Source organism: Mercurialis annua, linkage group LG8 (genome assembly GCF_937616625.2).
Source record: "Mercurialis annua linkage group LG8, ddMerAnnu1.2, whole genome shotgun sequence".
Taxonomy (NCBI): Eukaryota; Viridiplantae; Streptophyta; class Magnoliopsida; order Malpighiales; family Euphorbiaceae; genus Mercurialis; species Mercurialis annua.
This window is the reverse complement of record NC_065577.1, coordinates 33,859,301-33,931,389: the sequence shown is the minus strand read 5'-3', so window position 1 is coordinate 33,931,389 and position 72,089 is coordinate 33,859,301. Positions and strand designations below refer to the sequence as shown.

The window sequence follows — 72,089 nt, the reverse complement described above, 5'->3', positions numbered from 1 at the left end:
TCTCAATGATTTCTCGAATGAGATGATAACGTCTAAGTATGTGTTTGGATCGCTGATGTGATCTGGGCTCCTTTGCTTGTGCTATAGCCCCATTGTTATCACATAACAAGTTCACTGGATCAGATATACTAGGAACAACTCCTAATCCAGTTATGAACTTCTTGATCTAAACAGCCTCCTTAGCTGCGTCTGAAGCAGCTATATACTCAGCTTCTGTTGTAGAATCAGCAACGGTTTCCTGCTTCGAGCCCTTCCACCTGAAAGCACCTCCATTCAAACAAAACACATATCCTGACTGTGATTTATAATCATCAATGTCAGTTTGGAAGCTAGCGTCTGTGTAACGCTTTACAATCAGCTCATCTTCCTGACCACCACATAGCAAAAATGCATCCTTGGTTCTTCTCAAGTACTTAAGGATGTTCTTAACTGCTGCCTAGTAACTTTCACCTGGATTTGACTGGTATCTGCTCGTTGTACTCAAAGCATACGAGACATCAGGTCGAGTGCACAACATTGCATACATGATAGATCCAATAGCAGAAGCATATGGAATCTTACTCATGCGGTCTCGCTCATCCTGTGTCTTAGGACACCGAGTCTTGCTGAGACTGATGCCATGTGATATTGGCAAGAATCCTCTCTTGGAGTCTTGCATACTAAACCTGTTTAATACCTTATCAACATAAGTGCTTTGACTTAGGCCAATGAGTCTTCTAGATATATCTCTATAGATCTTGATGCCTAATATATAAGCAGCATCGCCCAAGTCTTTCATTGAAAAACACTTCCCTAACCATGATTTAACACTTTGCAGTATGGGAATGTCGTTTCCAATGAGTAGTATGTCATCAACATAAAGCACTAAGAAAACAATCGCGCTCCCACTAACCTTCTTGTATACACAAGGTTCATCTTCATTCTTGATGAATCCAAACTCTTTGATAGCTTCATCAAAACGAATATTCCAACTCCGAGAAGCTTGCTTTAATCCATAAGTGGATTTTTGAAGCTTGCAAACCTTTCCAGAATTCTCTGGAGTGGCAAAACCCTCAGGTTGTTTCATGTACACATCCTCAAGTAAGTTTCCATTAAGAAACGCCGTTTTGACATCCATTTTCCATATCTCATAGTCATAATATGCAGCTATGGCAAGGAGAATCCGAATGGATTTAAGCATAGCTACTGGTGAAAAAGTTTCATCATAGTCAATACCATGTATTTGTCTGAAACCTTTTGCAACCAGTCTTGCTTTATAGGTATGCACATTGCCATCCATGTCAGTCTTCATTTTGAAGACCCATTTGCACCCAATGGTTTTTACACCATCCATCGGGTCAATCAAGGTCCAAACTTTATTATTATACATGGATTGTATTTCAGATCTCATGGCTTCGAGCCATTTTTCAGAGTCAGGACTATTTATGGCCCCCTTGATAGGATGTGGGTTCTTCTTGATCCACAATCATCACATCATTATTCTCAGTTATGAGAAATCCATATCTCATAGGATTATGACGTGTCCTATCAGACCTCCTTTGGCCTTGTGGTACTTGTTCTGGTTCAGCAATTGCCTGTTGATTCATTTATGGTTCCATACTTGGTACAATGCAATTTTGTGTTTCTTGAATTTCTTCAAGTTGTACTGTACTCCCACTGGTTCCTTTGGAAATAAATTCTCTTTCCAAAAAAGACACCATTTCTAGCAACAAACACTTTGTTCTCAAAAGCATTGTAGAAGTAATATCCTTTAGTTTCTCTAGGATATCCTACAAAAAGGCATTTGTAAGATTTGGATGCTAATTTATCTGAAATTAGTCGCTTCACATAAGCTTGACATCCCCAAATCTTAAGAAAAGACAAACTAGGAGTTTTCCAGTCCATATCTCATATGGTGTCTTTTCAACTGCCTTTGATTGAACTCTATGCAAAATGAATGCAACGGTTTCTAAAGCATAGCCCCAAAATGAGATTGGAAGATCAGTTTGACTCATCATTGATCGAACCATAAATAGAGTTCGATTTCTCCGTTCAGACACACCATTCCATTGTGGCGTTCCAGGTGGAGTCAATTGAGAAATGATCCCACAATCTCTTAGATGGTCTACAAATTCTTGGCTTAAATATTCACCACCTCGATCAGATCTTAGTGTTTTAATATTTTTACCAAGTTGATTTTGTACTTCATTCTTAAATAATTTGAACTTTTCAAAAGATTCAGATTTATGTTTTATCAGATAAACATAACCATATCTACTGAGATCATCAGTAAAAGTAATGAAGTACTGAAATCCACCTCTAGCATTTGTACTTAATGGACCATATACATTTGTATGTATAAGGCCCAATAAGCTTTTAGCTCTTTCACCTTGTCCAATAAAAGGTGTTTTTGTCATTTTTCCCACTAGACAAGATTCACATGTTTCAAATGATTCATAATCAAATGTATTCAAAAGTCCATCTCTTTGAAGCTTTGATATGCGTTTCTCATTTATATGGCCTAAATGACAATGTCAGAGATAAGTAGAGTTTAAATCATTTGACTTAAACTTTTTAGCATTGATGTTATAGATTGATTTTTCATTAGTGTCTTCAACATTTAAAATATAAAGACCACTACTGCGTGGAGCATATCCATAAAGAATGTTATTATGCGAAATATTGCATTTATTATTTCTAATAATAAATTCAAAACCATCCTTGTCCAAAAAAGAAACAGAAATAATATTCCTACACATTGTAGGTACATAATAACAATAATTTAAAGATAAAATAAGTCCACTAAGCAAAGATAACTCATAAGTCCCTACAGCTAAAGCAGCAACTCTTGCTCCATTGCCAACTCGTAGGTCCACTTTGCCTTTTGTCAAACTTCTACTCCTTTTGAGACCATGCACATTAGTATAAATGTGAGATCCAGATCCAGTATCTAATACCCATAAATAAGAAATAGAAAGATTAATTTCTATAACATGAATACCTGAAGTGGTAGTCTCACTACCCTTGTTCTTCTTCAGATCATCCAAATATTTCTTGCAATTCATTTTCCAATGTCCAGGTTCCTTGCAGAAAAAGCAAGTTCCTTCCTTTGGCGGTTTTTCTTTGGATTCATCCTTGGTCTTGGGCTTGGGCTTGGGCTTAGACTTCTTGGAAGCCTTTCCCTTGCCCTTACCAGACCTTTTCATACCCTTTCCCTTGTTGACAATAAGAGCATCCTTAATCTCATTCTTGATGCTCTTTTCAGCAGTTTGAAGCATCCCATGCAACTCTGTGATGGTCTTCTCCATATTATGCATATTGAAGTTCATGATGAAACCATCATAAGCCTCAGGCAAAGATTGGAGAACAATGTATGTAGCCAACTCTTGGGCAATTGGGAGACCGAGCCTGTCCAAATGTTCAAGATGACCTTTCATCTTCAAAACATGGGACTGACTGAGCCGCTAGTAGTCAACTTGCAAGAAAGCAAATCCTTGATGGTATTGAACCTCTCAATTCTTGCTCTCTCTTGGAACATTTCCATGAGATCAGCAATCATGGTGTTCGCATCCAATTCCATCATTTGCTTTTGGAGTTCATTCTCCATGCATCCAAGCATAATGAAAGTGACATCAGTAGAGTCATTGAGATGCTTCGTATAAGCATCCCTTTGAGCTCTAGTAGCAGCAGGAGCTGGTTCTTCAGGGAGGGGTTGATCAAGGATATATTCCTTTCTTTCTTGCCTAAGAACAATTCTTAGATTTCTGTACCCACTACAAAAAATTTGGCTTCTTGTGACAAAAAAATATGTGACAAACTATATTTTGTCATAATAAATAGGTTAGTTGTGACAAAAAAAATTATTTTGTCACAATGAGAGTTCAATGAAATGATATTGCGACAAATACATATTGTGTCAACCATTTTTGTCACTATAAAAAATAATTATGTTTGTTGTGACTAACTATTTTGACAAAAACATGTTTTGTCGCCGTAATTTAAAATATTTTTATTATGACAAAATTATTCTTATCATAATATTTAAAAAAGTTGTGACAAATTTTATTTTGCAGCAATTAGATATATTTTGTCACTATAAAATTTAATTACGTTTGTTGTGACAAAGTATTTTGCCAATAAAAGATATTGTAATAAATTATTATTGTGTCAAATTTTGTCGTCACTTATAAAAAAGTAAATATGTCTTTGTGACAATGTATTTTGCCAAAACAAATGTTTTGTTTTCGTATTTTAAACCTACAGTTATAACGACTGCATATGGACCTGATGTCAACCGTATGTCAACCTTATAAAACACAAACATAAACTCTTTCCACTACTGTTTATTGTGTCAAATTTATTTGTCAATAAAAAAAGTAAATTTTTTTTTCTGACAAAATATTTTGCCAAAACAAATGTTTGGTTCCGATATTTTAAAAAGACAGTTATAATATTTATTGTGTCATATTTATTTGTCACTATATAAAAAAGTAAATATATTGTTGTGACAAAGTAATTTGCCAAAACAAATGTTTTGTGCCTGTATTTTAAACTATAGTTATAATAACCGTAAATAAACCGTTTATTGACCATATGTCAACCTTATGAAACACAAAATACACACAAAATAGAGAAAGAAAAACTAATTGCAGAAAATAAATGGTAAAATAGAAAATATATACAGTTATAATGAAAAAATAAATTTTAGCATAATATTTAAAGACTTTAGTAACGAATTTATTTCAGCAATTAATTAAACTTATATAATGTTGTGATAATTAAATATTGTGTCTAATATTTTTGTCACTATAGCAATTAATTGTGTTTGTTGTGACAATGGGTTTTGACAAAAACTGTTTTGTCACTGTATATTAAAAATACAGTTATTATGATAAAATAAATTTTATCATAATATGTAAAAATATTGTGAATAATTTTATTTTTCAGCAATTAAGCGAAATTAAATGATATTGTGATTAATAAATGTTTTGTCACCATGGAATTGAAAAAAAAAATATGATAATAGGTTTAAATGGGTTATGAAATTATATTTTATTTTGATAAAAAAAGGTATATGACAATTAAGATTCAAATATCCAAATTAGGTTAATCGAAGCACTCTTCATTAGGGAAAAACTTTTTTTGCTGAATATTGACACCACACTACCGCATCAATTCCATACGTTTGTACGCTTCTCACGCCGCCGCACTTTCATTGATTTGTGTTTGTTGATGCTTATTTGTCCAGGTATTTTTTAACTTATGAAAAGAGACTAAATTGATTAATGTAGGATGAATTTCACATTCAAATTGCTTATTTGTTCAATTGATAATTTAATTTTTTAACTGATTCGTACAAACTCGAGGTCGGGCTTAAAACTCGACGACTTATCACCTATTCTCGAGTTTATTAGCTCAGTAAAATCAAGAACTCGAGGTTTTGCTTCCATTTCGTCGAGTATTAAGACTTACATCAAGTTTGTGCTTTGACAGAGATAAAAAAGTCGAGTTAAGGATGTAACTCGTCGAATATTAAGCATGACATCGAGTTTAACATTGCAAACGACGTATAAACTCGAGTTAAGTTTAAAAATTCGTCGACTATATAGGCTGACCTCGAGTATGTTTAACAGTAACACTAACAAAATGTTAGCCTTGTTTTAGAACTGCAGGTAGTTCAGGGAAAGAAATTGGATATATTTTTAAAATAGCTAACGGTATCTGATTTGTAATGGGTAAGTTTTAATTATATTTTCAATTGATAGATTTGTACCAAATATTGATGTTGCCTAATATATTATTTTGGTATTAAAGGGACGCCATCAGACAAAAGTTGGATGACGTCGTACCGATTTAGTTCATGTTATATTCAAGGGGTCAAAAATTTTCTGAATGTTGCAAAAGACTTTACTGATTCAAATGGCAGAGTTCGATGTCCATGCAAGAACTGCATCAATATTTATTTGAAGCCATTGCAAGAAGTAAAAATGGATCTATATCAATATGGAATTAGTGAAAACTACACAAACTGGGTGCACCATGGTGAGACTTCTCAACCTCGTGATAGTTTAGATGGCTCTATTAATTCGGACAATGAATTGGAGGATAGTGGAAATGATGTTTCAGAAATGTTAGATGATATGTGTAATGCAACTTTTATGGACACCGACATGGAAGACAGACTTCCCAATCAAGATAATAACATGCTAGAAGGAGAAGTAGCAAAATTTGCTAAATTGTGGAATGATTCTCATTGTGAACTATATCCTGGAAGTCAAAAATATTCAAAGCTCTCTTTTCTTCTTAAGATGATTAATATCAAAGCACTCACAAATTCTAGTAATAAGTCATTTTTTTCGAATTTGGAGTTGTTCAAGGATGCACTCCCGAGAGGAGAAACCCTTCCAAGCTCAAGTTATGAGGTTAAAAAATTGATGCGTGATTTAGGACTCGGTTACGTAACTATTGATGCTTGTGTAAATGATTGTGTGCTATTTTGGAAGGAAAATGAAAATCTTGACACGTGTCCAACTTGTAAGGCCCCTAGATGGAAATTAGGTTTCGGAAAACGCAAGAAGGTTGCTCAAAAAATTCTTAGACACTTCCCTTTAGTACCTAGACTTCAGAGGTTATTTATGTCTAAAGATATTGGTGAAAATATGAGGTGGCATAAGGAGAAACGTGTAGATGATGATACGATTAGACATCCAGCTGATGCTACGGAATGGAAAGATTTTGACCAGAAATATGCTTGGTTTGGCAAAGATGCTCGTAACGTGCGACTTGGGCTTGCTAGTGATGGATTTAACCCTTTTGGAAATATGAGCACGAGTTATAGCATGTGGCCGGTGATTGTGACGCCATATAACTTACCACCATGGAAATGCATGAAGGAGAATTTTTTGATGTTATCTTTGCTTATTCCTGGTAAGGAATCTCCCGGAAATAATATCGATGTATATTTAAGGCCATTAATTGATGAGTTAAAAGAGTTATGGGAGACCGGTGTGACAACATATGATGCATATAGCGGTAAGAATTTTCAATTACATGCTGCATTATTATGGACAATAAATGACTTTCCAGCATATGGAATGTTATCTGGATGGAGCACAAAAGGAAAATTGGCATGTCCTGTGTGTAATAAGTGGACGTGTTCGCTAACATTAAAAAATGGAGTGAAGCAATGTTACATGGGTCATCGGAGATATTTACATGCCCAACATTCTTGGAGAAAAAGCAGAAAATTTGATGGCAAACCAGAGCACGGGTCAAAGCCTGAAGAGTTGTCAGGAGATGAAGTTCTAAGGCAATTAGATTTGCTTCCAAAAAGCCTTGTTTTTGGGAAGACACCTAACCAAAAAAAGCGTGCACGTGGTCCTGAAGAGCTCAATTGGACAAAGAGAAGTATATTCTTTGAATTGCCTTACTGGAAAACATTAAAATTACGTCATAATTTAGATGTAATGCATATTGAGAAGAATATATGTGAAAATATATTGGGTACGTTGAATATTGATGGAAAATCTAAGGATAACATTAAGGCTCGAATGGATTTAGAAGCAATGGGTATAAGAAAAGAGTTACATTTACAGCAAAAGGGAAATAAATTTTTTATGCCACTTGCTTGTTATACATTACCGAAGCCTGAAAGGAGAAAGTTTTGCGAATGGTTGCAGTCAATCCGGTTGCCAGACGGATATGCTTCCAATCTTTCTCGATGTGTAAGTGTTCAGGACTGCAAAGTTATGGGGATGAAAAGCCATGATTATCATATATTCTTGCAACGGTTACTTCCAGCATCAATTTGTGGGTCTTTGCGTAGTGAGGTTTACACTGCATTATCAGAGTTGAGCTCTTTCTTTAAGGAGCTTTGTTCGAAGACTTTAAAAAGATCTACAGTTAAAAAGTTGCAGAGCGATATCATTTTGATAATATGTAAACTTGAGATGATATATCCTCCATCTTTTTTCGTGGTAATGATGCATTTGGCAATTCATCTGCCACGTGAAGTAGAATTAGGAGGCCCTGTTCACTATAGGTGGATGTACTTTATTGAGAGGTTAGTTGATAAGGAAATTTTATTTTTAGTTTTCTTGCTGCAGTTTTAACTAATTTTTATATATCTATATTGTTTATTCACATTTACAACAAATTTGTTGTGCAGGTTCTTACGTACTTTGAAAAATTATGTACGTAACTTAGCTCGACCGGAGGGTTCAATTGCTGAAGCGTATATCACTAAAGAATGTTTGAACTTTTGTTCACTGTATTTTCATGGTGTTGAGACAATATATAATCGCGTTGAGACTTTCTTTACAAACAAAAATCAATAACATTCTTCATCTTGAACCTCCATAAATTAGCTTCCTCTTCACTCCCTAGGCAGATGTTCTCTTGAGTTTTAGAGGACCCTCATCTTCACTAACACAAGAAGAGCTTTCCTTCCAACGAGCATACAAATATAATGACGAAGCGTAACGAGCACGGTGTTCTTTGACATCATAATCATGCCCCATAACTTTCCCATCAACAAAGAACTCAGCAGCGGAAAACATATGAACTCCACAATCACTACGAAAAGTGAGAAAAAAATAAAAAAACATAAGAAACAAGGTTGACATTAGGTTCCTATTCTGTCACCATAACTCTTTAATATAACCCAACCAACTAAAGTTAAAAACAAATTATAGACTTACACATCATTTTGGATAGGCATGTTTTCCACAATCTCTATTCTGAACGGATCAGTTATTCTCTTTCCCTCATAAGCACCGGCAGTAGTATCGATGTCATCTCGAGAATCATAAAAATTGGTAGCTTGAAGGAATAGTGGAAGTAACACACTGTAGGAAGTAACATATTCAGTTGCTGATCTGTCATTTTGCGCCGACCTCAACGAATTGTAGATATAGATGCATCGTTCCTTGAAATTCAGGCGAGCCAAAATCCAATGCCAATCGTTAACACAATTGATCGGAAAAAGAACATCGTCAACATCAGCCCAATTCGTATTGCAACGCATAGCACCACCTTTAATGTAGATAGCCACTGTATGTTTCAAAGAAACAAGTGACACATCTTGCTTTTTCTTGTATGCTGTGTAGAGAGTTTGAATACGCCGATCAAAAAAATTATCAGTTGACGTACATCTACTGTTTGCAGCACATCCAGATTTTATTTTCTTTCTCAGATAATAAAAGAGAACATCTACATGCTGCCAAATAAACAAAATTCAAGGTTAAGTAGCCATACAGTCACAACAATGTTATTAACTAAGTGAGCATTAAAACAGGATTTACTTACAGAACACTCAAGAGGCTTTCCAACGTGGTAGAGATGGTAAAACCAGGATTTCGTTTCAATATCAACCACGCCAAGAGAAAGACGAGGATGGAATTTATCAATCTTTGGATCGTATATCCAGCTTTGTCTTCTAAACAAACAAAGAAAAAAAAATTAAATAAGTGAGCATTAAAACAGAACTGAAAAAAGTTAGTCGAGATACGAACTTGGCCCCTTTAGGACGTCCTTCTTCCAGCCAATTCTGAATGATGTTTTGTTTGGTAGCATCACTGAATAAAATGTGATTAGCATCAAATGGACAAATACGGACTTTACAACCAGTTTGCGTCGGTATGAAGCGGCTTGAAGAAGGACCAGACTACCAAAAACATAAGAGAGGATACAGTAAGTAAACTATAAAATTAAACTATAAATATAATTTAAAGCAAACAATACCTCCTTTGATTTGAATTCAGCAATCGATTCACTTGCATTTTTTTTAGTCTGATTGATGGTGTCATCTGGTGGAGATTTTAAATTCAACTCGCTTTGTCGCGAAACCTAGTAAATTGACAATAAACAAATTAATATAGTTAATCAAAACAGCTTAATATCAAATTATTAAATATACCTCAAAATTCGGAGAGATAACATCAACGTGTTCGGAAGAAACAATAACACAAGGTTCACCACGGTCATCCTTGCCTTCAAGTACAGCCTTCTCGCAAACCAAATCTTCCAATTCGACTTTTTCAGCACCTTCTTCTTCATCAGCAGACTCCCTACCATCCCTTTCTTTGCTGGAAGTAGCTTTAGTATCAGCAGAAACAGGAATAACAGACTCCCTACCATCCCTTTCTTCTCGTTCCGTTACTATAGAAGTACCATTTTTACTTGGTTTCACTGAAATGTCCTCTGCAGGAAGAACAACCTTTTTTCCTTTGTCAACCCTTGTCTGCAAGCCATCAGAAACATCATGTTTCTCACTTTCAACCTGATATAGATATGGAGTTAACATTAGGTTCCCATCAGGTTACAATAACATAATATGAAATAACATAAATTATATTTAACTAAACTCTAAGTGATAAAAGTACAAAATACATAAATCAAAACAAATTACCGTTTTAGAATCACCAATCAGAGTTAGCCTATCATTCAATGAATTGACAACTGTCAAAAGTTCGGAACATTTGGAAGTGAATAAACGTTTCAAATCAATTATATCATCCTTAATCGTCTTTTGACCAGCCATCAAAATTTCCAGCCTCTCTTCCATAACATTTAAATTCGAAGTGTTCGACGTTGATTCACCGTCCTTCAATATATTAAATGCCGGACAATAACCCTCCTCGTTTCCCTTAATTTTTTTGAATAAGTCACTGTCACGACCCGATTCTCGGCATCGAGACCGGCGCTAGGGAATGGGAGTGGTTGCTCCGAAACCCGTAGCAAGCCTTAAAAATACATTAAAATCACTTAAAATTTTTCGCGGAATTCAAATCATTTTCGAACATTTTAAAATCGCAGTTTTAAAACGTTCTTATAAACATTATCATTTAAACCATGCACATAATTTTCTCTTTAATTATTGCATTTTAGTTTCAAAACCATTTCTCTATGGTTTATCATGCATCTCAATATGCGTACCATCTTACTATGGTAATTACTGCATTTCACTATGCAGGCCATTTCTCTAATGGACTTAACTGCATTTCACTATGCAGATGCGTTCGCCGCATTTTATTCAAGTGCAGTCGCTCGGACTTTCGCACAGCATTCACATATTACATTATATCAGAGTTTAAGCGTTATAAATATAAAGCATAAATAAGTCCAACGACTACTAAGGTATCACCGTTCATTATTCTAGCTACTGCAACTCTAGACACATAAAGGAAAGTCATTCTCACTTATTCAATCCAGGAATTTCCGGAACAAGAAATTGGAAATCCACACCTCAAACTACTCGCCTGTAAAAATATTAAATTCAACGGGGTCAGTTATAAAAACTGGTGAATGCGTACAACATGTACTAATAAACATTAATATGAAAGCAATGCATTCCAGATTACCGATTCATATGAAACCCTAAACCATGATTCATGTTCCTATATGCTTTCAACACAGGAAACATAAATATTCCATTTTTTTTTTCCATTCCATTCGGGTTAACCTTTTATTTTTCTTTGGCCGTATTTATTTTCTCTTTTTGTACTTTTAGCCAGTCAAATCCGATTATTTTTATTTTACGTATTTGAAAGTCCCAGACTCTTCTTACAATACAACGGATTTCGGCAGTACATAAATACTGTCGCCAATTTCACTTTTTTTTTAATAAAAGGTTCAACCTCTCAGATCTCGGCAGTTTGCTGACTGCCTTTGGTCGTCTATATTCCGTTGCCTCTGAAGATCTGCCATATGTCTAGGCCGTCGCCTGACTTCCAGACCGTCGTCCAGATTTCCACATACCATTTTCACATGCAACCATTCTAAATGCAATACCGGTGATCACACAGCACTATTGCCGCCCAATAGTAAGCACGTTTCAATGAATCTAAATCGGTTTCAAAACTATGTATATAGTTCATGCGATTTAAATTCAAAATAAAATAAAGCATTTGCAAATCATGTAAAGCAGTTCGCAATATTTTTAATACTAATATTTAGCAGTATAAGTTGTAAACACACTCACAGTACTCGCTTATTCCAAATATAAAAATACCACCCGTCGAATATTCAAAACCTTTGCTCGCCGGTTTCCGCGACAAAACTCGCTGGATCTAATTTAGAGATTAAACATTAATAAATGTAATAACTCTAAATTCTAGGATATACTCTAGACCGACTCAACCATATAAACCACATAATCACAAACCAAATTTGATTCCGACTATCTATATCCGCGTCATCGTATTTCTATACGATACACCACGTAGTTTATTTATTTCAATAAATAAACATAGAATTATAATTCCATATAATTCTATCACACATTCAATTCACATAATTTTCTAAAATACACTTTTAAAAAATCTCATCAAACATATCACAATTCACAAATATCCAAAAATATTTTTCCGTAAAATATTTTTGACCCGGGGCTCGGCCCCCCCTTATTTTCTGCCAAAAACATTTCGGCACTAACTGCTGCCAAATGAGTTTAGGACTGAGCCAACATGCTCTATCCCCTCTACTCATACTCCGGTCACCGTATTCCGGTGGTTTTGGCCGGAAAACTCAAAAACGCTTAAAACGCTTAAAAATTCATTTTAAGCCATTTTAACACCGAAATTCACCAAAATCATTTTCAAATACATTTTTAATTTTTGTCTTGTAAAAACAGCAGCCCAATATTTTTAAAATAATATTTTCCTTTATTTTAACCATTAAAACCGAAATATCAATTAGTAATCAAAACCGATTATTAATCCGTCAAAACACCACACAAAAATCATTTAAACTCCACAAATAATTATCAAACACATTTCATAAATTTTTTTTATAAATAATTTCTGCCCAGAAATTAAAATGACAGTTTTACCCTTTTTAGAACAATTTTGGCCGAATAGAGTTATTAAAAATTAAACCCGATTATTAAACCACTAAAAATTAACCATCAACCATTTAATTAACATCAACCACAAATATAACTCATCCATGAATAAAATTATTTCCAGAATTTAAAAATCAATTTATTTACCATTTTTAAGCTATTTTTAAGCTTTAAAACAATTAAAAACCGAAACCCAACTAATTAAATTAACACCCGAATTAATTGACATTTTTAATCCACAAAAATTTCACTTTAAAGCATATATAAATCTCAACATATAGATCAGCCCAGAAATTTAAATAAATAATTTAATTTTTACGGAAAAATTATTTAAAAACCGAAACCCATTAAACTAGCAACTAAAACCAACTAATTATCCATCAAACATCACATATAAACCATCTTAAGCATGTTTCTAAACCTCAACCAACATCAGCAACTAAAAGTAAGGTTTTGAGCTTGAAATTATACCTCAAACGAACATGCAAATACACACACACGATCTACGCAATATTCCCGACAACTTTTGTGAAGAAAATTTTGAGAGAAAATAAAAGTATAAGGTTTTGTGTTTTGTTTTGTGAAGAATTCGGCACCCACACAAATGAAGAAGATGAAATAGAGACTTGGGCACCAAGTTTATGTAGGAAAATATCTAGATATTTATTTGGAGTTTCAATTATTTACAAGTTTGCCATTATGGCATTCTTGTAAATAATTCGAACTCTAGGGGCAAAATAAACTCAACTTTACCAAATATTCAAAAACATTAAATCATATCATATGGGCTGAGTTAAAATATTTTTGGGCCTTTAAAAATATTTAAAATAATTATTTTTACGGTTTTTAGTGAAAAATCACAAAATTCACTTTTAACACGTAAAATTGCCAAAAATCACATTTAAGGCAAACACATAGCAAATCACATTTTTTACTCTTATAAATTCATCACGTGAATTTATTCACTATTTTCGAGGTCCTAATCAATAAAAATTGGACTCTAGCGAAAATAAACACTAAAAATTCTACGGGGTATTACATTCACCCCTCCTTATAAGAAATTCGTCCTCGAATTTCAAAACAAACTATTACCTTGAGCAAACAAGTGGGGATATCGTTTCCGCATATCCGCCTCTGTTTCCCACGTACATTCCTCAATTGTACGGCTCCTCCAGAGCACTTTTACCATAGGTATCTCCTTACTACGGAGTTTCCTAATCTGGGTATCCACAATTTCTACGGGTTCCTCCTCATAAGATAGTTCCTCGTCTATCTCAACCTCCTGAGGTTGAATAAGTCTATGAGGGTCAGGAATATACTTCCTAAGCATCGACACGTGAAACACTGGATGTACTTGCGACATCTCAGACGGTAATGCTAACTTATAAGCTACCGCTCCTATTCGCTCAATAACCTCATATGGCCCTGCATATCTCGGCGCTAGCTTTCCTTTCTTTCCAAATCGGATTACACCTTTCATAGGTGATATTTTAAGAAACACAAAATCTCCGATTTGAAATTCTATATCCTTTCTCCTCACATCAGCATAGCTCTTTTGCCGACTAAATGCAGTTTCTAAACGTTGCTTAATCAACGGAACTTTCTCAGACGTAATCTGAACAATTTCAGCTCCTGTCAACTTTCTTTCTCCAACTTCTTCCCAACAAATTGGAGATCTACACTTACGTCCATACAACGCCTCATACGGTGCCATTTCGATACTGGAATGATAACTATTGTTATATGAGAACTCTACTAACGGTAGATACTCATCCCAATGGCCTCCGAAATCTAAAACGCACATTCTTAACATATCCTCCAAAGTCTGGACAGTCCTTTCAGACTGTCCATCTGTTTGGGGATGAAACGCTGTACTAAAATCCAAACGCGTTCCTAAAGCCTCTTGCAGACTTTGCCAAAATCGGGATGTAAAAACTGATCCTCGATCTGACACAATTGACACAGGAACTCCATGTAAACTGACCACTTTGTCAATATAAATCTGTGCCAATTTCGCTGCCGTATAGGTAACCTTGATCGGAATGAAATGAGCCGACTTTGTCATTCGATCAACGATAACCCATATCGAATCAAAACCATGTTGCGACTTAGGCAATCCAACGACAAAATCCATGGTTATCCTTTCCCATTTCCATTCTGGTATTGGCAATTGTTGCAAAAATCCAAATGGTCTCTGATGTTCCAACTTCACCTGTTGGCATATCGGACACTTAGCAACAAATTCTGCTATATCTCTTTTCATACCATTCCACCAATACATCTGCTTAACATCGTGATACATCTTGGTAGAACCAGGATGAACACTATACTTAGATCCATGTGCCTCCATCATAATTCTCTGTTTCAACTCCTCTACATTTGGTACGCACACCCTTGTACCAAATTTCAGAATACCACTTTTCAAATTATACTCAGAGTTCATTCCCTTTTGAACTTCTGCAATAACATGCTTTAGTTGAGGATCCGTTGTCTGAAGTTCCTTAATCTGATCATTCAATGTAGGTTTAATCGTCATTTGAGCTAACAAACTCCCCAAATACGAAACCTCTAATTGAACTCCTTGATCAAACAACGAATGCACTTCTCTAATCATTGGTCTCTTCTCAACTAAAGTAACATAAGCTAAACTTCCTGCAGATTTTCTGCTCAACGCATCAGCCACTACGTTAGCTTTGCCAGGATGATACTGTATCGTACAGTCATAATCCTTTAGCAACTCCATCCACCTCCTCTGTCTGAGATTCAACTCTCTCTGATCAAATATGTATTTCAGACTCTTGTGATCAGTGAATATTTCGCATTTTGCTCCATATAGGTAATGTCTCCAAATCTTTAATGCGAAAATCACTGCTGCTAATTCTAGATCATGGGTTGGATAATTAACTTCATGCTTTTTCAACTGGCGAGAAGCATAAGCTATAACTCGTCCATGTTGCATTAGTACACATCCTAATCCGATCCTAGAAGCATCACAATAGACTGTAAGTCCATCACTACCAGAAGGTAATGCCAGAACTGGAGCTGTTGTCAAACACTCCTTCAGCTTCTGGAAACTCACTTCACATTGATCAGTCCAAATGAACTTCGCGTTCTTCTGAGTCAGCTTAGTTAATGGTGCAGACAACTTAGAAAAGTCTTGCACAAACCGTCTATAATAACCAGCTAGACCCAAGAAACTACGAATTTCTGTTACTGAACTTGGCCTTTTCCAATCCATCACAGCTTCAATCTTTTTAGGATCCACCTTAATCCCACTTTGAGATACTACATGTCCCAAAAATGCTACCTCTTCTAACCAAAACTCACACTTCGAGAATTTGGCATAAAGCTGATGATCTCTCAAAGTTTGTAACACAATCCTTAAGTGTTGCGCATGCTCCTCCTCTGTGCGCGAATAAATCAAGATATCATCTATGAACACTATCACGAATTGATCTAGAAACGGTTTAAAAATCCGATTCATCAAATCCATGAAAGCCGCTGGTGCATTTGTCAATCCAAATGACATCACCAAAAATTCATAATGACCGTATCTTGTTCTGAATGCAGTCTTTGGAATATCATCATTTCTGATCTTCAACTGATGATAACCTGACCTCAGATCAATCTTTGAAAAGTACCTCGCTCCTTGCAATTGATCGAATAAATCGTCAATTCTGGGTAAAGGATACTTATTCTTGATTGTGACCTTATTGAGTTGTCTGTAATCTATACAGAGTCTCATTGATCCATCCTTCTTCTTAACAAACAACACAGGTGCGCCCCAAGGTGAGACACTTGGTCGTATAAATTCACGATCAATCAATTCTTCTAATTGATCCTTCAACTCCTTTAGTTCTGCTGGTGCCATACGATACACAGGTATCGATATTGGACTTGTACCAGGAACTAGATCAATACAGAATTCAATCTCTCGATCTGGTGGTAATCCAGGTAACTCTTCTGGAAACACATCAGAATACTCCGAAACTACTGGTACATCATTCACACTTCCAACTTCCTTCTGAATATCTCGTACCAGAGCTAAAAATCCTTGACATCCTTTACTTAACATCTTTCTCGCTTTCAAAGCCGAGACTAAACTCTTTGGGGTTTCCAACTTTTCTCCCCGAATAGAGATAAGTTCAGTTCCAGGTACATGGAACGTCACTATCTTTTCTCTACAATCCACATTTGCATAATGTTGCGACAACCAATCCATTCCTAGGATGACGTCGAATTCTAAGACATTAAGCAACAACAAATCCGCAAGCAATTCTCGCTTTCCAATTAACACAGGACACGACGGATAAACTACAGTAACGTCTATGCTTTCGCCTACAGGTGTAGCTACTAACAATGGGTTTTGCAAAATCACAGGTTGAATTCCTAATTTTAATGCAAAACTTGACGATACAAATGAATGCGTAGCACCGGGATCAAATAAAATTGATGCATCATGCGAAGATATTGAAAATATACCTTGCACTACCGCATTCGACGCATTCGCCTCTTGAGGATTGATCGCAAAAACTCTAGCCTGCCCTCCGCTAGCAGTTGCTCCAGATCCTCGTCCGCCTGTGGTCCTTCCTCCACCACGATTACCAAAACCATATCCTCTTCCACGTTGTCCATTAAACACATTTTGGTTCTGTGCCTGCCCAGACACTGCAGGATATACAGGTCTAGGTTGTTGAAACACTGGTTGAACAACACTAGCACTTGAACCTTGTGGTCCAGACATAGGACATTCTCTTGAGAAATGACCTTGCTGCCCACACGTGTAACAACCTCTCGTCATAAAGCATACCCCAAAATGCTTCTTCCCACAAGTATTACATAGTGGTACTGTTCCTCCTGAACTTCGTCCACTAGAACTTGATCCAGACATACTGAACCTCCTATCTTTCTTTCCTTTCTTAAATCCTTTACGATATGGTCCAGTGAACCTGTTCGTATTCGAACTAGCAGTTCCTTCTCTTACGAGCTCACCAGTAACATTGATCTTTCCAAATTGGATCAAAGTACTTTCCATCTGACGTGCACTATCGATGATTTGAACCAGATCCTTACTAACATCAGATAGCAATCCAATATATTCGGGTCCTAGCCCCTTAATAAACCTTGAATTCACCCTATCTCTATCCAACATCAGATCAGGTGTGAAACGACTCAACCTTGTGAACTCCGTCACATACTCCTGCACCGTCTTTCCTATCTTGTTCAAATTCAACAACTTCTCTCGATGATTCTCCGTTACTGATAACGGCAGAAAGAAATTCTTAAATCGAGTGACAAATTCATTCCAAGTCATCTCTCCCATACTTGGTTGAATATGCCTTTGAAACCAATCCTTCGCAGATCCTTTTACTGACATCTCCACCATCAGTATAGACTGTCTTTCACTAGCATTAAGACGTCTAGCATTCATCTCTACTTCATCCAAGAAATCTAATGCATCGTTTGATCCATCAAACTTCATGGGCTTGAGCCTCATGTAAGCCATAACGAGATCACGATCAACATTAGCACCAACTCTCTGCTGTTGGTAATCCAACTGCTCTCTGTGCATATTCTGCACTTCCACTTGATTCGTTTGCATGGCTGCTATGCCAGCTAAAAATTGTTCGAAATCAAAGCCCGGAATATTAAAATTAGGCCCACGGCCTCTACCACGACCTCGACCACGTCCACGTCCACGACCACGACCTTCGCCTGCTGCGGGTATCGCATCGTTATGAACGGACTCCTCATCATGAACATTCTCCTCTTGAATGTTTTCCTCATGCTGATCAGCCATTCTGATCAAAGCACGTCGTCTATTAAAAATCTATCTAAGCGTTCTAATCGTATACTACCAGGCTCTACTTACTCCTAACAAGCATACAGACTCGATCCTAGAGCACAGCTGGGAATATTTAAAACAAATGATGACTTAACAAATGACATGACAGAAACTTATATGTTGCAGTAGACTCTATATATATTAATTTCCTAGGTTCACATTCCAAACGGTATATTACAATGATACCACCTTTCACATATTAGTAATGGTTTAAGATTATAAACCATCACTTTGATATCAAACTCGACAATGGCCCGTTTTTCGACCATTGCTCTGATACCACCTTTGTCACGACCCGATTCTCGGCATCGAGACCGGCGCTAGGGAATGGGAGTGGTTGCTCCGAAACCCGTAGCAAGCCTTAAAAATACATTAAAATCACTTAAAAGTTTTCGCGGAATTCAAATCATTTTCGAACATTTTAAAATCGCAGTTTTAAAACGTTCTTATAAACATTATCATTTAAACCATGCACATAATTTTCTCTTTAATTATTGCATTTTAGTTTCAAAACCATTTCTCTATGGTTTATCATGCATCTCAATATGCGTACCATCTTACTATGGTAATTACTGCATTTCACTATGCAGGCCATTTCTCTAATGGACTTAACTGCATTTCACTATGCAGATGCGTTCGCCGCATTTTATTCAAGTGCAGTCGCTCGGACTTTCGCACAGCATTCACATATTACATTATATCAGAGTTTAAGCGTTATAAAATATAAAGCATAAATAAGTCCAACGACTACTAAGGTATCACCATTCATTATTCTAGCTATTGCAACTCTAGACACATAAAGGAAAGTCATTCTCACTTATTCAATCCAGGGATTTCCGGAACAAGAAATTGGAAATCCACACCTCAAACTACTCGCCTGTAAAAATATTAAATTCAACGGGGTCAGTTATAAAAACTGGTGAATGCGTACAACATGTACTAATAAACATTAATATGAAAGCAATGCATTCCAGATTACCGATTCATATGAAACCCTAAACCATGATTCATGTTCCTATATGCTTTCAACACAGGAAACATAAATATTCCATTTTTTTTTCCATTCCATTCGGGTTAACCTTTTATTTTTCTTTGGCCGTATTTATTTTCTCTTTTTGTACTTTTAGCCAGTCAAATCCGATTATTTTTATTTTACGTATTTGAAAGTCCCAGACTCTTCTTACAATACAACGGATTTCGGCAGTACATAAATACTGTCGCCAATTTCACTTTTTTTTAATAAAAGGTTCAACCTCTCAGATCTCGGCAGTTTGCTGACTGCCTTTGGTCGTCTATATTCCGTTGCCTCTGAAGATCTGCCATATGTCTAGGCCGTCGCCTGACTTCCAGACCGTCGTCCAGATTTCCACATACCATTTTCACATGCAACCATTCTAAATGCAATACCGGTGATCACACAGCACTATTGCCGCCCAATAGTAAGCACGTTTCAATGAATCTAAATCGGTTTCAAAACTATGTATATAGTTCATGCGATTTAAATTCAAAATAAAATAAAGCATTTGCAAATCATGTAAAGCAGTTCGCAATATTTTTAATACTAATATTTAGCAGTATAAGTTGTAAACACACTCACAGTACTCGCTTATTCCAAATATAAAAATACCACCCGTCGAATATTCAAAACCTTTGCTCGCCGGTTTCCGCGACAAAACTCGCTGGATCTAATTTAGAGATTAAACATTAATAAATGTAATAACTCTAAATTCTAGGATATACTCTAGACCGACTCAACCATATAAACCACATAATCACAAACCAAATTTGATTCCGACTATCTATATCCGCGTCATCGTATTTCTATACGATACACCACGTAGTTTATTTATTTCAATAAATAAACATAGAATTATAATTCCATATAATTCTATCACACATTCAATTCACATAATTTTCTAAAATACACTTTTAGAAAATCTCATCAAACATATCACAATTCACAAATATCCAAAAATATTTTTCCGTAAAATATTTTTGACCCGGGGCTCGGCCCCCCCTTATTTTCTGCCAAAAACATTTCGGCACTAACTGCTGCCAAATGAGTTTAGGACTGAGCCAACATGCTCTATCCCCTCTACTCATACTCCGGTCACCGTATTCCGGTGGTTTTGGCCGGAAAACTCAAAAACGCTTAAAACGCTTAAAAATTCATTTTAAGCCATTTTAACACCGAAATTCACCAAAATCATTTTCAAATACATTTTTAATTTTTATCTTGTAAAAACAGCAGCCCAATATTTTTAAAATAATATTTTCCTTTATTTTAACCATTAAAACCGAAATATCAATTAGTAATCAAAACCGATTATTAATCCGTCAAAACACCACACAAAAATCATTTAAACTCCACAAATAATTATCAAACACATTTCATAAATTTTTTTTTATAAATAATTTCTGCCCAGAAATTAAAATGACAGTTTTACCCTTTTTAGAACAATTTTGGCCGAATAGAGTTATTAAAAATTAAACCCGATTATTAAACCACTAAAAATTAACCATCAACCATTTAATTAACATCAACCACAAATATAACTCATCCATGAACAAAATTATTTCCAGAATTTAAAAATCAATTTATTTACCATTTTTAAGCTATTTTTAAGCTTTAAAACAATTAAAAACCGAAACCCAACTAATTAAATTAACACCCGAATTAATTGACATTTTTAATCCACAAAAATTTCACTTTAAAGCATATATAAATCTCAACATATAGATCAGCCCAGAAATTTAAATAAATAATTTAATTTTTACGGAAAAATTATTTAAAAACCGAAACCCATTAAACTAGCAACTAAAACCAACTAATTATCCATCAAACATCACATATAAACCATCCTAAGCATGTTTCTAAACCTCAACCAACATCAGCAACTAAAAGTAAGGTTTTGAGCTTGAAATTATACCTCAAACGAACATGCAAATACACACACACGATCTACGCAATATTCCCGACAACTTTTGTGAAGAAAATTTTGAGAGAAAATAAAAGTATAAGGTTTTGTGTTTTGTTTTGTGAAGAATTCGGCACCCACACAAATGAAGAAGATGAAATAGAGACTTGGGCACCAAGTTTATGTAGGAAAATATCTAGATATTTATTTGGAGTTTCAATTATTTACAAGTTTGTCATTATGGCATTCTTGTAAATAATTCGAACTCTAGGGGCAAAATAAACTCAACTTTACCAAATATTCAAAAACATTAAATCATATCATATGGGCTGAGTTAAAATATTTTTGGGCCTTTAAAAATATTTAAAATAATTATTTTTACGGTTTTTAGTGAAAAATCACAAAATTCACTTTTAACACGTAAAATTGCCAAAAATCACATTTAAGGCAAACACATAGCAAATCACATTTTTTACTCTTATAAATTCATCACGTGAATTTATTCACTATTTTCGAGGTCCTAATCAATAAAAATTGGACTCTAGCGAAAATAAACACTAAAAATTCTACGGGGTATTACAGTCACCTAGACGAAGGGCATTCATCTCTGCCGGGGTTGGAACAATTGATCGGAAAATCATCTACACATAACAAATGAACACCATATATGAAAACAGAGTCAATGATAAATTACATTTGAAAAATTGAAAATTTAACACATACGAACCTCATCGGATGCAATCTCAACAAATAAATCCCTGTCAACATCAATGTATTTTGCAGGAACGAATGCTTGCCACCTCAGAATCCGCGGGATAGCATCTTTGTTCACTAGCTGAGCAAAGGTATTTTCCACCGCCGGGCAACACTCGTAGAACCAACATACCAGTGCATATGGTAAACCTTGAAGTCGATACTGGTAAATGTTGTCTTCAATAATAAGAGATCCCAGACTAAGAACAGCTCTTTTTGACAAAGAATCAAACGTGTACTTGAAAACGTCAATACCCCATGGATAGTCGTTCAAATCAGCCGAATCAACTACGTCAAAGTCCTTCAAAGGGATACGAGCAGTCCTCGGTGAAGCAAGCAAGAAGTTATGCAAAAAATGCATAAATGCTATCTTAAACCCATCCTCCTCCGACTCCCAACGCCTAGCTTTGAAAAAATCCTGAAGGGTCTGTTTAGAAACAGATTGCAGCCCGCTGAAGTACTTATCCAAAATGCCGTTTTCAACTTTTGTATAGGCATACTTACTGCTGTCACCTTGACAGTTTAAACCCGAGATCAAAGCAAATTCGTCGATTCCGAATTTCAGCCTATGACCGCCAACCTCAAACCACAATTCAGACTTCTTTAGCTGCTCCACCTTCCTCAACAATAAACAATGTATGATCTGATTTTGCACTTTGATCTTGGGAATATCAAGAAAGTAGCCAAAGCAAGATTGTCTAAAATTTTCCAATTCACCTGGAGTCAGAGTCGATTTGATATCAGAAATGACATCGTATGACATGCGCGTATCAATCTTCGAGTGAACACGATCTTCTCGGCTTACTTTAAACTGCCATAGCTGTATGGAAATTAGAGTAAAAACAGTTAGATATCAAAAATTTCACAAAGAACATGTTGACATCAGCCAGACGAAAATAGGAATTCGGAAAATAACAAAAGCCAGAAATTAAACCCATAGTATGCACACAGATTTACAACACTCTTTTTCAGATATTTATAGTGCTTGTCAAAGTAAAACTGCTGGTCCAATTCAGCAGTGCAAAAAGTAACATTTTGTAGGTTAAGGTAATAAACCTCCAAGGCAAGTAAAACAACACTAAGCTGGCTCAGGTTCACTTCAAGCTTTCAAATTTTAGAGCTCCAACATAAAAGTCTCCCAGTATCTACATAAATGTACACTAAAACTGCCAAGCTATGTAACACGGACTCGGAAACTTGTAAACAAGACACTTAGATATGGACACGTAGACGTCAAGTCATTGTTATTTCAAGATTTTCCATAATAAAAATTGCAATTTTGTGTCTGAAACGCCAAGTTTCCAATACATGAATGTTGATTGAGTAAATTGTCCATCCTACTTAGCTGCCAATTAGTAAGGGTAATTTAGAGTTCATAACAATTTCTAACATTCCTCTCAATACAATGCCCAAAAATAACCAAATCAAAACCTGAAATTTCATTGTCAAACCCAGTAGAATGGAGGAATTAACCTTCAAAAACTGAAATTTCAGTACCCTAAAAAAATAGAGTTCATAACTGTACCTTCAAAACTATCTACCAACCAACCTAACCACAATTTTATATAAACATAATTCCAAACAATCATACTTAAACATATTTTCAAACAATCATATAAACAGAGTCAATTTATTATTTTAAGACATAAAACAATTCTAATGCAGTAGGTTCTTAATTGACTTATAAACTAATGAAATCATACCTTAGGAGGAGATTTCTTGGATTCAGTTCTGGAAATGCCTTTGTGTTTCTTCGATTTCGGAGGTGAATCATTTGCATGTCTCTTCTTACTCAACTGCACAGGAGATGGAGGAACTGAAGCTTCTCCGGTTGACACTACCTTTTTGTTTTTTGAAGCTTTTTTTTGCAACGGATTTCTTACCCATATCAGCGATTCTGATATTACCGTCGTTCTCAGTGGCAGCCCGTGTAGTCACCATGGATTTAGGTCATAAAGAAGAACACGGCAAATTAGGAAGGAAGAAAAGAGTTTTGATTATTTAGGAATGAAATCAAATTTTGCAATATCAAATGGGTATTTCCCGCTATATGAAAAAAGGAGAGGTAAATTATATGATACATTAGACACACACTAAAGAGACATATACCTTAGATGAGGATAAAATTGGAATAAAAAATTTAAAGGGTGTTGAAAATAAATTAATGTTTTCAATAGAGGCATTTTTTCAAGGGTAAAAAAATGAAATCAATAATTTAAAATTTTGAGATTTCAATTAATTTGTTATAGTTTTAATAATTTAAATGATTAAAATTATTATTTTAATTAGGGTATGTGCATATAAAGAACTGGACAAGTAAATACTCGATGTCTGGCTAAATACTCGACGAGTTTTAAGCCTAACATCGAGTTTGTTTCTGTTCAGTGCTGCATAAACTCGATGATGGGTTAATATTCGACGAGTTTAAACCTAACATCGAGTTTATGCTAGTCCAGTTATGCCAAACTCGATTTCAGGCTTTGTTTTCGTCGAGTATTTAGACCCACCTCGATTTATTTTGAAAATTACTGCAATTGAAAATTAAACCTCCCACTTTTCTTTAGAAACCTAGAATCAAAACAAGTGAAAAAAAAATTTCTCTAAATCTTCCCCATTCCACAACCCGAAACCTAGCCTCTAAATTCATCAAATTGCTATCGTAATCTTATCAAATCATTAACCAAAATGATGGCATCAACAAAGGGACGAGCTAAAAGAGTTGCTTCAAAAGGGAAATCATCAAGTTCAACTATGCCTCCGAAATTTGTTACAAGAGAAGATTTGTCCTCAAATTATGATTGCCCATTTCCAATTTTCTCTGACGAAGAAGGTATTCGTTACGAAACTATTTCACGCAAGCCTATTGTTATACCTAGATATTTTGATTATGCTTTGTTGACTAGGATGGGTTTGAAATCAAAAATTGATGAAATAGTTGGTAGAATGGGTTTAAATTTTATTGCACATGGTAAGTATCAAGTTTATAAAGAGTTAACTAGAGAATTTTATACCACCTTGAATTATGCCTCTAAGAATGAAAAAGCAATTTCTTTTAGAATAAAAGGGGTTGATTATAGCATAGGGTATGATTTTATGAATCAGAAATTGAAGTTGCCTAAAGGTGGCATTAGAGGTTGTCCTTCAAATTTTGATGTTAATAGAGTATGGAAGCAATTGACCGGTGAAGACTCGGTCGATTTACAACAAGCTCCTAATGGACTCATAATTGAACCATCATATCTTATATTTCATAAATTCCTTTGTCATTCTATATGTGGTAAAAAGGAGTCGAATAGAGTAACGAAGGATGATTTACTAGTACTTGACTATTTAGTGCGACGTTCGGCAAAAAGTGTTGATTTCATACACTTAATTTTTAAAAGCATGATGACCATGGCAACATCATCTAAAGTTGCACTTGGAAATGGTCATTTAGTAACTTGTATAGCATTGCTTCATAGTGCTATTGATGAGGATGATTTGCATAAGATGGAATGTTTGGGGGATGCGTATCTTAATGAAACTATGCTCCGTAAAGCCGACATTCTTGATATGGATGGAGAATTGATGAATGTAAAGGACCGAAATTGTTATTTAATTAAAACTGGCCAGCCGAGAAGAGGAAAGGGAAGAAAAGCAGAAATAGAAGATGACTGTGACGAAGATGAGGATAATGTAAGTAGAGAACTGGAAACCGAGAATGGTCAAGGTGAGGTGGTGAGGGATGATGTCGGTATAGATCAACCAAGAGAGGAGGAAGTGAGGCGACCAAGAAAGCCGAAGCGAAGGGGAGCTTTTGAAGAGGAAGTACTTTCTTTGTTAAATGAAACAAAGTCCAGGTTGACTAATATTGAAACATCTATCGAAGAGATTAAAAGAGAACAACGAAGGTCACATCGCCGATGGAAGGCTTGTTTCGGCACCTTGGGAGCACATGATCCTTCACCTCCACATACACCGGAGAGTTAAGGTTAGTAACAACCAAAATATTTTGATTATTTCATATCTATATGCTGTCATTCATTTGGTTTCAGGGCATTACTTTTCTTCCTGAAATATCCTCTGTTTTCCAAATTGCAGATAAGATGGGTGGCTGATTGCATAGTTGGTTCTAAATATCTAATTCTGGATACGCTGTTTTGGAGACTTGGAGGTGCAGTTTTGAAGACGTGGAGCAGATGTATATGCATAGCTGTTGATTATGGATTTAGTATTTTGAATTTGGAGGTTTATGTATTTGAACATAAGTAGGTTTAATTGTGATAAACTCATGTGTTATTAGTAGGTCTGAAATGTTATTACCAAGTATGAATATTTCTGAATGCTATTATCAAATTTGAATATTAACACTTGTTAATTCTAGATCATTGTACACTAATATTTTTTTTGACAAAACTTTAAATTTAAGTTTGTTAAATTGTTATAAATTAGGATAGTTAGATGACTTTTATTGATTAACTTTTCTTATAAAGCCAAAGAATAAAAATTGATAAATTTAAATATTTATGAATTACAAATATGTAATTAATTTATTACATTGGTCTTTTAGCTTTTATTTTTCTTTTCCACCAATTTTTAATATTTAAATATCTAAATCCGTAGAAAAAAGGATTATGATCTAGAAAATTTGAATAAATGTTAATATTTTACAAATTTAAATATTTAAATTTTAAAAATATGTAATTAATATTTTGATTACATCAGTCTTTAAGCTTTTATTTTTTGGTTGAGTCGATTTTTTAATATTTAAACATTTAAAATTATTAATATATTATGATATGATCTATATATTTTTGATAATTTGTTTCATAAAATTTTAAATTACGTACATTATTAAATGTATAAACTTTATAGAATGCAACGACATAATAACATGTCTGTGTGTGCTACTCATAACTTGTGATTATTAAAGTGTGTACTGCCTGAACCAATCTGTTTTCAAAATTGCAAAAGTGCTTGGTTGCAAGATATGTACATGAATTTGAGATTTATGTACTTAAAAACGAGTTAGTTTATTTGTGATGAAATCATGTCTTATTTTACGAGTAGGTTGAAGTTGTAGGTTCATTTTTACATCTCACGTAAGTTGAGGCACATGCAACGTTAAATTGAGGCACATGTAACGTATATTTTAAGTTCTCTTAATTTTTATCAAAATTCATAAAATTAACTTCATGTAAATTTTGCCACATTGCTTTGTTAATGTAAAAATGGAATTGAAACAAATCATTCTTTCGTGTTCAGTTCTCAAGTATACATGAGGTTTTTTATGTCAACGATATGAAAAATGGATGTCCTTGGAAAACTAAATAAAATATTAATTGTTTTATTTTTTTAGCGGTCATTAAAAAAATAAATTAAATATTGTTTTATTTTTTTAGCGGTCATTAAAAAAAATTGAATGTTGCTAATTAATGTTGTTTTTTCTAACCCTAACACTAATCCTAACCCAAAACCCTAAACCCTAACCCTAAGCCCTAAACCCTAAACCCTAAACCCTAAACCCTAAACCCTAAACCCTAAAATACAATTTTAATAATGGTTATGCGAGTAAAATCATATTCAACGGAATAAATTTAGCTATTAAAAATTCAAATTATACTAATTAAAAACATTAAAATAAATTATAAGAATAGGCAAAAGTGGAAAAATTTCTTATTGTTGCAATTTATTTGCAAAAGGCATATATTACCTCCAAAAAAATTAAGACAAAATATTGTTTTGAAATATTTATGTTAGAGCGATAAAAATGGAGTGGTCAACTATTACGTTGAATAACACATAAATTTTTGATATCTAATCATAAATAAGCATAAAAACAACCATTTATCAACATTAGACTCTTTGTTTTGCTTTTAATATGGGAAACAAAGACTTTTTATTTTGCATTTTGCTTCTATATCTAAAGGAAAGTGGTGATATTTGGATTAAGTTGAAAAAAATAGATTTTAACTCGAGTATATTGTTTAAACTCGTCGAATATTTTCCATGTCATCGAGTTATGACGAGTTCAGTAGAGCATATATTCGATGAAACATATAAAACTCGTCGACTTTCTCTACTACCTCGAGTAAAAAACAATATTTCTCCAACAAGATTTTCAGAATATATCTCAAACTGATTAGATTTGACACGATTTTGGCAAATCAAATCAGGAAAATTTAAAAACGAATTTATTAGGAGGGAAAAAATATTAAAATAGGAGGGAAACGAAAAAAAAAGAGAGGGAAACGAAAATAATTTGTTCCTTATTTAATTTTTTAATTAAAGAAGTTCCCTCTAAAAGGAAACTTCTTTGGCATTAACCATAATTGCAGGAATCACGTTGTTGAATGACAAAATAAAGTGGTTTCTTTGTTCTTATCAAAATATCGATCATAAAAAAAATTACAAACAATTCTCACCATACTTGTTCTTCAATTCAATTTGTTTCAACGATTTTCTGAACAATGTCACTTAATACTAGAAAAAGAGTTATATCGTTTAACGAATTACAAAGATCAGCTAGACTGAAAGCTCATTTGAGGAAGGGGAATGACAAACCATCGATGAAAAATATATCACAACAATCTCAGACTACCGAAACTGAGTCGGAACCTATTCCTCCTTTGGTGAACACAACATCTCCGTCTCCTCCAATTCAAAACCCAAATAGTATTGAACATCACAACCACCGTGATGATTCAACTGCAATACCAGTGGCTGCTGAAGTTAACAGGGATGGTGAAACTGAAACCATGTCCGGTGAACCAACAAACGTTGATGAAGGTTAGGTTGAATTTATTTTGTGTTTCATTTATTTTGCTTAGTGAATTGATATAATTAACAAATGAAATTGTGTTTCAATGCTTTTTCTGGAATGGAAATATTGTTTTCAAGTTATTTTTTACCTTATATTTTTTGCAATTCGTTTTTTTTTCTCTATTTTGTGTTTCTTAAAGTTGACATACGGTTGACATAAGGTTCATATTAGGTTACAAAAACCTATAAAAAACTGCATCTAAATAAAAATTAAAAATAGTATAAGAGATACATATCAATTTGAATTGAGAAGAAAACTAACATGAGATAAACTGTAGTATTTCTTAGGTCTTCTTCCCAAAAAGAAATGTGTTTTAATTTAAAAATAGTTTAAGAATAGTATAAGACATACATATCAATTTGTTTCTCTTTTTTGTGATTATTTTGTGTTTCATGCGGTTGACATAAGATTCATATTTGGGCACAAAAACGTCTTAAAAACTGCATTTAAATTTAAAAATAGTATAAGACATACATATGAAATTTTAAAATAGTATGATAATTACATATAAAGTTTAATAGAGCAGCAAACTAGTATGAGGTAAAGTTTTGTATTTCTTACGTATTTCTCTATTCTGTGTTTGTTTTTTGTTTTCTGAGGTTGACTTATGGTTCACATATAGTTTATATTCAGTCACTATAACGTTTACAAACTGCATATAAATTATTTTTTTAAAAAGGTACATATCAATTTGGAAACAAAAAGCAAACTAACATGAGGTAAACTGTTGTACTTCTTAGGTCCTCTTCCAAAAAAGAATGGTAGAGGTAAAGCTAGAGGATTTGAAGTTAAAAAAATGACTAAAGATGGTTCAAAAATTGGTGGAATTGTGATTGCAAAAACAAATAGATTACCAATTGGTCCTTCAGAAAAGATATTCAAAATGGAAATTGGTATTGTCACTCGATTAATGGCACCGCTAGGTAAACTTTATTGGTCTCAAATAAGCGCTGAACAAAAGGAAGCCTTACTTACAACTATTCAGGTAAAATTAATAATTATTTTATAGCATACTTGTTATTTCGAATAATTGTATTCTTATAATATGTGACTATTCATATGTTTTTTTATTGATAGGGTGAATTTGAGATTGATTTAAGTGATCCACATGCAAGAGAAGTAGTATATGGAATGATGGCTAGACGATTTAGAAATTTCAAGTATCAGTGTCACTTACACTATAAGACGTTCCCTACTCGTGAAGAAGCTGAAAAACATCCACCCAAGGATGTAAAAATTAACGATTGGAAGAACCTATGTGAACATTTTGATGAACATGCACACTTTAAGGTAATGTTTCAATTTTATATACGATTGTCTAATATCGTTTGTTAAAAATGAGTACTTTATTATCTAATTAGTTGGTAGTATGTTTCCAATTATATCTAAATTAGCTTCACATATTGTGTTCTGAACGAAAATACGAGGTTTGTTCAAAGGATTTCAATATTAAATGATTTTTAGCCTTTTCATGATTTATTTTAACTCTGAATAAGCTTAAACTCGAGGTTAGACTTGAAACACTTCGAGTTTAAAGCCTCTCCACGAAAATGAGCTTATACAGAAATGAAAATCTCGAGGAATGAATGATCTCGTAGAGTATTTTTTCCTTCCTCGAGTTAGTTCATATCTGAGAAGCTCAAACTCGATGAAAGGCTTGAAACTCTTCGAGTTTTATGCCTTTCCTCGAGTTCAGATGTCTACATAATTAACATAACTCGAGAAAATGCTTGTACTTCGCCGAGTATTTTGCATGTTTACGAGTTATGCTTCTGAGATACGAATATCTCTACTATTTTGGTTAAAATAGTTTATATCTAATTATATAAAACTTTTATTATTGATAATATGATATGTACCTTTAAAACCTTTATGTGTTGGCTTTATTATAATAGGCTCGAAGCACTGTAAACATTAATAATCGCAAGAAAATGACCTTTTCTCACACTTCGGGATCAAAGTCTTATTGCCAACGTTTGTATGAAATGGTAAATATGAGTTTATATGTAATCTGTTTTTGATTTCGTATTTAAATTCTTTATCATTTAGTTTTTAATCAATTGTATGAACGTTATAGGAAACATCTGAAGTCATTGATGAAGAGCCACCTGAAATGAGGCTCTACAGTCAAGCACACCGTAAAAAAGACGGCTCATGGATTGACCCAGAAGCTGGAGATAAATACGTAAGTTCTTTTTTTATATATATAGTTATCTAAACACAATTTTATAAAGTGTTATTAAAGCATATTTAATTAATTAGGAACAAATGGAAGCTATTCGCTCAAAAGCACTCGAGGAAGGCGTTGCAATTGATGGGAGGAAAATTCTACAAAAGGTTTTGGATATACCGAAGTCTGGTTATGCTCGTGGACTCGGATATGGAGCCAAACGGATAACAGCTAAAGAATCAGAGTTTGAAGCTCGTTTACAAGCAGAGAAGTTTGAGACTGAAAAGCAAGTTAAAGAACTAAATGACCAAATTCAAAATCAACAGGTGAAAATTGATAACATTTCTCAATCATATAGCAAACTCAAGCATCTTGTTCAACAAATGTTGAATGCAAAAGATGATGAGGAAATATCTATTGATGGCGACGAAACATGTATCGATGGCTGTGAAAAATCTCTTGATGACGAACCATCTAATGATTGGTATGTGACGGCTTACTTAAATATATTTTTTAATTCGTTACGCTTTTAAATTTTTTCTATAATTTGAAAATTATTCACTTAATTATGTCAGTTTGAAAATAAAAGTGTATATAATAAACGTATTTTTTTTCTTGCAGATTGGAATTGAATGAAAGAAGATGGACGTCTCCTATATCAAAAGTTAGGCCTAATTTAGTTTCTTTTCTTTATAGCAAATAGTTTACATGTTTCATACGATCGGTTATTTCAGTGTTATTAAAGACTTAATCATTGATAATTTTATGTAATATTTGAATTGATTTTGTTTTTTATTCATTGATTTTAGCAACAAATTACCGTATTCAATTATTTTGGTATCGATAAAAATGGAAATAATAGCTTGTTGTGACAAATTAATTTTGTTACAGCTACCTAATAATAATGACAATTAATTTCGTCACGTAATGATAAATTTCTTCTTGTGATAAATTAAATTTGTCACCGTTAACAACTTATAATGACAATTAATTTCGTCACGTTATAATATATTATTTGTTGTGATAAATTATATTTGTCACCGATGACAAACTGTAATGACAATTAAGTTCGTCACATTATGATAACTTACTTGTTGTGATAAATTTTTTTTGTCACAGCTAACTAATTATAATGACAATTAATTTCGTCACGTTATGATAACTTACTTGTTGTGATAAATTAAATTTGTCACCGTTGACAAATTATAATGACAATTAATTTCGTCACGTTATGATAAATTACTTATTTTGATAAATTAAATTTGTCACCGTCGACAAATTATAATGACAATTAATTTTGTCACATTATCATTATATTACGTGTTGTGATAAATTAAGGCTTAAGGTCTGAAAAACTACCAACCTTTCAATTTTTTTTCAATTGCACCCTCACCTTGTAATTTCTTCAATAGCACCCTATTTCGTATTTTTGGCTTTCAATAGCACCCCGACCTTGTAAAACAGTCAATTTTACCCTATTTTGTATTTTTAACTTTCAATAGCACCATAAATCATCAAATTAAACTCATCTATCGAGGACTTATTTGAATTTTTTTTAAGTTAAAGAACTTGTTTAAAAGTGTCCAAGTAGAAAAAAAATATGATTTCACCTTTAAATTTAGTTTTTTTGAAAATTTTCATCCTTATAGTAGTCAAATCATCTAATTTTTTTAATTTAGAGTGCTATTGAAAGTCAAAAATACAAAATAGGGTGCTATTGAAAAAATTACAAGGTGAGGGTGCTATTGAAAAAAATTTGAAAAGTCGGTAGTTTTTCAGACCTTAAGCCATAAATTAAATTTATCACAACTAACCAATTATTATGACAATTAATTTCGTCACGTTAAGTTAAATTACTTCTTATGATAAATTAAATTTATCACAACTACCTAATTATAATGACAATTAATCTCGTCACATTATGTTAAATTACTTGTTGTGATAAATTACATGTATCACAATTAATTAATTATTATGACAATCAATTTCGTCACTTTATGATTGATTACTTGTGATAAATATTTTTTTGTCACTTCACAATCTTTTTGTCACTAATAACTCGGCGTATGTGGTGACAAATGTATATTAATTGTGATAAATATGGTTTTATCACCATATAATCTTTTTGTCACTAATAACTCGGTGTATGTAGTGACAAATTTATATGAATTGTGATAAATATTTTTTTGTCATGTTATTAGCGTTTTGTCACTAGAAGTCGATGTATATTACGACAAATTTTGACAACATTGGATTACTTGTGATATACATTTTCGTCACAATAAATATGAATGTGACAAAACAATTTTATCACAATAGAAAATTTATGGTGACAAACTATAAAATTGACTTATTGTGACTTGTTTGTTGTGACCAACAAAATTCGTCACAAAGTAGTCACAATAACGTTGTTGTGACAAATTTTGGGCTTAACATGATAAATTTTATTCGTCACAAGAAGCCAAATTTTTTGTAGTGCCAGTCCAGAAAGTTAGTGCCATTGAGCTTATCCTTCTCAAGGATTAATTGCACTGATAAAGTATGTGTAGTGTTTGAAGCCATCTCTACAATAATAAATATACAAGTAGCATTTAATAAAAGGCACAATAAAATTCCCACAACATATATCCATAATTCATATAAAAATCTTTAATGATAATTTCAACAATTGAAAAGTAATAGTGGAACAAGATCCATATTTCACCCTACTTCAAGTAAGATTTGGCTTATCACTTTAAGTGTGGTTTATTTAGGTAGGTAACACTTTACCAATTACATCTCATGCAATTCTTGAATATAGAATATTAACATCACATGTAATCTTGATATTCTATCTTATACCCTAGGTTCAAAACTATTTTGATAACCTAGTTAAGTCTAACCAAATCAAACATATGGATATCACTTTTATCCAACTTATCTTACTTAGATGACTTTATACATTATGTTTTGGCATATCCTATACATAGCAATCTAAGTCTTGATAAGTGTTATTACAATGGGAGGTATATGTAAGACTTAATATTAAATAAGGGTTTGTTATTTATCCTATTTAGTTATCCTATCTTATCACATATAAAATAATCATGCAAAGCATATAACCAATAAGATAAACATTAAAAACATATTATTTCACTATTTTAAATCATATTTAACAACAATCACATAAATATGTTATTCATGGTAATTTAAATTATATTTAATAATTATTATTTAAAGTATTAAAATAAAATACATGATAAAAACACGCCGGCTTAAAAGGATAACGGTCCTTAATGGGGTGTATCAGCGGGGTCCAAGGGGCCGGAGTCTGGGGGCAGCGCCCCAAGCGGGGTACAAGGGGCATTGCCCCTGGCGGGGCCCGGGGGCAGAGCCCCAGGCGGTGTTCTCACATGTTGCACTTAACAAAATTAAATTTTTTTTATCTGAAATCAATAATCTTAACTGATTACGACAGATTAAAATAACCCTAAAACCTTAATTACTGCATCTTAAAAACTGATCAGAAATAATTTATTTAACACTTAAATAACAACAGTTTCATTAATTCAGCTCATATCAGAATTAAACACAGTTTCATAAATTATGTTCATAACATAATTAAATAAAGTTTTACTAATAAAATTAAAAACAGTTTCACAAACAGTTTACTAATCCTATTCAAAACAGAATTACTAATAGAATTAAAAACAGTTTCACAAACAGTTTACTAATCCTATTCAAAAACAGTTTTTCTAATAGAATTAAAATAGTTTCATAAACAGTTTACTAATCCTATTCAAAAACAGTTTTATTAATCTGTTTCCCCTTTTCTTATCAATTCGTATGGAAATTAATACTACTAAACTTTAATCAAATTAAAACGTAACATTAATTTAGAACAATATATTCGAAGTTTTAATCACATTAAACCATTAATCAAATTAATTCTTCATACTGTTTTTCATACAATTTAATCACATAAACGATTTATGTATAATTACAACGAATTATAATTCTTATAACATGGTTTCGAAAAACAACCCCTTTTTCAAAACAGAACATACAATAAGCATATATCAAATATATACTCAGAATCTAATTAATCAAATTACAAGCGGCTCTGATACCACTGTTGGGTTTTCTAGGTTCATAACACAGCGGAATTTCAAAAAATTTATCTAAAACCAAACCAAGATCCATGTAATTCGAATAAATAGATTAACAACAGAATTAATACTTACTTGTATGTCGAATTCAACAGCAATGTAGGAAGGAAGGAGGTGGTTCACTTTGGTGATACCTGGCCTCGGATCAGAAACGCCTCCAAAAGAATGCGTCCTCTACGAGTATCCACACGAACAGACCTTAGTCAAAACTAGTGCTTGTGTGCTAGCACTATTGCTTCACAAAGCAATTTCGAATTTTATTTATTTTTGTCTTGTGTTTATTTCGAAAAACCTTTAACTCAAAACCCTAGTCTTAAGAGTCTATTTATAGGAAAATAGGACATCAGGGTTTACTCAAAAACGTGTTTTGCAATCATATGCAAACTCTACGTTTTTGAAAACTCTTTTGAGTTCAAGTCTATCAAAAACTCTTTTTGATAATTACACATATATATTAATTATTATTATTATCTTCAAAAAGATAATATCTTAAGGAAAACACTTATCTTTAAATTTCGAATTAATATATATTTATTAATATATATATATATATATATATATATATATATATATATATATATATATATATATATATATATATATATATATATATATATATAATAATTAATCACTTAATTTCATTGGGCTTGTACAACCCATAACTGTTTTGGGCCTGTTCTTAGTGTGCGACCCTGTAGGTTCATATAACGTTGGCAGTAGGCCCGAAATCTCTATTTCAGTCCACAAGTCATAAATGGTCTCTAGCAAGACATTATGATTACCCAAATTATACGAATATCGATAATCCGATTTAACCATTTACAATAATATTTTAATCCCTTTGTCTCTCGATATCCAGATTGAATGTAAGGCATAGTCCTGTCATCCTTATAATATTCAATCATTAGTTTCCTGATTCTAAGTAGACTGAAAATGATAACTCTTTATCAATTCATTTAGCATGGCCATGCATTTCCTTCAGTCTATCTTCTTTCAAGGGGCCCATAGATATCTTGCTCAAATAAATGAGGGACAAATTCCTTCTCAGTCACTCATATTTCTCACATAGTTACTTTCATATCCAATGACAATCTGTTCCATTATCCTGTTAAAAATAATGTAAGACTGTATCAAAATATGAAATAGCTATGTAAAAATCCATGATGATTTCAAGGTCAAAGGATTATACTAATAGAACTGTAATGAGAATTACTTATGACAGTTATCTATGTAGTATTCTCAAGGTGGGTGCCTTATTTCTCAAATAGCACATATGATTTGACTTTATATCTCATATACATGATTAATAAAACATAATCATCACTCAACATCATACTAGTCTCAATGTACTATTAAGACTAGAGATAGATGAAATATAATTCTCTTATAAAACCTAAGGGTTCTACTATCAAGTCACATACTTGATGACCTTAGAAAGAATTAACCATTTAAGTGTTTTAATCATAATATAAAATGATAAAAACTGTCAATTAATAAATAACAAAACGATAGAGTCAATACATAGTCAAACATGATTGACCTAGTGCATATCACTAACAGTTGGTGTACATGGTTGAGTTACTCTCGGGAGCCAACATTGTTGGGGATCTCGGTGGAGTTGTTCTCGGGGTCCATCTTTGCAATAAGAGACTTGATTGAATGGCTCAGCGGAGTTACTCTCAGCACCTGTCCTCTAGATAGAAGTGAAATAAAGAGTTAGTTATGACATTGAGGTTTAGGGTTCCAATTAGTTTCGTAGCGGTAAAAGTTGCATTATTTAAAATGTTTTCCCGATTTCCATCTTATTAATTGATTGCAATGATATGAACTCACTCAATATATCCGACCCATTGATTTCTCCCTTTTCCAAAAAATCGCTTAAGGTTGATTTTGAAGAAAAGTTTCGAATTCATTTATCTCGGAAATTTTTTCTTATTAAGAGTTTATAATGAATATTTTAATTTTTGAATTCCGTAGTGGCCATAGAATGTATGTATTAATATTTTGTTGTACTCGTTATGAGTTAATGTATGTGATTTCAAATCAGTGAACATTTCATATTATAATTAGGGTTAATGTCATAATAATTCACCAACTTTACACGTTTTTCCATTTTAATCATGCAGTTTAAATTTTCTCATTTTCATACACGAACTACCACTTTTTCTCAAATTCATGCACCGTACTGAGGTGTCACGGCTCCATTGGTGTAATTCGCTAAGGTGGAGGTCATTTTACACCAATGAATGAGTAACACCTCAACACCGTGCATGAATTTGAGAAAACGTGGTAGTTCGTGTATGAAAATGAGAAAATTTAAACTATGTGATTAAAATGATTAAATGTGTAAAGTTTGTGAATTTTTTTGACATTAACCCTTATAATTATTATGTTATGTTATTTGAGATTGTGACTTGATATGTATAATCTAGAGCGGATTTGAGTTAGATAGATGAGTTAAGTTAAATTGAAATGTTTATGTGTTGTTTGTACGTGTCGACAAGTGTTGTGAAATGTTTAGATTAGTTAAGGATTTCGGAGTTATCAATTTCATTTTTTAGTATCGGTTACGGTCCGTGAAATCGGATCGTGACAAAAACAATAAAAAAATAACCTTTTCTCTTCTTGTTCTGGAAAATTCTTATATTTCCGCACTTTCAAATTCTCTAGGTAATACTAATAAACTATGAAGTTTGCTAAACTTTTCCATACGAAGTTTTAGAATAATATGTTGCCATTGGACAAAAATATCACCAAATAAGCAAGACAAAATCTCAACCAAATTAAATTTCTGAAACATACTGTACGCAGCAAACATTTTTCGAAAAATCACAATTAACAAATAAGTGATTATGAAATTCTACTGTATTGCAAAGAAAACAAAAAGAATTATTCATATTGATAATTGACCGTAAACCAGAAAATCAAAGGTAGGGACACAATTATGCAAACCAGTCTAAAAGAATTAATCTATGCAAACCATAAAATTTTCAAACCTGAATAATCCAATTTTTATTTATCGATCAATAGTTGTAAAGAATTAGGTTATAGTATGTCACATAAGGGATTCAAATCCATGCTAAACTATTTTTTTGTTAAGTCCATTCGGTTTAAAAATTTCGCCGTAACTAATCCGGATCCGAACCGCGTCACACACCTGGCATAATAGATGAGTTTACCAGTAGAAATTTTCTGCATTTACAAAACTCCTCTAATTTTCTGGGTAGCAACCTTTTAATTCTACATTTACTGTTTCTAACGTGCAACTGACAATCTCTCACACAAAACAAGACAACAGTTGTCAATATATATTTAGTTTTGGCAAGGCCATAATGCCATTATTAATGCTGGAAGATACCGACCATCCATCCATATCTGCCCCCTAAACTTTAAATAAATTCTTATTACTACTGCCTTCTTCTTTTTTATGGATGTTAAATTCTTTAGATCGTTAGGGTTTTTTCATATTAAAGAAAGATTGCCAAACGAATTTTTTTATATTTATAAAATGATTACTAAATTATATTTTTTATTATAAAAATATTTCTCTTATTATAAAAAAAATATTAAATTTTTCACAAATTATAAAAAAATTATTAGATTATACATTTATTACAAGATAACTGAACTATGTCACTTTTTGTAATTTCAGCTTGCCATATAAATAAAAATGTTGTATTAATATGAAAACGATATATTTCCTATAGGTGAACTCCTTTGTAACAAAAGATAGAGTTGAGTGAGAATTTTATAAAAAAAATTTGTTTAATAATTTTTCTGTAACTTAAAAAAAGCCTGATAATCTACAGTGTTTAGTATTTTTTTTATGGTGAATCTAATCAAAATTTTATTAACTTTTCTATAATACAACATTTCACATAGTAATTAAAGTTTCAATTAAGTATTTTTTATCAAAATGTTGTCCATTAATATAATTTTAAATAACTAAAATACTGTATTAACAAAAAATTAAGATCTTATATAGAATTGATTGTTCTACATGGGTAAATAAAATGCATAATTGCTTCTCAATCACCTCACCACTATTATATAAGAACAGCTTCATTTCTATTGATTGAGTACCCTTCAATTCAACAAAAGTTATCAATTAGCTAAAAAATAGTGTTCAAAAAACAAAAGCAAAAATGCAAGTTGATATCATTTCAAGAGAAATAGTTAAACCATCTATTCATCAAACCAAAAAACCTTTCAAATTAGCTCTTTTCAATCAGCTTACTCCAATAACTTACTCGCCATTCATCTTGTTCTACCTCCCCACATCATCTTCACGTAGTAATGTCACTCAAACCCTAGTTCTCCTGAAAAAGACTCTCTCAGAAACCCTAAATTTGTACTATCCTTTTTCAGGAAGAGTAGTTGATAATTTCCATATTGATCATTTCAATGAAGGTATTCCTCTAATTATAGCAAGAATTAATGGGTTATCACTGTCTGACTTTCTTAAAAACCCTAGACTTGAGTTCATCAATGGGTTCCTTCCGTTCAAACCTTTCACTAAAATTACAGATATGGGGGTTCCACAAATGGGATTTCAAGTGAATGTTTTTTCTTGTGGGGGGCTTGCTATAGGCTGCTGTGCGTCGCATAAACTCGTTGATGGACCTACTGGTGCTGCTTTTATCCATGCATGGGCTACCCTAACTCGTACCGGGTCACTCAGTAGTGTTGTAAAACCTAATTGTGACGAGGCATCCGTGTATTTTCCACCAAAAAATCCATTTCCTCAAGAACATTTGTCACTAATGGAGACTTTATGGTTTACAGAAGGTAATTACATTTCGAAACGATTCGTTTTCAGTGCCAAAGCGATCACTTCAATTCGGATCAAAGCGAGGGGAGAAGGAAATGAGAAGAAAAAGCTTCCATCGCGGATCGAAGCTTTATCTTGCTTTATATGGAAATGCTGCATGGCAGCGTCTAGGGCGGTTTCAGGTGCACCAAAGGCGTCTATTTTGGTGGAAGCGGTGAATCTTCGGACAAGAACAAAGCCTCCGATGTCAAATGTGTCGCTCGGTGATATATTCGGGTGGGCGACCGCGGTGGCGGATCCAACTTTACGGGAAAAAGAATTGCATGAGTTAGCAGCATTACTTGAAGAAGCTATTAAATTATATGATGATAGGGATTATATGGATTCTCTACAAGGTGATGATGGATTTGAGACTATGAATGATTATCATAACCAGCTACAAGGGTTATTTGCTGTTGAAAAACCAGATATTTTTGCATTCACGAGCTGGTGTCATCTTGGTCTTAATAATGTGAATTTTGGATTTGGTGATCCAATTTGGTTTGGAATTTTGGGAAAAGTTGGACCTGCATTTAGAAATCTTACTGTATTTACTGAAGCAAGAGATGGCAAAGGGATTGAAGCATGGATCACTCTGGATGAAGATAGAATGACCAAATTGGAACATGATCCTCAATTTTTAGCTTATGCTTCCCCTAATCCTAAAATTTCTAGTTTGTGAGTAATTTGGTTGATTTACGTTTCCTTTTTTAATATTTTTTTTTATGAAGTTTCCTTTTTTAATTGAACAAGGGTAATTGAATATTTTATATATTTGTAATTGTTGAGCTTTTTTATTTGGCTTAACCATTATAAATTAATGTCTATGTTTGCTTGAATGTTTCTTATCTAGTTCCTATATATCCTCTCTTTTTCCGGGCATACCTAGCTAAAATAAGATATTGAAAAAATGTGGATTTGTATTTGGCTAAATCTATTTTTGGCGTCCTTAAATTATCTGATTTTGCTTTATTAGGTCCTTCAACTTATATTTGGCTTCCTCGAATTTCTAAACATTCATTTTTTGTTCCATTGGGTCATTAAACTTTTGTTTTTTGTTTTTTGTTTCTTTGAATGTCTAAATTTTTGTTTTTTGGTCACTTGGTTCTAAATGGGTCTCCGTTTAAGGAACTAAAAGACTTAATGAAACTAAAAAATAAAAATTAAAAGATTTGAGAAAGTTAAATGAAAATTGAAGGACCTGAAAAACCAAAACAGTATAATTTAGAATTCTCAAAATGGGATAGCCTTTGTAATTTCCAGCCATAACATTATTACAATTTTTTACAATGAATTAACTTATATATTAGACCACAAGAAGTAGTAATAAACTCCAATCCAACGGTTTCGCACAAAAAATGGCTAAAAAGTGGCATATTAAAGACTACGACTTTTTATCTCAAAAAAAGAGACTACGACTTTAGGTTGGACAAAGAATTTACAAACCGTGGAATAAAATACAATTAGAATTTTTGAAGAAATTCGTTCCTGAATAAGAAAAACATCTATTAAAACTTTTAAAAAATAAACGCCGCCTTTAAAAATTAATTGAGAATCACTTCCTCCATTCAAGCTTATATTTATTTTATTTTTGATAAACTGCTTACATTTATTTTTAGTATCTAATTCTTGCAAGGATTGTGATTCATTCCTCCTATCCATCGAAAAGCAAATCTCGGGTTATGAGAGATGTAAAAATCCAGCACCCTATAAATGTTTATATAAACCAAAAAAGTAGAACCTACATATTAACTTTCATTATTTGCCATACTTTCGAAAGAAAAACTCCCAATGAGTTCAGAAACTTTCAAGATGGAGTTGCCCCGACTATTTTTTTTATGAATATAAACTTATATTAAAACCACAAAAAAAGGCAAACAGAAACATATAACTTTCGCACAAAAAGTAGCACATTCTAGGTGGCACAGTAAAGACTATAGGAAACGGAAAAGAAAATCACATGTTCGAATATAATATATAAAATTGATTTCTAAAAAAATCCGTATCCGAATAACTGAAACTTCTATTACAGCATTTAAAGAGAAAAAATGCCTTTGTAAAACAACTAAAAATCATTGTCTCTATAGAAGAACTTTCATCCCGAGAAACTCTGCGATTTCTAGATTTCTTTATCTCCCAAACCACCAAACACCATAAAATCTTCCAAAGTTTCCAATACGGTCCTCTCGGAACAACATTCTCCCGCTGCATCATAAATTCTTCAAAAAGTATTCGGAAACACCCAAGCGATGTCCAATCTCTGAATCACACCACACCAAACTTTTCTTATAAAAACACAATGAATAAACAAATGCTCCTGCAACTCTACCACATTGCAAAGAGAGCACATAGAATTATCAAAAGAAATTATAAAACGCCGCGCTAAAAATTTTAAAGTGAGAACTCGATTATGTAAAGCAATTCAAATGAAAAATTTAACACGAGGAGGTTCCCACTCTTTCTTCACCAATCAATTCGTTCCCATGCAATGAGACGTCCACTGCACCCTCCATTTTTGTCCACTGTCTCCGCCCAGCATTCCCTCCAATCATGTCATCAATACGGCGAGAAGGAACAGAATACAACTCACCAATTAGCTCTTCATGTCTAGAGAGAGGTACATCATCACGTCCAGTCACCATAATTAAGTCATGAATATTAGAAGCAGGTGTCATATCTTACTTAAGTTTTGGCTAAACTACCACTTTGACTTAAAGTGGCTAAAAACTCACTTTAGCTCAAAACTGTTAAGTTTCACTTAAACTCAAATTTCCAAATAATCGTCGTACGAATTTTTGAAAATCCTTTTCCGATAAATCCTTATTCATTAAAATAATATTAATCTTTTCTTTAGACCATTATTATTTTAAAGTCCATATTTAAATTTCTTATGTTGGTGTCCATTTCCCGACCTATTTGGTCCAAATTGCAAAATTTTAGGACTCGTGACATCATTTTCTTATTTCAAAATTTTGGAGTTATTACAGTGCGAACGCACACTATTCTTCCAACTTTAGAAGTGTGTGATCGCACATTCCCTCCCTTGGCCAATTCCCCAAAATCTTAAAAAACCTTATGTAAGTCCAAGTTGCTTGCACACTCCTTTGCATAAGGTGTGCGAGCGGGTCGAGGTGTGGGATGATGCACAAAATTGCAAGTAAACAGTATCGATAAAGCAAGTAATAAAGCGATAAATATGAGTTGAAAAGGAATTGAATTTAGTAGCAAAATAGTTAACTAATTATTATTTGAACTGGCGAATTTTGATTGATTTGATTTTTAACTAATTAAACTAAAACAAAAAATAAAATAAGAAAATAGAATGATAAAAAGGATCTAGGAAATTGTTTTCATATGGGAAATTCTTCAAATCTTCATTCTAATCTCTATCAATCCTAATTTTAATCATTCATTGCAATGGCGGATAGCTCTAACTTTGTTAACCCCCTATTTTCGTAGACGATGTTAACCTATTGTTATCAAATTGGGTAACGGGAACTCTATTCGTTTTTGGCATGATATATGGCTGGATAACTCTACTTTGGCTGCTAGTTATAATGTATGTTTGAATCATTCTTTGAATAAATCTAGTTCAGTGCAAGATATATTTGATGTGGTTGATCGATATTTCTTGGACTCGATTTAATTGGAGACGTAGACTGAGAGTCGGCGAACAATAGGTTTTTAACTATTTGTTGATTGAGCTGAATACATCTTCAGTTCTTCTTTCTATAGCAAATCAACATTAATCGTGATTTTTTACGTATCTATTACAGCAGTCTACATGGAGATTATTTGATCTTCTTCTTCATTTGGAGTATCCTTTAGTTTTTGTGGCTTCTAATTTGGCAAAGAGTGGCTTCAGTTGTGGTCCTTTTTAACAGAAGACTCATTTCGCATTGCTACTATTCATAAGGCATGAGAAATTATATAAAACCAGCCACAAGCTGTGACTAAAAGATCCGAAGAAAAACAAGAAGAATAAAAGCTAAGAACAACTAAACATTAAAAACAAAGTGTTTAAGGTTCGAAAGACATCGTTTCCTGAATAAGAGAACTGAGTATCATACAGGCTACATTTATAAAAAGAATTAATATCATTTTAGTGGAACCAAATTTTGTTACAAATATGCATTCTTGCCTTAGCTTAAAACGCGATGGTTTCCCCTACCTCCCAAAACCCTAACCCTACCTACCAAAACCCTAATCCCACCATCGTTAACCCCCATCAACCCCTTCATAACACAAAATTTCCTACCAATAACCCTAACCACTCCTCTCCTGTGTTTTATTTTGAGAACTTCCCTGATTCCTGGAGCTACTTTCACCTTCAACGCGCTTTCCTGAAGTTCGGTGTTGCGGGTCGTGTTACCTTGGCTAGGAAACGTAATGTCAGAAACCTCCGCTTTGGATTTTTTCGCCCTAACCCTGATGAAGATTTCAGCACAGTACGATTCCGTTTGAACAGAGTTAATATAGGGTATTTCCGCATTAGGGCTTTTGAAGCAAGACACCCTATTAGCAGAACTTTTACGGCGGCCGCAATCAAGACAGATAACCCACGATTTGTTGCAGTTGGGAAGAAACAGACTTTCAGACCATCAATTAGGGATGACAGATCCTACGCCAATGTTGTGCAATCTGTGCCGATAGTTTACTCGCCAAAGAAGGAGTCCTTGGAAGCGTTAACTTATTCGATCATTGTTAAAGTGAAAGAAATACAGCAGATTTTATATGCTCATTCTTATTTGCAGGATAAAGGGATCATTGTTGAAGCTATGTCTTTTTTGGGAGGTGATGAAATACTGCTCAGGTTTTCGAATTTGGCAGCTAGAATGGTTTTCGAATCAATTACCTTTCCATCACTTTCAGATTTCTTTGTTTCTTTTATCCGCTGCGATGAATCTGTTGTCAGTAAGGGGCGTTACCTCTGGCTGAATATTGTGGGTATACCTGTCTGTGCATGGGATGATAACTTATTCATGCTAATTGGAAATAGGTTTGGAGATGTAGTGACTGTCCACCCTTTGGTCAGGTCCAAGGAAAGACTGGATTCCAGTTCAGTTTTAATTTCAACTTCTATAAGTTACATTCAGGATTCGTTAACCTTATCGATCCAAGGACGGGATTTTATTATTTCAATTTCAGAATCAGACTTGCCAATTCTGTTGGATGACGAAGATTATTCAGATTCTAATTCAGTTTCTTCCAAGGGTACAGTGAGTTCCAAAAGGTCATTTTCTGATGGAGAGAATGTTTCGACTCGTTCAGATTCTATTAAAGCTAATGGGTTCTCTGAGGTTTCATCACCTGCCTTTGTTTCGTTAAAAGGCGTGAATTTTGCAGTTGGAGCTTCAGCAGCTAATCTGGATGATTCGGCTTCAAATCTCAGAGAGGTGGAACCGGTTAATCTTGAGAAACAGGCGACTTTAGACAATTCAGATGTCAGGTCTGCTGGTGCGACACCAGCAAGCTTCCGGGGTCTTATAACTCAGAGACGTAAAACAAAACTTATTAATGAGGCAGGAAATCTTATTTCTACGTCTCAAATTCTGTCGAGTCCGGAGTCTTCTTTTTCGAATGATCGCAATCGTTCAAAGATGAATCTTGAATTTGCTGCCAAACATCGTACTGAAATTGAAGCCATGAAAACTTGGAGTGCAGGTCTCCAATTGGGTTTATTTTCTGAGGAGAATGAACGTGGGATTATTGATTTACTTACACAAGGAATTGCTTTGGAGGAGCAAGCTAGAGCTTGAGGATTTTTTCTTTACCAGGTGTATTTATTCTTTTTATGTCGAGCATTTTTAATTTCGTTTCTTGGAATTGCAGAGGTGGTTTGTCTTTTTCTCGGAAAAATAGATTTATTCGTTCTATGGTGTCTAATCATTGTTTATCCCTGCTGGGTTTAATTGAGACTAAAAAGGAAGCTCTTGACGATTTTAGTGTGAGGCAACTTTGGCCAAACCTTGATTTTGATTATGCGTTTGCTCCTTCTACTGGTGCTTCGGGAGGCTTACTTTGTGTTTGGAATAGAAAGTTGATTACCCCTTCTCGTATTTTTACTGCTAATAGATGGATTAGCTTGGATTTTACTTGGAATGGTAGCAATATCAGATTTATCTTGATCTATGCTAGTAATTGTCCTAGGGAGCGAGCAACTTTATGGTGTGAAATCCTTCCTGAGCTTGTTACTGACTCTCTTTGTATTTTGATTGGAGATTTTAATGATATTCTGGATCCCTCGGAACGCCTTAACTGTAGTCATTTCACTTCTTCAATGCTAGATTTTTCGGCTTTTGTTTCTGCTTCAGCTTTAGTGGAATCTACTCTTCAAGGCCTTTTTTTTACGTGGCACAATAGTATTTCGCGATAAAAAATAGACAGATGTTTCTTGTCCTCTTCGGCTTTCACTATGTGGCCGAACTCTGTCCTGACAGCTTTGCCAAGATCTTTTTCGGATCATGTCCCCTTATTTTTCAGTTCGGATATTCCAACAGACTGGGGGCCGAAACCATTTAAATTAATAAATGCATGGTGGAGTCATAAGGAGTTTAACGCATTTGTTGATATTTCGTGGTCCTCTATTAATCAGAGACTGCCATTTGCTAATATGGTAGTTAAGTTGAGGGGGCTTAGAAACGTTATCCGGACATGGAACAGAGACATTTTTGGGGATCTTAACACGAAATTTGCTGCTGCCCAAAGAGAGATTTCAGTTTTAGAATCATCTGCTGATTTTCAAAATCTAAATGAGGCGGAGGGGGATAGATTGGCAGCCCTTTATTCTGAGTTTAACATCCTCTCGAAGAACATTGAATCTCTCTGGCAATAAATATCGCGACTCAATTGGCATTTACATGGAGACAAGAATTCAAAGTATTTTCACACGGTGGCTTCGATTCATTCAAAAACCAACAGTATTTCAGAAATTCTTATTGATGGGGTTTGCTTCAATTCTCCTAAGGATATCAAGCAACAAGTTCACTTATTTTACAAGAAGCTTTTTCGCAAATCTCCTCCAATCAGCTTCTCCTTGCAGCTTCTTCCTATTCGGCAATTGCTGGATTCGCATGCAGCGTCTCTGTCGACTCCCTTTTCGGAAGAAGAAATTCATGCAACTCTTTTAGGGTGTGATGATAATAAAGTGCCCGGTCCAGATGGGTTTAATAATTTCTTTTACAAGAAAGCTTGGAAATTTTTGAAAGGGGATTTGATTTCTTTATTCCAAGAATTCTATAATTCAGCTACTTTTCCTATTGGGTTAAATACTGCTTTCTTGGTTTTAATTCCGAAATTCAAAGGAGCTTCTGACATCAAAGATTTTCGACCAATAAGTTTGATCAATGGGGTCTTCAAACTGCTATCTAAAGTTTTGGCAAATAGATTATCTTCTGTTCTTCCTTCGGTTATCTCTGAAAACCAATTTGGCTTCATTAAAGGGAGAAGCATTCATGATTGCCACATGATTGCCTCTGAGGTGATTCATCTTGTTAAAAAGCGCAGGGAGCAAGTTTTCATAATAAAACTTGATTTTAGAAAGGCATTTGATTCTATCTCGTGGCAATTTATTTTGCAAACTCTTCGAAGGATGAATTTCGATAGTAAATGGATTTCGTGGGTGTCTTCTTTTTTTGACTCATCTCAGCTTTCAGTTCTTCTCAATGGCTGCCCAACAGAGAATTTTTTTTATGGGAAAAGGTGTCTGTCAGGGAGATCCTATTTCTCCTATGCTGTTTGTTCTGGCTGTAGAAAACTTGCGAGCTATTTTTACAAAAGCTTACAATTTGGGTATGATGTCGGGCGTTCATATTGATGGATTGGAGGATCCTGTCTCTATTTTGCAGTTTGCTGATGATACTTTGCTTTTCGTTCCTAACGACTTGTCTATGATTGAGAATCTGCTGCGTATTCTTCGATGTTTCGAGCTTATTTCAGGGCTGAAAATAAATTACCATAAATCTTCGATTATTGGTATTAATGTCGATGAGGTTTCTCTATCTCGAGCTTCTGATATTCTGATGTGTACGATTGAAGAGTTACCCATTACTTACCTCGGCCTGCCTCTTTCTGATAGAGCAATTACTGCCAAGTCATGGGACCCGGTGGTTTCGAATTTTTCAACCCAATTATCGACATGGAGAGGTAACTTACTGTCCCCCGCAGGTAGACTTGTTCTTGTTAAGTCTGTCCTTAGCAGTCTGCCAGTCAATTATTTAGGCTCTTTCCGAATTCCTCAAGCGGTGGTTGTTACTCTTGAGCGTATAATGAGACGTTTCCTTTGGAATGGTTGTACGGATCGTCAAGGCTTTAGCAAGGTTGCTTGGGTTGACGTGTGTGTTCCTTCTATTTATGGGGGCCTTAATATCACTCCTTTATGCAATAAAAATCAGTTTTTACTGCTGAAATGGTTATGGAAGCTAATGACTTCGGACGAAAATTCTCTATGGTTTAATGTTGTTGCAAACAGCTCCTCTATTCGTTCTTGGTCGGATCTTGTCTCTGTGAATTCAGTTAAGTTATCACACTTGTGGAAGGGTATTGTTTCTTCTTGCATGAAAAACAAAGAAATTTGGAATTGCTTTATTAACTCGGTTTCATTAGAGTTGGGTAATGGCAACACTGCTCGTTTTTGGTTAGACTGTTGGCTCACCGCTCCTCTAAACATTCAATTTCCATATCTTTTTAGGTTGTGCAGGAACCAACACAACTCAGTTTCTTGTTTCTATGATCAACAGCAGATCGGGGTTCACAGATTCTTCTGGAAACGTCGTCTCCGCCTGGGAGAACAACATCAGTTCACTTCACTTCAGCAGCTTCTTCCCGCGATGCTTCAAACATCTCCGGACAGATTTTATTGGCGGAAGAATTTCTCATACACAGCAGTTTCAATGAAGGAATTATGGTTTCAGATGTCAGCTCCTGATCAGTATCAGTTTTGCTTCTTGGCGAACAGAATTTGGAAAGAAAAGCTGCCGCCACGAATGCAGTTCTTTATTTGGTTGTTGTCCCGTGACAGAATTTCTTCAAACGCTGTTCTGGTAAGGAGAGGAGTTCTGAATTCTAATCAATCAGCTTGTTTATACTGCTCGGAGATTGAGTCAAGCATCCATATAATCTTACATTGCAGCTTTGCTTGGAGGTTTTGGTCGCTGATTCTGAATAAATGTAATGTTATTTGGGTCACTCCATTATCCTTGCAAGATTTTTATACTTAGTGGATTTCTTTACCGGCGGGAAGATATCGCAATCTCTGGAAGCTTTTTTGGTATTATGGCACTTGGAATTTGTAGAAAGCAAGGAATAAACGTGTTTTTCAGGACGAGCCGGAAGATGTTCACTCCTTAGTCTTCTTGAGTATTTGCAAAGCAGTGGAGTTTTATAGAGTTCATTTTCATGACTTTCCGTTTTCTGGAAACGATGTTTTTCGTTGTATAGATTTCTTCTGTAATAACTCCTAGCTTGTTTGTTTTGGCTCTTTTGCCATCCACAATTTGTGGATGGGCTAATACACCTATCATTTATCCAAAAAAAAAAATTGTTACAAATGTTATATTGTGATCAATTATGTTTGTCACCAACTTCGTCAAAAAAATCTTATCTGAACAATGTTATTATGACAAAATAATAGTTTATCACTACAAATGTATTAGTGTGATAAATATTTTTGTCATATTAATATGGGACGATTAATTATATTACAACTAATAAAATTATATCATATTTAATATTAATTTGTCATAATAAATATTGTATTTCTTGTAATAAAATTTATTTACTTGACGAATATTTTTTGTCACAATTTTAATCATGATGAATTTTTTTTTTATTTGATGAACTAATTTTGCCACAATATGTTTGATACATAGTTTATCAATATTTGATGAAATTCTATTAAAACAAAAATGAAATTATAAATTTAAATACAAATAAGTTTTTCACTTTAAAAAAATTAATAATATAAAGAACCAAATACAATAATGTATAAAAACATAATAACACCTTAACTATCGGTGGTTTAGTAATATTTGATGCAAAATACAGTACAAGTAACATTTAAAGAGAGGTCCATATAATAGACAAATGGATTCCTTAAACAGAATTACAATTTTTATATTACAGTGTATGCAATATTCTTGATGTTGTGGTACTAACTTATAGTTCAGCAAATGTAGTTGATATTTTTGTCGCATATTTCACAATAGATTCTAATAATGGTCATTTTACAAGGTATGGAAATACCTACAAAAATCATATTATGATTAAATATGACTATAACTTACATTATATCAATATAGTAACACAGTTTCAGTTTCAATGATTATTAATATTTAAATTGAATTGACACAACAATAATTTGAATAAATCCAAGTTGCACTTACGTGAAAAGGGAGAGTTCAACAAGAGTGCTTGGCCACCACCTGTGTGCCGGCTTTAAGGAAAATTTAATAATCTAAAAATAAAATACCAACAAAACTTATAAATCTGCTTAGAGACATATCAAATTATTCAATTAAACTAGACCTAATTACTTAAAACACCCCACGTTGAATTTTTTTTCGTTTATATTCCGATCTAGAAATATTTTCATTTGTACCCTATTTCGGATTTTTCGTTTTCACTTCTACCCCAACTAAGGTAGACAATTTAAATAATTTAAGGATAAAACATTAATAATAACTAAATAGAAGGATTTTACCATATTTTTTTTATTTGGACAAATACAAACAAATTCTTTAACTTTAAAAAATATTAAATAAATCCTAACAATTAATTATTTTTAAAAAATTTATTAAAGAATTAAATACTTAAAACAAATTTCCGATCTACCACATACTTCTTCGATTTAAGAACCCATCACTAAATTTAAACAAAAAATTAATTTTTTCGATTTTTGTACTCCTCCGCCCGAGCCGACGCCGTCTACCCTCCGGTAAAGGAGGAGTAGCAGCTCCTCCTTCCATGTGGAGGAGCTGCTACTCCTCCTTCATGTTCCTCCATGGAAGGAGGAACGGCGTTGTTCCTCCATGGAAGGAGGAATAGTGTTCCTCCTTCCATGGGGGAACCCGTCCTCCTTACATGGAAGGAGGACGGCGGCATGCAGTTGGTAAATTTTTTTTTATTTTTATGTAAATTTTAATTTTTTTTATGGTTTTTAATTTTAAAAAATTATTGATAATTAATGTAAATTAAATAATTATTATTAGTTGATTTTTATTAAAAAGAGATGGTATATTTATAAAATTAATAATATTTACGGCTAATTAGAATATAGGTTAAAAATGAAGGACTATTTTAATTTTTTTAGATGAAAAAAGATCAATTTAGTGTTTTAGGGTAGAGTTGAAAATGAAAAATCCGAAATATGGTACAAATGAAAATTTTCCTAAGTTGGAGTATAAATAAAAAAAAATTTAATATGGGGTGTTTTTAAGTAATTAGGCCATTAAACTAAGGTTAATACTGCAAACAAAAATGGAGTCAGTTAAATGAACACGCCCACTAACTATTTGAGCTCAAACTTTCCCACCTTACACCCACAAATCCTAATACACATAGTGCAGCACACCTGAGGGAGGTGATTTTGGCTTTTTCCTTTTTTAGTCAAATTCACCTTCCACCTCTTTAAATATTTACACCTTCTTCAAATATATGATCTTTTATTATTTCCTCATATTGATAGACAATTTTTCTTTTTCTTTTTTCCAAATTACAAATTATTACAGTGAAATTCATTAAAAATAAAACAAAACATACTAAAAGATAAAAGTTACTAATCTATCTATAACTATTCTATAAGTGTGAAGGGGGGGGACAGGCAAAATTACAAAGTTAGCCTTTAATAATTAAAATATTTACGAAGTTAAGTATAAGTTTAATTCTAAATTATATAAATTATCTAGATAAGAATTTAATTTTAAAAGAACTTCAGGTACAGTACGAATAGAACTAATACAACTTAGAGTTTAAGTTTAACAAGGAACCAAGTTAGGAGTTATTTTTATATTGTTTAAATTTAATAAAGATACATATAATTAAAAGGAGAGTTTGTTTTGAATAATAATACATCCATATCATAGCCGTATAATTTGCATAACTTAGTTCATTCAAAATTAGCTAGAGTCCTAATCCATATTGACAACTGAAGACTATATATTACTTAGCATTTTAATTAGGCATTTAAATTAAATGAATTGAATTTGCTCTGCCCAAATTCATCGATAATAGTCCGATGATTGTTAAAAACAATCAATGGCAAACATGCTTTGATTTTCTGGTCATATTAATATCATTTGATTTGAAGAGATTGAATATTGCTTATTCATGAAAATAGAAATTTGATGGCCGATTGTTTGATTTGATAATTTGTAGTTTGTTTGGGAAAGATAGTGGAAGAAAGTTGATGGCAAATCTATTCAAGAAATCGTTGCCCTTGTTCAAGAGGTGTCTATTCTCTGTCTTTTTAGTTTATTGAATTAAAATTAATTGATTAAATTGAAATTGTGACGAGGCCACAATTTATATGTAAAAATAATAATAAAATTTTTTTTTTTGGATAAATGATAATTTATTAGGCACTACCACAAGAAGTGGAAGGCAAAAAACCCAAAACCGGGAAAATCAAAGTTGAGTTACAAAATTATCCAAACATCTAAAAACATCATTTCCACAATATGAAAATTGAGGATGGAGAGAGCTATAGAATTGGACCGCTTTGCAAACACACAAATACGCCAAGTTATCAGGAGAACTCTCAACATTATTGAAAACTCTGTTATTTCGCAACTTCCAGAGCTCCCAAATTCCAAAAAGCCAAATTAGCCGCCATAATTCTTTGAAACGAGCCCGGGTGAAGGAAGACCAAAGGCCAAAAAACTGAAAAATATTAGGAGGAGAAACCCACAAAATTCCACATTTTGACAGAAGTAACGACCAAAATCTCCAAGCAAACCGGCAATGACAAACGATATGAATACTCGTTTCCTCACACTTGCAAATCAAACAATCAATCAATCCGGGGTCCAAAATACCTCTAGAGACTAATGAAGCATTTGAAGAGATTCTATCTCTAATAATAAGCCAAGTGAAGAATTTAATCCTAGGAGGATAATGCCATTTCCAGAAATCTGGAAATAAGATGTTACCTTGCAAAAAGCTTCCATTCACTGCAATTGAAGATTGAAAATGAGTTGTGATATCCCTACACCTGAATTCGTCAGCCCGGCTTCTCCAAATCACCACATTCCGACTATCAGCAGAGCAAGAAAACTCGGCAATTTCTGCCACAAGAGCTGCGAACTGCTCCTGTTCAGAAATGCGCAGCCGACGATTCCATGAGAAAGGCGGGTCTGTTACTGTTCCTCCACGCAGTTGAGAGCTAACTTCAATATCCTTGGTCCTTGAAAGATTGTATAGACTTTGAAACCGAATAGCCAATGGCCCCATACCTGACCAAGCATCCAACCAGAAACTAATCCCATGACCATGCCCAATATTAACCACTATCTGCTCATTAAAAAAATCCCAAAGCTCACAATTAGCAACACAAGCCTTATGAATATGTTTCCATAAATGGGAGAGGAGATTAACATTGCAATATTTTAAATCATGCCAAGAAGAATTTTATGTTTTTCTTTTGAGAATATTAATTTAATATTTAATGGTTCACTATGAACAATATTGAATGAAAGTTGGTGGGGAAGTTACTGAAGAAGCTATTGCCCTTGCTGAATAGATGTGTATGATAATAATTTGTTGAGAACTAAAATTTTTAATTTAATTGATTATTTTATATATAGAGAGTTATATAAATATTGGTCATGTGCTACAGTGTTAGTGTAAATAAAAATAATGTATTTAAAAATGATGGACAGATGGGGGGACAAGCGAAATTACGATAGTAGTGTTTATTAATAGTTTAATTACAATAAACATTTAAAGAGTTTAACTATATGTATATTTTATTAATTTATCAAAAATAAATATTTAAAGATAAATTAACAAAAAATCGAATAAGAGCTTTAAAGGATTTTAAAATTGAGTAGGAGCATAATTAGAAGATTAACAAGATGAAATAGAATTTCAATAAAACAAAAGTCTAAATTTTCTAATTAGTGTAATATTTAGAATTTTTAAGAGTTAAAATATACCTAAAGTAGATGTTATATATAACTCTAACAATAAAATACTAGATGTTAAGTATAGCTCTAAAAATAAGACGTACAAGTGTACAAAGTTAAAGCTAACTTGTACTAAAATTTAAGATGATATTTATTCAATTTAATTTCACATAAGCTATTTACCGAGTTAAACTTAAGTCTATAAATCAGTTTCGCTTACAAAATAAGAAATATAAAGTATAATTTAAGTAAAAAAAATAAAAAGTGATAAATAATAGGAGTTTACATTAATTAGAGTTCAAAAATATGTTAAAAAGGTAAAAATATAAACTTAATATATATATATATATATATATATATATATATATATATATATATATATAACGGATCATGTTAATATCACAAACGTGATATAGTTTCTATTTAAATGTGAATAATTTATAACAATTTTTTTAAATAAAGTATTATATTTAATATTTTAATTAAATTTAAAAATTTAAATAACGGGTCATGTAAATATCGCTCACGTGCGTAGCACGTGGGAAAAAACTAGTACTATATATAAAAGCACGGAGGGGGGGGGGGGGGACAGGCAAATTTACTGAATAATCCTTTTCAGTTTACTACTAAATAAAGGTTTTATAGTCATTAATTAATTAGTTATTTAATATATCACTATTATAATTAAAGTCCTAATTAGAATAGGTAGCTAAATTATCTCCAATTTAGTTTTTAGTATGTAAAAAATAACTAAAGTGTCTCCAAATTAGTAGGAATATCTATCTTTTAGTTTTATTGAATTACAAAATTAAAATACTGTATTTGGTCAATATATTATTATTTAAATTTCTATCTTATTATTTTTAAAATATTATTAATAAAATTAAGTTAATTATTTAATTATGGTTTATAATAACCAAAAGAAGAATAAATTCAGTATGGAAAAAAAATTAATAACCGAATATATTATATTTACTTTTACAAAAATTCTTAACTAATTTAACATTAATTATAAATAAAAAAATTGATATAATTATAATAAATTTACTAATATGTTTATTGACGAGTTACATTACGAGCCACGTGTACATATTAGTAAATTTATTATAATTATATCAATTTTTTATTTATAATTAATATTAAATTAATTAAGAATTTTTGTAAAAATAAATATAATATATTCAGTTATTAATTTTTTACTGAATTTATTCTTCTTTTGGTTTTATTATAAATTAATTTATTTTATCTAAATAAATTTATTTTTTGATATTTATATTTGTCCTCAACTACCTATAAATTTGAAACAGAGATTTTGGTTTATTTACTGTATAGGAGTTTTTTTTGAAACTTCTTCTAGAGATTATCTAGAAATTGTATATTGCGTTGGATCGGCGAATATGGAATATACTGTTTTGGATTGGAAGTTTAGTTTACGGGTTTTGAAATTTTACACCTTGATTTTCCGACTTCACCAAATCCGGCGTCTATTAGACATCTCCGACATTTATGGCGTTTTACAAAATCTTGGCAACTTTGTCGATATTTCCGTATCTCCGACGTCTCCATATCTATTTGGCGGCTTGGCACCTTTCTGGCTATTCCGGCTTCCCTCCGGCACCTTCGGAGTCCTTCTTGGGTATTCGGTATTTTCCAGCAAATTGGGAGATCATTTACAAATCTAAATATTTATAATTAATTTTAGTTTTAGATTTTTAGATCTAACGCTATTTTGTAATCATTTGGATTGTAAGTTTATACTCATTTTTCTAGATCTATTATTAGATTCAGTGTTTATTGAGTTTGTTGGGAAGCTTTTAGTAGCTCAAAAGCCCTTAAAAGATTAAGGGTTAATGTCATAAAAATTTATCAACTTTACATGTTTTCTCAATTTAATCATGTTTTTTAAAACTTCTCATAAACATACACCAACTTTCATTTTTTTTCAAATTTATACACAGTGCTGACGTAGCACTCATTCAATGGTGCAATTTGCTGAAGTGTAAATTTGCAATTTGCATGTTCGATCTCAGATGTGGAGCCCGATCGAGCCCCCCTAACTTAATGAACGGTTCGATCGAGCCCTTGTGTTTTGAAGGAACTATATAGCTCTCGGCTAGAGGGCTCGATCGAGCCCTCACTTTTAAATGAATGGCTCGATTGAGCTCCCCTTTAAAAAAAGGGGAGGAATTTGAATTTTCAATGTCTATTTTGACTGACTCAAGGTATGAGCACATGGATTGGTGATGTCGCATGTTTTAAACCCATTCAAAAGAGACAAATTTTATTTGGAGAAATGAGGTGGCACCATCTCAAGCCTTCAAATTTAAAATTCAAGCCATCTCTACACTTCTTCTACTTTAAGCCGAATTTCAGCCACCACCCTACACCATCACCGGAACCCCCGACATTTGACTAGCGAGATTTGTATTTTCTAACTCTATCTCATAAAATTTCACAATCCTCCTCACACTATTTATAGCTTAGTGTTTATTGAGTTTGTTGGGAAGCTTTTAGTAGCTCAAAAGCCCTTAAAAGATTAAGGGTTAATGTCATAAAAATTCATTAACTTCACACGTTTTCTCAATTTAATCACGTTCTCTAAAACTTCTCATAAACATACACCAACTTTCATTTTTTTCTAAATTTATACACATGACGTGACACTCATTCAATGGTGCAATTTGCTGAGGTGTAAATTTGCAATTTGCATGTTCGGTCTCAGATGAGGAGCTCGATCGAGCCCCCTGACTTAATGAAGGGCTCGATCGAGCCCTTGTGTTTTAAAGGAGCTAAATAGCTCTCGGCTAGAGGGCTCGATCCATCCCTCACTTTTAAATAAATGGCTCAATTGAGCTCCCCTTTAAAAAAAAGGGGGAATTTAAATTTTCAATGTCTATTTTGACTGGTTCAAGGTGTGAGCACATGGATTGGTAATGTGGCATGTTTTTAACCCATTCAAAAGAGACAAATTTCATTTGGAGAAATGAGATGGCACCATCTCAAGCCTTCAAATTCAAAATTCAAGCCATCTCTACACTTCTTCAACTTCAAGCCGAATTTCAGCCACCACCCTACACCATCACCGGAATCCCCGACATTTGACTAGCGAGATTTGTATTTTCTAACTTTATCTCATACAATTTCATGTTTTTATTTTATTTCTTACTTAGATTAAGCTAGAAATAGTGTGAGGAGGGTTGTGAAATTGTATCTCGTTTTATTGTGTTTGATATTTTTATTGCTTTATGTTTATGTCGTAAGGGTCTAGTTATTTTAGGATGTCTGAGTCGCCTCTACTAAACTCTTATACCAAGCTTGTTGAATGCTTTTAGTGAAATTTAGTGAATTTGGCAATGACTTGAAATGTATCAACTTTTGTTATCTCTTGAGCTTGAATGTCATAATGCATGTTTCTAGCCTATACAATAATCCTCGATGCTTGCTTAATGAAATGCAAATTTATATGACATGTTGCAAAGGGATAGTGGTGAAAATGACCTTTGGTTGTTAATTCTCGAATATGACGGTTTTAGCTTAATGCAGATGCATGACTTGCGATTATTTCAAACATTTGTATCATTTTTAATTTTGGGCATGATTGACATGAGAACATAGAAATTGAGCACTAGGCATAACACCACATATGTTTGAGCCTAATTCTTTGTGTGAGTGTCGATTGCATCATATTTCAATAACTCAAAAACTTGTTGTTAAAATCACCACCTCATAATACAATGGAATTTAAGACCGTTTTGTCGAACCCACGAGAATAAAGGTTAAGTCAAAATGATTTTTTCCAAATCCTAAATCGCTTAGCAAACAAGAAGGGATTTTGTTTGACAACTAAACATCAACCCACAACTAAAATAAACTAAATTTGAGACTAACAAAAACTAATTAAACAATTGAATTAAGAGCGAGCAATTAACAACTAGACAAAATACTAATGGATAAAGGGTTTGGAGGTCGATACTACACCTAGGTCATGCAAACTCGGGACTCGGGTCTAGGGCCATTCATGTGAGCCGAGTGTTTATAAAGCATAACTCATGCTCTCTCGAGCCTCTAGGAGCTACAAAACCGCAAATAAACCTACTAACCAAGCCTAACCCACTCTCGTGGCACTAAATGAGATTGATAAGGAAGTCAACAATTAATACTCAACTCTAGGGTTTCATAATCCCTAACCCACTCTCATAGTGTTAACAATTACGATTCTAATCAACCTAATCCAATTAATTAACCTTCTCTCAAAGCCTTAATTAACCTAGGATCGGGCTTTAGGTAGCTAGACTAAACAAAGCATTAGGAGCATTAATTAGAACAACAACAAGTCTAAACCCTAACCCAATCATGCAATCACAAACAAGGGGGCTTAGCCAATCATGGCTAAGTCAACAATAATAATAAAAATAGAACGGTAAAAGCATTAAAGTAAGAGAATTAATTATCTCTGAAGAAAATCCAACAATAATCATTCAATAAAGAAAAAGCTTCAATAATAAAGGAGAATTAATCTTCAATAAATAACTTAAAGCATTCAACAATGGAGTAAATGTAACTTGGAGAAGATGGCACAAAACCCTAAATTACTCTCTACAAAGGGAATTGATGATGTGAAAGAGAACACAACATAACCCTAAAATGGAGATAAAATGTCTTATATAGTCTAGATAAAAGAGGAAAATAATCTCCTAGTACAATAGTTGTGTTTGGCTAAATTTGGAAGTGCGCCTCGATCTTGTTTCTTGAGAATTTGAAAATAAAAACTCCCCTTTTATACTAGAGCGCCCTTCATTAAAGCAGAGGAGCTCGATCGAGCCCTCTATCCGAGAGCTTTTTCTTGAGCTCAAAATGTTAGGGCTCGATCGAGCCTCTCATCTGGGAGGTGGAAAACTTCGTCAAAAACGCTCCAAGACTTCGCTCCTTTTCCGATTCATTGATTCTTCCTTCTTTAATCCAAAAAGACTCCATTTTGCTCTGTTTTCCCTACAACACACACGTAATAAGATACACAAAGTAACCGAAAATCATGGTGAAACACGTAAAAGCATATGGAAAACAACTAAAATACATAGGAATATTTTACTCTTATCACTCTGGGAAGGTGTCACCAATTTAAGTTCCTGAGAGGCGCCATTATCTTTGCCAAGTGTAGGATCGAACAGCCTGGATCCTACGAACTCAAGGGAAGACTTTTCCGCCTTCGACTTCGTCCTTTTGGGTGCAGCTTTAGCTTTTGCGTTTTTTAGCAGGGCAATTCTCCTCCTCGTCATCAGAATTGACCTCAAGACCGGTCTTCGAGATGCCAACTGAAAACGAAAACTAATGTTACATAGGGTGAAGAAAAAATAAAAGAAAAGAAAGGTAATAATTTATTTTTACCCGGGATTTGATCATCCCAGAGGCGATTAGGTCATCTACTCCTTCGAGGAAAGGACATTTAAATCCCGCATATGTGACCCCCGAAACATTGTGTTTTAAATTTGATTCAGCCAAATACAAGTTATAATTATGGATGGGAGGACTCTTAAACTTAAACTTAGGCCGAATGTGGTTGGTAAATAGGGAATAAGGATATTCGTGGAATTTATCCGTCTATACCTTTTTTATCTTTTGATTATATTTTCGCCTAGCCTGATTTTTAAAAATTTGCATCTTAAGGTGAATGTCAGGACGATCATAAGGGTCATATTTGAATTTATAAAAGCGCTCAAATTTCCTAATTTCGAAGGAGATGATGCTATTACCGGTGAATTTGGGGCGTTTGAGGGCCTGCAAAAGAAACAAATTTGCATGAATAGGATTGATAGATAAAGGAGGTAATGAAAAGTCATGAAGGGCGAGAATCTATTTTGAAGTCTGTGTGAAGTAGGTTTCCATGACCGAGGCCCACCAACTCTCATATTCTGGTGTACAAGCGGGCGAGGTATTAGGACGAGCGATATCTACAGCACGGGGAAGGTATGACTTGTTTGGGCGAGTTAGGTATTGAAGGTCATAAAAAGAGGCTAACTTGGGAGCATATGACCCACGATTGTTAAAGGCGATCAACAAAGGACAAGGTATTCCCTAGCACAAGCCGAATTGACGAGAGACATAATTTGGGGAATATAGTTCTACACCACTATTTTTGTAACTCAGCCTTAGGACGAGATTTTTAGATTTCATGGCACATCCCAAGTATGGGGCATTGATTGCAAGTTCTTCATCGGCCAGGTTTTCTTTTGTATGCTTGCCATCCCAATCGAAAAGTAGCCAAGAAGGCAAGTATTTCATCCAGAAGACCGAGAAAAACAATTCTGGCGATCCCATAGGTATGTCAATGAAAACAACAAATATGTCTAAAATTTTGGGAAGAGGGGTTGCAGACGATATCAAGGAAAAAACCAAAATATTTTGCTTTGATTGGAGGGCCGCTAACGAACAGCTCCGGGAAGTAGAGGGCGAGCCATAATTGTAGGACCCATTGCACCCTACTCGGACATTTGAAAGTCTTTTTGAGGATCGAAGAGTTAATGTTCTTCAAATCAGCTTAATAAGGGGCAAAGTCATTCAAAGCATGGTACAAGTAGGCCATCATAAATTTGCCTAGATTACAGCGACGCCCTTTGTCCCAAATAGAGGCGAGTAGGGGTCATTCTTAGGTCACTCTGAAAGAGGCCGTACAGATCACATACTTCGCCACCATAAACGCAGGAAAGCCACATGCTCTCAATAGTCAGAAATGGCGGTATCAGCCTTGAATAGCTTGACATAGTGTCACGACCCAAAATATTGAGCCGCAACCGGCGCTAGGGAACGGGAGTGGTAGCTCCGGAACCCGTAGCAAGCCTAAAATCACAATTAATTTTTCGCAAATATAAAATAAACAAATAACAACAAACAACGGAAGCCAATACTCGTATATAACATATTACCAAATATACACACTAACTGTTTCAAAACCTCGCGGGCTCTAGTTACCGTACCCTGTACGAACTGGCCTCGCGGTACAATACACCGCAGTTAGTGTCTCAAACTGTCACACCGGCATCTGGGGCCGTGGATCATATACAAACACGTAGCCTATCAAAAACATATAAACAAAAACAGCAGTCGATATGTACAATCAAAATAAAACTGCTGACTAGGCTACTATTCTGCTGACACCGGACCACTACTGCAGCATTAACAGAAGTCATAAACTAACATATACAGATGACTTCTGCACTCCAAAATTGGTCTCTAGCTAAGTCCACAAGCTAAGCACCTGAAAGACATCAAAGGTGAGGGGTCAGTATTTGGGGAAATACTGAGTGAGTTTGCATTTACTAACGGTATTAATATAAAAACATAGCATCGCATCTCAAGAAAATATTAATGTAAAACATATAAACAGGTATTTGATCCGTACGAAACTAATATCCTAGCATGCGACTCATCTCTCGAATAATCACAAATCATTCAATCCAAACGTAAATATCAATTGCGAGTCTAACTCGCTGGTGGCCCAGCCACTAGATACGGGGACTTCCAGGCTACACCGTAGCCGAGTTCACTCTGCGTATCTAAATCATATACCCAATCGTAAATATCAATCGCGAGTCTAACTCGCTGGTGGCCCAGCCACATAAATTTTATAATCATCAACAGCTCCCAGCTGTGTCAAGTCGTTTCTCAAATGCGAATATACTAGACTGACTCGATACTGGTGATCACACAGCCTATTGACACCCAATAGGTAGCTAGTTTCATCGGATCGCATACTAGTTCTTATATACAGAAATTAAATAAACGTATAACATTCAATCAAATCATATAACATGCGATGCGTAAAAACAGTGTACGTATTTATATAAAATAACTTTATATATAATACACGAAAGTAAAGTGCAACTCACAGTGACCGCAAACCAAGAAATGATATGATCGATCTGATGGTATGCCCCCGCTAGTCCGCTTCTACTGACTCCACTATTCGCTGACACGTCTGGTACATTGTTTTTGATTAGACGTGCACTTTATACTTTAATACATATAATACTTTCATAATTTAACTATTGGTTTCATTCTTTGTATTACTCTCGTATTCAGAAACTCTTAGTCGTGTCCACGACGTATTAAATACTACTTCTTGTATCCGAGAGTTATATATTTCTTTTAATACTTTACATTATCGTCACTCGCGTAAAACGTCGAGCTAAGTTTATTTCAGTCCCTCGGACAAAAGTCTGTTTTAGTCCCTCATGAAATACGCGTCTGCACAAGGTGGTGTGCGTTCGTACACCATGGGTGTGCGTTCGCACACCGGTGTGCGTCCGCACACTGTGGGTGTGCGTTCGCACACCTTCACTGGTGTGCGTTCGCACACCATCACAGGTGTGCGTTCGCACACCACGGGTGTGCGATCGCACACCACGTGAAATCTGCACGCAGTCCCCGGAAACATCGTTTCCGGGCTTCCCGTCATGCTATCACTTGCCATACATGTCAATTTCTCCGTTTCCAACAAAACCCGTAACTTTGTTTCTCCAAAAACGCTAAAATCAAGTTTAAATCCATAATTCCAATTCCTAAACTAAAACAGCCCAAATAACTCAATTTCAGCACCAATTCCCGAAATTTTACCTTGAAATGAAGCTCAAGATCAGTAGAGGATTGAATTCCGAAGAGATTGCCGCGAAAATCACGTGAATCGGACGTCGTACGGAGAAACGGCGGCGAAATAACGTAATCGGCGAAACCTCACAATTCTCTCGATCCTTCTCTGATCTTCATTTCATATTTCCTTAATTATATATGATTTGGCTAAAAGCTCATTTGAGTCCTTGTTCTTTTTGTTTCTTATCATTTATCCTTCAAACTTTTCAATCCTACGATTTAGTCCATAGCTAAATCGTTAAACTATTTTATTACGACTTATACGTATTATTTATATCCGATAAATAATACCAAGCTCGATATTAGTACTTTCCGTCAAATTCCAATATTTCTATTTTCGACACAAAGTGGCTAAATTACCACTTTGGTTCCTGCACTTTATTTTGGGCTTTTCTTGACATTTTTCCCCTTTAATTCCAATTCTAACTTTAGAATTGAAATATAACCTTAATTTCCGTATAACTAATTTCTCAAAACCGGCCTATTTAAAACTTATTTATTTTAATTTTATCGGATAACTTTCCGATGTTGTCACTCTGACGACTCGAAATTGGACACGTGGTCCAATTAGCTAATTAATTATTTTGGGGTATTACATTCTTCCCCCCTTATAAAAATTCGTCCTCGAATTTTCATAAAACTTGTTGGGATCTTAAAATCGTCCTTAAATTATCCTTGACGTCCATTACTACATGTCAGATGTAGTTTCTTCTTTTATTTTAAATCTTATCTCTCACTAATAGTTATGACTTCGCACTTAATGTTAATCGATTATCTATCTTGTTCATAGAAGCTTCTTGTGGTTGCATAGTTGAGAACCTCTTCATTGCTATTTTCGTTTCGTTTGTTGTTTTTCCCGACATAGGATAACCTTGGACGTATCCTTGATGTCGTGGTCCTTGTGTCATTGCTATTTGATTGCTACTAATCGTTGTCTAGCACTTTCTCGTTCCATCTTTTCATTCCCAGTAGCCATGGGGTTGTTATTCATCTTCTTTATACGTGAGTGGTCACAACGTGTCGACTCCATCTTTAATAACGTACTTACTTTATTTATACTCCTATGAGTATTTTCCTTTCGTATTCACAATCTACGACTTTTAGTCTTACTATCATCTAACGATATCATCCTTCTTCCTTACTGATTATCGTCGTTGCTTACTCCTTTCTACCGTTATCTGACATCTTACCCCTGATTAACTAATTTCTTTCAACTTGTACCCTGTCTAGCACAGTTACTATCTCTTAACATAGCTAAACTTGATACATCCTTCATTATCTCCCACTTCTTATTCTTTCGCTTCTTTAAGCTATCGTAAACTTTACGTCGTCCTATTGGTCGTGATCCTTTGTTCTTTACCATAGTTTTAGATACGTAATTTACATTACTTCTGATCGTATGGCTTGTATAGTCTCTCTTATGCACTAATATTACTCATATTCTTATCCCCTTCACTTTCATCTAATTGCTCTTTGAAAGTTTACCTTGAATCTCTTATTGACTTTTCATTCAATAATGTTTTTTCCTTTACGTCATAGTTCCTTATTCAAGATGACCTCATAATAATCCTACATGCTTCTTTAGTATTTAACTATTTCGAGAACTTTTTTCGTTAATCAGCTTTCGCTTAACTTCTTTCTTATCTTTAACCTTTAAATGACTTCATCTTTAACTTTCATCCTCAACAGATTCATTAGATCCTTAATAACTTATTTATTTTCTTAATCGTCGTTCTTTCTTGTTGTATAATCAGTTTTCTTTCTATTTTTCTCTTCTGCTTCTTACTGTTAATTCTTTTAATTTCACTTCTTACAATACAGTCTTAACACTGATTGTAATCGTTCCTTAACTTATTCTTATTCTATCTCTTGTCTTCTTATTAAATTTTGAGGGTATTTGAGTTTTACCCTTACACTTTTCTTCATACCATCCACCATTCTTACATTTACTGAAATGTATGTCTATACGCGTGCCTTTCTCCTTTCTGTTAATGTAACTTACAATTCTTAAGGCTGATATTAGTAATTTTACTTAATATCAGTCATATAGCATCACTATCTCTCTTGATCTATTTAATTTAAACTTTCGTATCTTGCAAAATCGTATGCTTCGTCATTTCGTATCCTTCCTCTTTCTACTCCTGTATCCTTAAATACTGATATTGATAACGTTATATCTCCTTTAAATATCATTTGATATCCATCATTCGTATTACCATCTCTTTTGGCCTTCATACTTTTAATTTCTCCTCTTCAATTACGATTTTCTAATGCTACTTCGTTTATCTTAATTATAAGAATAATCATATATATCCTTATATATATGTTACGTTTCTTTCGTCTTGCACGACTCCCTGTCGTTCCATCCTTTACTCTTGCATAAAGATAATTGATGTATCCTTAAATATCGCTAGTGTATCGCAGCGTATCTGTGTATGCTTCCCGTTAATCACTCCTTTAGCTTCATTAGCCGAATTACAATAATTATTAACATGGCTTTATTCTTTTATTGGAGTTTCTTTCACAATTTTTATTCTTATTTAATAAGAATCTTTTATTCTTTGTCGCAGGGCTTTATATCCGAGTTTACTTACTAAACAAAACGATTTTAAAACTTCTTTTGGCTGCGCAGCTCTTTCTAAACCATTTTTCATAAATCACTTAAAATCGTTAGTACAATTGTTGCTCAGAGTGATGACATCTCTCATCACCAAGGAGTTGCTCAAAATCGCAGTTTCTTTTTCCATTACAAAGATATGATGCATGATCTAAAATTAAAAAAAAAATCATTCTTTTATGCATTTCTATCGTGGTTATGCAATATCACATGCGACGCCTGAGCACAATTGTACCTTGAAAAATCATAAAAACTTTCAAAATCTTCATAAAATTGTAAGTCTTACTCTAGATTATACGCTCTGCGACTATTAACGGCTTCCTTTATACTTATTGAGTATATTTCAAATTTTTATACTGCTGTCATTTTCTGTCATTTACAGACTGTTCGTCTGTCACATCACTTCTCTCTCCATATCTCTGATAACTCAAATAAATTCATAATTCTTTATTACTGTAATCACCATATCCACTTCTGCAATATTCTATTCTACGTCGTATACAGATACAAGTGTCGATATTCCACATCGATTTCCCTTTATAATAATCTATCTTTCCCTTTACAATTTCTTGAACGTAACATAGGAATTACGTTCACTACAGATGTATTATGTAGTATATATTACATTACTATTTTTATGTGAGTTATGTTTTATGTTCTTTTATTAGGCGCGCGAGTTTAACTACAACGCTTCCTATAAGTTCTAGCTTTCTAAGGTATTATCCTAAAGGCAAAACCTATTACTGACATTCTATTATGCAATGCAGCAAATATATCAACACAATAATACACACATAAACACTATTACGAAAAGCATATAAATTGCTAATACCTGGAGGTGCCTGACGCGGAACGTTAGGTTCCCTAATAACTACGCCAGTATGTCGGCCCCTAACTGTTCTACCTGAGTTTCGTCCACCTCTCTGCACAAAATAAGGGTTGGTTGTAGTCCTGGAGGATGCACTGACGTAATCTGGGTGGTACTCACGTCTAAAGTAATAAGGTCGTATCGGATCACCCGACCATTCATGCTCTGTTTCAATCCTACGGGCCATTGTAGTAAGCGTGCTGAAATGTTCGTCTACATGCTCATACAGCTCATCAAACTGAGGTCCTAAACCCCTGACATATCTGCGATTAATGGTCCTATTATCTTCGTTCAGATTAGGAACTCCCTCTGCCATCCGCAGAAAGTCAGTAGAGTACGCTCCTACAGTTAACATCCCTCTAGAAAAAGAACGCATCTGCCTCCTAACCTGATTTAAGGCTATCTGTGCCTGACCGTTAGCTATGTCCGCATCTTCCCTCAAATTACGGTATCTCCGCACACTTGACCAGAAATAGTCACCTCTGTATTCCTCAACATCTAATTCATCTAACTCTTCTTCTTCTTCAAACTCTTCTTCCTGAGGATTTTCTTCTTCTGCTTCTTCTTCCAATTCTTCTTCTGGATCCTCCTCAGGATCTTCCTCAGGATCTTCTTCAAGATCCTCTTCCGGATCTTCCTCCGGTTCTTCTTCCTCTTCTTCACTGTATTCAATCTCCGGCGAATGTTCTCTAACTCTGTTTCTGGAAGAACTACCTATCTCTGACACAGACATAAAACCATTTTGATATATTTCTGGTGATGTTCCATTATCTGCGTGGAATCCATTTTGATGGACCCCAGATGGCTCGCCTACTTCATTATGAAACCCGTTTTGAAATATAGGAGGCGCTTCCTCCCGTTCTTCCTCAGCATGCGACTGAGCTCCGTTTTGCCCAGACATGCTGAAAAGAAACAATTTCGAACGTAAGCGACCATCTGAGCCCATTTCACACGCAATTCCAAAATCAGCTTTATGTAATGCTGTAAACATTTAGCATTTAGTCCAACTGCACGTAATTCGCTAGCAGATAATCACTTAACAATTTCAGCGCGAGTAGCAAATACTTAACCCTCTCAATTATTCATAATTGCAAACATGTAACCATCTTCTATATCTTAGCACAAGCAACACATACTTAATTGCTTTAACCGTTTGCATGAACAGATACTATTCACTTACTAACTTAATAGTCCTGGTTCGCGCGCGTAATGCCACGTACTACTAATGCACATCTAACACAATTACAGACAACCACGGTCTGACTCCTGCTGCAGTAGTTCCTAGGTATACTTACTGACAATTACTCCCTGTCAAACAAACAATTAGACAACTCTAGCAGTGGTAACTGGACCAAACTGCTCTCAAACAAACATTGAAATAAACTTGCAGTGGTAACTGGACCAAACTGCTCTGATACCAACTTTGTCACGACCCAAAATATTGAGCCGCAACCGGCGCTAGGGAACGGGAGTGGTAGCTCCGGAACCCGTAGCAAGCCTAAAATCACAATTAATTTTTCGCAAATATAAAATAAACAAATAACAACAAACAACGGAAGCCAATACTCGTATATAACATATTACCAAATATACACACTAACTGTTTCAAAACCTCGCGGGCTCTAGTTACCGTACCCTGTACGAACTGGCCTCGCGGTACAATACACCGCAGTTAGTGTCTCAAACTGTCACACCGGCATCTGGGGCCGTGGATCATATACAAACACGTAGCCTATCAAAAACATATAAACAAAAACAGCAGTCGATATGTACAATCAAAATAAAACTGCTGACTAGGCTACTATTCTGCTGACACCGGACCACTACTGCAGCATTAACAGAAGTCATAAACTAACATATACAGATGACTTCTGCACTCCAAAATTGGTCTCTAGCTAAGTCCACAAGCTAAGCACCTGAAAGACATCAAAGGTGAGGGGTCAGTATTTGGGGAAATACTGAGTGAGTTTGCATTTACTAACGGTATTAATATAAAAACATAGCATCGCATCTCAAGAAAATATTAATGTAAAACATATAAACAGGTATTTGATCCGTACGAAACTAATATCCTAGCATGCGACTCATCTCTCGAATAATCACAAATCATTCAATCCAAACGTAAATATCAATTGCGAGTCTAACTCGCTGGTGGCCCAGCCACTAGATACGGGGACTTCCAGGCTACACCGTAGCCGAGTTCACTCTGCGTATCTAAATCATATACCCAATCGTAAATATCAATCGCGAGTCTAACTCGCTGGTGGCCCAGCCACATAAATTTTATAATCATCAACAGCTCCCAGCTGTGTCAAGTCGTTTCTCAAATGCGAATATACTAGACTGACTCGATACTGGTGATCACACAGCCTATTGACACCCAATAGGTAGCTAGTTTCATCGGATCGCATACTAGTTCTTATATACAGAAATTAAATAAACGTATAACATTCAATCAAATCATATAACATGCGATGCGTAAAAACAGTGTACGTATTTATATAAAATAACTTTATATATAATACACGAAAGTAAAGTGCAACTCACAGTGACCGCAAACCAAGAAATGATATGATCGATCTGATGGTATGCCCCCGCTAGTCCGCTTCTACTGACTCCACTATTCGCTGACACGTCTGGTACATTGTTTTTGATTAGACGTGCACTTTATACTTTAATACATATAATACTTTCATAATTTAACTATTGGTTTCATTCTTTGTATTACTCTCGTATTCAGAAACTCTTAGTCGTGTCCACGACGTATTAAATACTACTTCTTGTATCCGAGAGTTATATATTTCTTTTAATACTTTACATTATCGTCACTCGCGTAAAACGTCGAGCTAAGTTTATTTCAGTCCCTCGGACAAAAGTCTGTTTTAGTCCCTCATGAAATACGCGTCTGCACAAGGTGGTGTGCGTTCGTACACCATGGGTGTGCGTTCGCACACCGGTGTGCGTCCGCACACTGTGGGTGTGCGTTCGCACACCTTCACTGGTGTGCGTTCGCACACCACTGGTGTGCGTTCGCACACCATCACAGGTGTGCGTTCGCACACCACGGGTGTGCGATCGCACACCACGTGAAATCTGCACGCAGTCCCCGGAAACATCGTTTCCGGGCTTCCCGTCATGCTATCACTTGCCATACATGTCAATTTCTCCGTTTCCAACAAAACCCGTAACTTTGTTTCTCCAAAAACGCTAAAATCAAGTTTAAATCCATAATTCCAATTCCTAAACTAAAACAGCCCAAATAACTCAATTTCAGCACCAATTCCCGAAATTTTACCTTGAAATGAAGCTCAAGATCAGTAGAGGATTGAATTCCGAAGAGATTGCCGCGAAAATCACGTGAATCGGACGTCATACGGAGAAACGGCGGCGAAATAACGTAATCGGCGAAACCTCACAATTCTCTCGATCCTTCTCTGATCTTCATTTCATATTTCCTTAATTATATATGATTTGGCTAAAAGCTCATTTGAGTCCTTGTTCTTTTTGTTTCTTATCATTTATCCTTCAAACTTTTCAATCCTACGATTTAGTCCATAGCTAAATCGTTAAACTATTTTATTACGACTTATACGTATTATTTATATCCGATAAATAATACCAAGCTCGATATTAGTACTTTCCGTCAAATTCCAATATTTCTATTTTCGACACAAAGTGGCTAAATTACCACTTTGGTTCCTGCACTTTATTTTGGGCTTTTCTTGACATTTTTCCCCTTTAATTCCAATTCTAACTTTAGAATTGAAATATAACCTTAATTTCCGTATAACTAATTTCTCAAAACCGGCCTATTTAAAACTTATTTATTTTAATTTTATCGGATAACTTTCCGATGTTGTCACTCTGACGACTCGAAATTGGACACGTGGTCCAATTAGCTAATTAATTATTTTGGGGTATTACACATAGTCGCCTTGATGTTGGGAGTTATGTGTTTGCCATTGAGAGGTATGTTTAGTATGAGGGCGAGGTCTAATAAAGTAAGTGTCATGGGACCTGATCTGAAGCAGAAACAGTTGATGAAGCTTGACCAAAAGAGGGATGCTCCCATTATGTGATGTTTGGCTATAGGGCGAGTGGCTTGACGTAAAACGATGAGATCATAGATTCCTATTGTTTTCCAAATTGGACCAAAATGAGGGTGAGGTATAACTGTCCGATCCTGGAAATCGGTGTGTTCAATTGGCTAATTCATAAAGGTCGCGTCGACCAAGATGGATGACTGATATATTTATAAGAACTGTGGTGGTGCCTCGTCGTGGAAAGGGATAGTCGCTTCACACACGTCACAAGGTGATGTCAGTATCTGATCCATACAGATCTGATCGTTTCCAATATCGGTGAGTACCTTAAATTCAGTGGAGGGAGGAGAGGATCAGATGTTTTCAATTTTAGCGGCACTTTTGCGGCGAGATCAGCATTTTGAGCAGCAATTGAATCTGAAAAAGAAATTATCACCCGCTAGGATAGACGATTAGGAAGAAAGACGAAAAGCAAAAGACGAATACTTACCGGGAGTAGTGAATTGCAGAGAGCTAGAGAGGTGAAAGCTTCGAAATTTGCAATAGATTAAGATAATGAGGAAATAAAGGAGGATTTTCGTAATAAAGTAGATTTCTGGGTAATCTAATAGTCACTAATGTTAATACTTGACATCGTGGATAGTGGAGTGATAACTTATTCAATGACGTGGCATTATGGGGGTACCGAAAGATCAATGGATGCGCGCACTTTGGGCCTAGAATGGAGCTAGGGCCGACTGTAACAAGCCTGAAATTTTTATTTCATGCTTGTTTGGTACATTGTTTACACCAGCGCAAAAACAGAGTTCAGGGAAGCGAATGCAAGGCCCCTAAGAAGCCATTTAGCTTAGCAATTCTTATCCAACTAGAATTAGGAGTCGATTATAACTTTTCTTCTTAGAAATAGGAGTTGGAATTAGATTAGGACTTTTACTTTGTAAAGCTATAAATAGCTCAAAGAAATTATTATGTTTTTTATATCTCAAATCAATTAATTAAAAATCAAGCTAGTGTTTTTTATCCGGCAATCTCTTAATTGTTCTAATTCAGGAGTAGTTTTGATATTAATCTCGCTTGAGTTTTTTAATTCCCAGATTAATCCATGTTAGTTTAATCGGTTAATTTATTAACCTAAGAAGCCATGTGAAGATCTTTTCATGGTTTTGTTAAAGCATCAAAGCTAACCAACTTATAAATTCAAAAATTTGAGTTAGGGATTATATTCAGGCGAATACATAGTAAGTGACTAAATTGCACTATAATTTTTATTTTATTTTCATAAATGATCGGTAGATTAGCACAACTATAAAAACGTGGATGATAAAAGAGAGTCAAATAGAGAAAAAGCTATTAAGAGACGAGTTTTTAATAAATTAGTGTGTAATAAGGTTGGAAAAATCTAAATAGGTGCATATTGAAAAATAAATTCCAATTTAGTGTCTGATACCATCCAGTCCGCAGAATTATTCTGCGGGTTGGTGCTAATTAATTTTTAATTAATTGAAAAATATATATATTTGACAAATAAAAGT

At 34.1% G+C, this 72,089-nt stretch overlaps 7 protein-coding genes and 1 long non-coding RNA gene across 8 annotated transcripts; 4 read left to right on the top strand and 4 right to left on the bottom strand.

Moving 5' to 3' along the window:
- Positions 1-7,494: 7,494 nt before the first annotated feature.
- LOC126661950 (uncharacterized) lies at positions 7,495-8,315 on the top strand. The gene is made up of 2 exons (XM_050355834.1): positions 7,495-8,041; positions 8,147-8,315. Exons 1-2 carry the CDS (start codon positions 7,530-7,532, stop codon positions 8,313-8,315), a joined length of 681 nt encoding a protein of 226 aa, XP_050211791.1. The 5' UTR covers positions 7,495-7,529.
- On the bottom strand, positions 8,292-9,233 carry LOC126659966 (uncharacterized). The gene is made up of 2 exons (XM_050353301.2): positions 8,679-9,233; positions 8,292-8,553 (listed from the first exon to the last, which is right to left on the bottom strand). The coding sequence occupies exons 1-2, from the start codon at positions 9,002-9,004 to the stop codon at positions 8,361-8,363; spliced, it is 519 nt and encodes a 172-aa protein (XP_050209258.1). The 5' UTR covers positions 9,005-9,233; the 3' UTR covers positions 8,292-8,360.
- A 182-nt stretch (positions 9,234-9,415) lies between these two features.
- LOC126661949 (uncharacterized) lies at positions 9,416-10,543 on the bottom strand. Its single transcript, XM_050355833.2, has 4 exons — positions 10,388-10,543; positions 9,896-10,258; positions 9,721-9,825; positions 9,416-9,643 (listed from the first exon to the last, which is right to left on the bottom strand). Exons 1-4 carry the CDS (start codon positions 10,541-10,543, stop codon positions 9,416-9,418), a joined length of 852 nt encoding a protein of 283 aa, XP_050211790.1.
- A 421-nt stretch (positions 10,544-10,964) lies between these two features.
- Positions 10,965-13,435, bottom strand: LOC126659474 (uncharacterized). Its single transcript, XR_007634982.2, has 2 exons — positions 13,292-13,435; positions 10,965-12,047 (listed from the first exon to the last, which is right to left on the bottom strand). It is a non-coding gene; the product is annotated as an uncharacterized LOC126659474 (long non-coding RNA).
- An 11,756-nt stretch (positions 13,436-25,191) lies between these two features.
- LOC126661350 (uncharacterized) lies at positions 25,192-26,634 on the top strand. The gene is made up of 2 exons (XM_050355179.2): positions 25,192-26,306; positions 26,417-26,634. The coding sequence occupies exon 1, from the start codon at positions 25,241-25,243 to the stop codon at positions 26,303-26,305; it is 1,065 nt and encodes a 354-aa protein (XP_050211136.2). The 5' UTR covers positions 25,192-25,240; the 3' UTR covers position 26,306; positions 26,417-26,634.
- A 4,506-nt stretch (positions 26,635-31,140) lies between these two features.
- Positions 31,141-31,852, top strand: LOC126659462 (uncharacterized). The gene is made up of 2 exons (XM_050352755.2): positions 31,141-31,323; positions 31,401-31,852. Exons 1-2 carry the CDS (start codon positions 31,252-31,254, stop codon positions 31,839-31,841), a joined length of 513 nt encoding a protein of 170 aa, XP_050208712.2. The 5' UTR covers positions 31,141-31,251; the 3' UTR covers positions 31,842-31,852.
- A 7,666-nt stretch (positions 31,853-39,518) lies between these two features.
- On the top strand, positions 39,519-41,105 carry LOC126659804 (stemmadenine O-acetyltransferase-like). Its single transcript, XM_050353133.1, has one exon. It carries the CDS (start codon positions 39,602-39,604, stop codon positions 40,946-40,948), a length of 1,347 nt encoding a protein of 448 aa, XP_050209090.1. The 5' UTR covers positions 39,519-39,601; the 3' UTR covers positions 40,949-41,105.
- Positions 41,106-52,887: 11,782 nt separating this feature from the next.
- On the bottom strand, positions 52,888-53,858 carry LOC126661947 (uncharacterized). The gene is made up of 2 exons (XM_050355830.1): positions 53,814-53,858; positions 52,888-53,772 (listed from the first exon to the last, which is right to left on the bottom strand). Exons 1-2 carry the CDS (start codon positions 53,856-53,858, stop codon positions 52,888-52,890), a joined length of 930 nt encoding a protein of 309 aa, XP_050211787.1.
- Positions 53,859-72,089: the final 18,231 nt, after the last annotated feature.

Coding starts and splice junctions, on each gene's coding strand:
- LOC126661947 (XM_050355830.1), bottom strand. CDS start 53,858: ATGTTAATCTCCTCTCCCATTTATGGAAACATATTCATAAGGCTT. Junction 53,773..53,813: donor GAAACATATTCATAAGGCTT/GTGTTGCTAATT, acceptor TTTAATGAGCAG/ATAGTGGTTAATATTGGGCA.
- LOC126661950 (XM_050355834.1), top strand. CDS start 7,530: ATGGATTTAGAAGCAATGGGTATAAGAAAAGAGTTACATTTACAGCAA. Junction 8,042..8,146: donor TGGATGTACTTTATTGAGAG/GTTAGTTGATAA, acceptor TTTGTTGTGCAG/GTTCTTACGTACTTTGAAAA.
- LOC126661949 (XM_050355833.2), bottom strand. CDS start 10,543: ATGGAAGAGAGGCTGGAAATTTTGATGGCTGGTCAAAAGACGATTAAG. Junction 10,259..10,387: donor TGATTGGTGATTCTAAAACG/GTAATTTGTTTT, acceptor TATCTATATCAG/GTTGAAAGTGAGAAACATGA. Junction 9,644..9,720: donor CTGAATTCAAATCAAAGGAG/GTATTGTTTGCT, acceptor TGTTTTTGGTAG/TCTGGTCCTTCTTCAAGCCG.
- LOC126661350 (XM_050355179.2), top strand. CDS start 25,241: ATGGGTTTGAAATCAAAAATTGATGAAATAGTTGGTAGAATGGGTTTA.
- LOC126659966 (XM_050353301.2), bottom strand. CDS start 9,004: ATGCGTTGCAATACGAATTGGGCTGATGTTGACGATGTTCTTTTTCCG. Junction 8,554..8,678: donor ATGCCTATCCAAAATGATGT/GTAAGTCTATAA, acceptor CACTTTTCGTAG/TGATTGTGGAGTTCATATGT.
- LOC126659804 (XM_050353133.1), top strand. CDS start 39,602: ATGCAAGTTGATATCATTTCAAGAGAAATAGTTAAACCATCTATTCAT.
- LOC126659462 (XM_050352755.2), top strand. CDS start 31,252: ATGAGGCTCTACAGTCAAGCACACCGTAAAAAAGACGGCTCATGGATT. Junction 31,324..31,400: donor CAGAAGCTGGAGATAAATAC/GTAAGTTCTTTT, acceptor TTAATTAATTAG/GAACAAATGGAAGCTATTCG.